General features: G+C 38.4%; 1 protein-coding gene across 1 annotated transcript; it reads right to left on the bottom strand.

The window, feature by feature from the left end:
* Positions 1 to 16,639: 16,639 nt before the first annotated feature.
* On the bottom strand, positions 16,640 to 30,449 carry LOC104245682 (aspartic proteinase 36-like). The gene is made up of 10 exons (XM_009801332.2): positions 30,118 to 30,449; positions 28,357 to 28,486; positions 27,973 to 28,220; positions 24,946 to 25,170; positions 23,172 to 23,334; positions 22,966 to 23,039; positions 22,102 to 22,189; positions 18,843 to 18,918; positions 17,764 to 17,835; positions 16,640 to 17,095 (listed from the first exon to the last, which is right to left on the bottom strand). The coding sequence occupies exons 1-10, from the start codon at positions 30,333 to 30,335 to the stop codon at positions 16,935 to 16,937; spliced, it is 1,455 nt and encodes a 484-aa protein (XP_009799634.1). The 5' UTR covers positions 30,336 to 30,449; the 3' UTR covers positions 16,640 to 16,934.
* Between the last annotated feature and the right edge of the window lie 41,640 nt (positions 30,450 to 72,089).

Raw genomic sequence — 72,089 nt, 5'->3', positions numbered from 1 at the left:
AGATGATGGCATATTTTGAAGTCATTTCATACTTGTTCTGACCGGACAGACTCTATTGGGGAAATTTTTTATGAAAGGAGAAAGATAACAGAAACAAAATAAAAGACAAAGGAAACGATGACTCTTTTACAAAAGAAACTATAAATAAAACCCTATCAAATGCAGATACTGACTCTAATGGCCATGACATGCGTATGTGGCCTATCCTCTGCCGTCAATCATCTTTTAAGATCTTCCATTGGCGATTCCCCCTCTGATTCTCAATCTTATTCGACTTGTAGTGCCCGAAGGGTTTTCACTATCAAGTCTCTCTCATTTTGGTTTTCTCTCAGCTTTTCATCGCCTTATGGTGCCTGTGAAGGTTTTCACCGATAAGACTCTCTCATTTGTATCACTTTCCAGCTGGGGATTTGGAGTGTCGCCGGTACGACTCTTTCTGCTGGAGATTAGAGTCCTTTCTGCTGTGGAACAGAATGTTATGTTCGCCGGTAAGACTCTTCATTTGTCTGACTTGGCATCTTTTAAAGACTGATCAGAAGGTCTTTCTTTGGACCGTAATGTGGTTTTTTGGATAGGGCTAGAAAGAAAGGGTATTAAAGGCTCAAAAATGCATCGATTTTGGGTTATTAGTTACAACCTTCGGAATTAGATTTATTTACATCAAACGCAACTTTTGCCCCAGTTTCCTGCTTGGGGATATTTTAATTGTTTTTTTTTTCATTTTTCAAAACTATGACCGAGCCGTGAAGCGCCTACGTATCCTCTTTGAGGAATCAGGTCAAACGTAGTTCCCAATTCCTCTTTTCATTTGACTTTCCCTTTTTTGCTTTTTGTTATCATTTTTCTTTTCTCTTTTTCTTTTCTCATTCTGTATTGTCGTTTTTTTCTCTCTTTTTCTTTCATTCTTCTTTTCCCATTTTGTTGTTTTCTTTTCTTTCTTTTCTCTTACCCACCATGCTTGCGAATTTTATTCGTTGCTACTAATTCCGAACGAGGGGTACGAAAGAAAATAAATAAGGCTCCAAAGGGGTTAACGAAGGATAAAGTGTTTGGATAGTAGAACAAAATGCCTTCGTCATTCCAGTCTTCAACACATGCCAAGTGCAAACAACACAATTAAACAATAGATTTATAGTCTTTTCCGATGGTGCCGGACTTGACAATTATATTTAACCTCTGTTTGTTCATTTGTCACTTCTAAGACACCGTTGGGCGCCACTCTCATTCTCATTATTGTGAACGACCCTCATGCCAATTTAGGCGAATCTTTCTTTAATGGATTTCTTTGCGTTTAACTTGCCCCAGTTCCACATGACTCGAGCTCTGTATGATCTCAACCGTTCTTATTTTCCTTTAACTATTCTGATCACCTCTCCAGGGTTTGGATTAACTTTTAAGATTAGGCCCAAACTGGGTGCGCATGTTATGTCCCTAGAATCGGCATCGAACAAAAGATGGTAAAAGGACTAAACAAAAAGATGACTGGAAATAATAAAAGACCGGACTTGGTATTAGACTACCGGTGAAATGGTTTAAATAACAAAACAAACAAAACAATCCAGAACAAAATCCTAAAAACCAACTGGACAAGACATCATCCGACTCATCACCCTAATAATCCGAACAACAGAAATGACAACAAAATGAGCCACCACAAGCTTCTCTCTTGCTGACCCAGGAACAAAAACGTCCTCCCACTTTATCAGAATTGGCATTTTAGCCACTGAGCTTTGCATCAATACTGCCGAGACCATTACCAGCTTCAACCTCATCAACCTCCGTCGGAGAATTCTCGAGGAGGTTCGAGTGCCCCATGTCACTGTTATTAATTGCAACCCGCCCTTCTCGGATCATTTTCTCTACTTCCTTTCTCCAGCTATGACAGCTCTCAATGTTGTGCCCTATGACATTGGAGTGGTAGGCGCATCGTGCTGCCGGATCAAAGCTCCTTGCAAGCGGATTTATAGTACATGCGGGGAGTGGCTCAATCGAACCAGCATGCCTTAGCCTTTCAAACAGACTGGCATAAGATAACCCGATGGGGGCGAGAGCATTTCCTCGTTTCAGCAACCTCTTCATTCTTGCATGTTGACAGGGCCGGAAACCTGATCCAGGTGGCTTTTGGTAGGCTTGTGTAGGTGGGTAGGCATTTTGTGGAGCCGGGTGCCTGGAAAGTGAAGTATGGCGGGGAAAGAAGTGGTGTTGGGGAGCGGAGAAGCATTGGGGAGCGATGGAGCTACTCGGGTAGCTGGGAAGGCTGCCATAAGTGGGTTGGGATGGAGAGTATGGGGGATCTTCCATTATGGTGTTGGGTGCTTGGGAATTGACCGAGTTCAAGAGACTTGGCGGTGGAGGGGGTGGTGCTTTTCCTGTTATCCATGCCTGATACATGTCTGCCACATGCTGTCTCAGCATTTTCACTTCTTCTACCAACCCGTTGTTCAGTTCGACCAATTGTTGTCGGTCATCAGTACTGACCCACTCGGTTCTGCGGTTCTGAGCCATTGTCCTTTGATTTTGCTTTGCAAGGAGGAGTTACCACAACCAACCACTCTCTTTATATGGACACATCAAAGGGAAGTCATCACGTTAGTGTTAGGGCATTGGACAGACAATCATATATCAGAGATACAATGTACCTAAGCAGTTAGACAATTGTGCCCCCTAAAAATCTTCCACACTCTCTTTTATTTATTTATTATTATATATTTTTTTATTTTTTATTTTAGTGGTGGTCGAATCTTATGGAGATTGCCTACGTATCATGTCCCTGCATGAATCAGACCTTGCGTAGTTCGGACCAATAAAAGATAAAAAATAATGAACATTTTTTCTTTTCACTTTTCATATTAAAACAAACTGGGTTTCATAGGTTTAAAGATGACCTACCAACTTGAAAATCAAACAACCCGCCTATTTTAATCAAAAGATTTAAAAACTCAAAAAACAAAATTCCAGCTCCCTTTCTCTGTTCGACAAATGCAACCAAATGGTTATTTTTTGCAAATGTGGCCCCTTCCAAATTTCAAACTTGTCCATTCTTTTACAAACTTGTCCATTCTTTTACGAAAATAACCTTTCGACAACTGAAAGATACTCTAAGGCTATTTCGGCAAGAACGGTTTAAGACGCGGCCGAAACTGGCTCGGCTTATTTTATTTTTTTCATATTTTTTTGACTAAACATCCAAACGGCATTCACCCGACCGTTGACTCTTTGTTTTTTTTCAAATTATGATAAAAACCTTGTATTGCAAACACGGCCTTTCGACGTCTCGGGGACGAAGCTTTTTAAGGCTGTGTGGGTCAACTGGACCGAAATCCTAAACATGACCCAAAGGTGGCTGTTTATGCAAAGTCAGCCTTCCGGCGTCCCTTTTGGGAACATTCGGCTATTTATGACAAAACAACATCACCTGACTTATTTATAACTCTTTTTATCGTTTTTCAAAATTAGAAAAGTCAATATTGCGAACACGGCCTTTCAACGTCTCGGGGACGAAGATTTTTAAGGCTGTGTGGGTCAACTGGACCAAATCTTAAATATGACCCAAAGGTGGCTGTTTATGCAAAGTCAGCCTTCCGGCGTCCCTCTCGGGAACATTCGGCTATGTCTTGATAAAACAACGTCACCCGACTTCTTTATGACAAAATTAAAATTTGACATGTTATTCTTTTATTATTATTTTTTTTTTTTTTGGCTATTTTAGCAAAGGTGGGGTTGGACCCGATGAGGGTTGCCTACGTATCTCACATCCGGTGAGAATCAAACCCGCGTAGTTCGGGTGAATAAACTATTTTTGAGAGGACCCTTTTCCATTTTCTATATTTTTTGTTTTTGTTATTTTTTCCACAACAATCAAATAGACTATTATTTTTCATTCATAACAAACAAACAAATTAACGAAAAACATAAAACATTCCTTCTTTTTTGAGAAGGTGGGGTTGGACCCGATGAGGGTTGCCTACGTATCTCACACCCGGTGAGAATCAAACCCGCGTAGTTCGGTCCGATAAGAATAAGTAGGCAAATAATAATAAGAAGATGAACTAACCTTTTTTTGAATTTTCGTTTAAAAGAACTACTTTAAAAGAAGCAAGGAAATATTATTTTTTGATTGATTTTCTTTTTTAAAAGAAAGACTAATATTTTTTGAATTTTCGTTTTTTTTTATTCTAAAGAAAAGAAGAAAATATTTTTCGGAATTTTACCTTTAATATAAGAAATGCTTCTAAAATATTTTTTTTGAATTTTGAATTTTCTTTTCAATTTTTAAAAGAAGAATCAAAATATTTTTTTATTTTTCTATTTTATTTTTTAAATAAACAACTAGAAAGACTTTCTAAAGAAGTAAATAATGGAAAATATTTTTGGATTATTTGTTTTGAAAATTGGGATTCTAAAAACTCTTGGTAAGACAAATGTTCTTGCAACAGATAAAGATATATATACATATTTTGGAAATAAAGAAAAACTTTTTGGATTTTATATATATATATATATATATATATATATATATATATATATATATATATATATATATATATATATATATATATTTGCAACAAATAATAAAACTACTTTCAACGCCCAACTCTTTTTATTTTATTATTTTTATTTTTATTTTGACATTTTCATAAACAGATAAATAAATAAAAAACCCATTTAAAAACAAAACCTTTTTTTTCATTTTTACGGCTAAACAAACTATTTTCTTTTCTATATTTTTAAAAACAAGACAGAACAATGATGATTTTTGTTTTTCCTTTGCTTTTAATATAACAAACTAACAAGACATTTTTCATTTTCTCAAAATTTCAGCAGAGTTTCGATACTACTCGGACATTGATTTTTCTCTAAGTAGTTACATCTCTACACTGTCATTTTTTCTCCTCTTTTCCACGATGTTTTTTTTAATCTGTGGAAAATAATGAAAACATACAAAATCTTTTTGAATTTTCATGCTTTGTTTTATTTGTAATTTTATTTTTTATATTTATTATTTCTTTCAAAAATGTGGCATGGGAGACATAATTATTTCCAAGACTTGTTGGATTCCGCAAATGCTCCCCATGCGCTTTTCCCAACATATGAAGCGTGGGGGACATATGGGAATTCCAAGACTTCTTGGATTCCACAAATGTTCCCCATGTGTTTTCCCAAAAAGCAAGCGTGGGGGACATAGGGAATTCCAAGGCTTCTTGGATTCCGCAAATGTTCCCCATGCTTTGATTAAAATAACATCATGCTGGAAATGACCAAATGACCCATTCGCCCTTGACTGAATACAACATGTAGCACATAGGATGCCATAAGATGGTCTATTATTTTCAGGTTGCTTGTCCTAGACGGACCCAACCCCTGTGTTGAGTCCCCTAAGTCAAATGCACATGATGCAAATAAACGTTCCTACTAGGGATCCGGCATGTGGCTTTGTTATACTAAGTTCAGAACCTGGGTGTTTGTTCTAGACCTGGCTTACCCGAGCGGACAGCTCGAGCCGAGGGGGGGCAGCGTACCGGGAATACAGAAGCTTCACCGGCTTAGCAACTTGTCCGAACCTCGTTCTAAATTGGGATTGGACACTATACAGAAAAGAAGTCGTACGAAGTACACCCTTCTTCATGATTCAGAAGACTCAGAGAGAAGATGGGTTTCGGCACAATTTATATACAGTTCACATAATATCAAAGCGGTAAAAGCAACATTTAGCACATTAGGCTCAAACATGTAAAAATCAGATAAAGCCAAATATAACAATTTATCTAAGCTCGAATTTCTAACCCTGAACCAGTGGTTCTGGGTCGTAGTCCCCCAGCGGAGTCGCCAGAGCTGTCACACCTCCTTTTTCCACGCCCGGGGGGCGCAGAGGGAGTTTTTTCCAATTAAAGGACAATCGAAACGGGATATGCTTATTTATTTCAGAGTCGCCACTTGGGAGATTTAGGGTGTCCCAAGTCACCAATTTTTATCCCGAATCGAGGAAAATAATGACTCTATATTACAGTCTGCGTACCAGAAATCTAGATAAGGAATTCTGTTAACCCGAGAGAAGGTGTTAGGCATTCCCGAGTTCCGTGGTTCTAGCACGGTCGCTCAACTGTTATATTTGGCTTATTTATCTGATTTTTAATACAATATGAACTTATGTGCAAATTTTAACTTTTAACCGCTTTATTATTATTGTTTTTACAAGAATGTGAACATCGCTTAAAACACGTCTTTGGACTGCGTCACATGAAATGCACCCACAATCCGGAACGCATTTTATTTGATGTTTTGAGATTTGGATTTGGGTCGCATGAAATGCGCACCCGAGTTTAAGAAAGTAAATTATTAAACGCGCGCCTAAAGAGACTATCGCGTTATTATTTTGCGGAGGCCGTGAAATTCGCTAAACGACCCTCCCGAATTCTAAGTAATTTTAAACAAGTATTTACTGAGGGCCCCGCAATTTGTATTTTTATTCGGCGAGGCTCATCTCATTCTTATTATTTTATTTATTTATTTATTTATTATTATTTTTTTATATATTTTAAAGGGATGCCATTTTTACGCTTTTAACCATACTAAACCTTATAACTTCTTTACAACTAAAATCTCATAACTTGTTAGAAGTTTAATAAAAGATTTTTAGCGAATGAGTATTTCGGGAGTAGTAATAACATGTACTAATAATAAATTTTTTTTTTGGATGAACTAAGCGAAGGAATGGACGAACAAATTAACGGCAAACTTGTGTCATAGAACAACTAGTCAAACTTAATTAAATGACATCAAATAAACAAGAATCACATAACGCAAAATGAGCAAAAATGCATACGATGAAAACATAAGCAGAAAATTATCATACCAATTTCTATATTGCATTTTTTGAACTTTTGACATAACATTTCCTTATTTAATGCTCGAGGTTTACTAACCTTTGAACCTCGGCCAACTTAGGACGACAAACACGATTCCGACGGAACTCAAGCCGGACCTCTCTAAATGAAGAACAACGACGGAACCTCGGACAGCGCCTCGACGAACCAAAGTCGACCTCGACGGAAAAACAGAAAACTCGGCCAAGCAAGATCGCAGCAACCCACCGCTGCTCGGAAACGCAGCTACGACTGCCTGGCATGCAGCGATAGCTGCTCGTCGGACTGAAAATGGCGGACTGGTTCGTTAGAGCTAGGAGGAGGAGGGGTGGTTGCCGGTGTTTGGTGGTCGAAGGGACTGGGGCTGCGACGGGGTGGGTTGTTGACGTTGGTCGTGGTGCTGGGGTGACAGTGACGGGGGGTCAGCTGGGTAGGTTTTGGAAGTGGTTTTGAGGCGTCAATGGTGGTTTTGGTCGGAGTCGTTTGGGTGTGTTCGTTGGTGGTGTCGGACGGTGGTGATGGGGTGGTGTTTGGTCGTTGGTTATGTTGGTCCGGTGCTCGGGGGGAAAGTCCGGTCAGTAAGGTCGTTTACAGTAGGTGTTTGGACGTTGCGAGGAGGAGGAGGGTCGTCGTGGGTTGAAGAGCGATGGTCTGTTTGGACAGTAGGAGGAGGTTGGTTGTTTGGACAGGAGGAGGAGGTTGTCGGTGCTGGGGGGGCTGTTTGTTGATGGAGGGGGGCTCCTTTCGTTTTTTTTTTTTTCCTTTTTTAGGTTTTTGCTTCTTCTTCTTTTATGAAGAAGAAGCGTCAACAGTAGCTGTTTTCTTTTTTTTTTTTTTTTTTTTTTTTTTTTTTTTTTTTTCAAAAGTCCCCCCTTTGTCAAATGTGTAGTCCGTGTATTTGACATGGTTTGCCCCGAAAAATGAGCCCACGCGTGGTGGGGTTCAAGGCATATGTCCCCCACGCGTGGTGGGGTTCCCCACGTGTCCTGGACACGGTTTATTATGGGCTAGGTCCGAAAATTAGGCCTAAAACCGGGTAGTTTGAACCCGAATATTATTCTTTTGCCCGGACCCGAGAAATAGGAACACGTTGCTTAACTAGTCCTATGTAAGCAAAATAACTACCAAAAATAAGACTAGTATTTAAACAAAACTATATATTTTTAAATATTTTTCAAGATTTTAAAATAGCTACAAAAATATTAATAAAACTATTTTTTTGTAATTTTCGTAAATATTAAGATAAAATATGAAGTACTATTTTTGTATTTTTTCAAAGTTAAAATGACTATAAAATATTAATAAAACCATTTTTTGTAATTTTCGTAAATATTAAGATAAAATATGAAGTAATATTTTTTGTATTTTTCAAAGTTAAAATAACTATAACATATTAATAAAACTATTTTTTGTAATTTTCGTTTTTTTTTAATAAAGACAAAAATATGAAATAATATTTTTGTATTAAAATGACTTCAAAACATTAATAGAATTATATATATATTTTTTGTTAATTTTCGAATTTATATAAAGTACCAAAATAAAGTGCAATTTTTGATTTTTTTCAAGTTTATGAGGGATACATAAACTAAAATTTATATATATACTTTTTTTTTGTAATTTTTCTTTTTGCAATGAAATAAAGTAAAAATAGTTAAAATAGCTATACTAGACCCAATTTCACATATTCACACTAAAAATGTGAAAATTCTCGGGGAGGGTCAAAAATCATGTGCTTACACTTGTTATCAAGGAAAAATGATCACTAGACCATCACCAATGAAGGTTGGTATTGAATCCCCTGCCTTTTTAGAGCGTATACATGGGGATATATGTGGACCTATTCACCCACCAAGTGGGTTGTTTAGATATTTTATGGTCCTAATAGATGCATCTTCAAGATGGTCTCATGTGTGCCTACTATCATCTCGCAACCTGGCGTTTGCAAAGCTATTAGCCCAAATAATTCGATTAAGGGCACAATTCCCAGATTATCCTATAAAGGCTATTCGCCTTGATAATGCTGGAGAATTCTCATCTCAAGCTTTTGATGATTATTGTCTATCCGTTGGGATAAAAGTTGAACATCCTGTATCTTATGTTCATACTCAAAATGGCCTTGCAGAGTCATTTATTAAACGCCTGCAATTGATAGCAAGACCACTACTTATGAAAATAAAATTGCCCACTACTGCTTGGGGCCATGCTATCTTGCATGCAGTATCACTTATCCATCTCAGACCGACACATTATAATAAATATTCTCCGTCACAATTAGTTTTTGGTCATGAACTAAATATTGCCCATCTACGAATTTTCGGATGTGCTGTATATGTGCCAGTAGCACCACCATAACGTAGTAAGATGGGACCACAAAGAAGGATAGGAATATATGTTGGGTTTGAATCACCCTCTATTATTCGCTATCTTGAACCATTGACAGAAGATTTATTTACTGCTCGATTTGCAGATTGTCGGTTTGATGAAACAAATTTTCCACAATTAGGGGGAGAGAAAAAGGAAATCAAAAGAGAAATTGTGTGGAAAATTTCATCGTTATCTCACTTTGATCCTCGTACCCCTATATGTAATCAGGAGGTCCAGAAGATCATCCATTTACAGAATATAGCAAATCAAATGCCAGACGCATTTACTGATTTGAAAAGGATAATTAAGTCACATATCCCAGCAGAGAATGTGCCTATCCAAATTGATGTCCCAGTAGGACCATCTACTAGCATGAGATCTAGTGAACCTAAAGCACGCCTGAAGCGTGGTAGGCCTTTGGGTTCTAAGGATCGAAATCCTCGAAAACGAAAATCGACAAATGATCAAAACGATACTATGAAGGGATCTCTTGAAGAGACCCAAAATCTGATTAGTTCTGAGATTCCTGAAGAAATCAATGAACCCGAAGCTCATGTGAGTGAGGAACTTTTAATAAGTTCGATCGGTGATGGGATTAATTTAAATCGATCTGAAATAGTGGTGGATAATATTTTTGCATATAATGTTGCACTTAATATTATGCAAGATAGTGAGGATCTTGAACCTCGATCTGTCGAAGAATGTCGACAAAGATCTGATTGGCCAAAATGGCAAGAGGCAATTCAATCGGAATTGAAGTCACTTGCTAAAAGAGAGGTCTTTGGACCAGTAGTCCAAACACCTGCTGGTATAAAACCAGTTGGTCATAAATGGGTTTTTGTGCGAAAAAGGAATGATAAAAATGAAGTTGAAAGATACAAAGCTCGCCTTGTTGCACAAGGATTCTCACAACGACCTGGAGTCGATTTTGATGAAACATATTCACCTGTTATGGATGCCATAACATTTCGATATCTCATCAGTTTAGCACTACATGAAAAGCTTGAAATACATCTAATGGATGTAGTTACAGCTTATCTGTACGGTTCACTTGATAATGAAATTTATATGAAAATCCCTGAAGGATTTAAAATGCCTGAAGCAAAATCTCAGGAAATGTATTCAATCAGATTACAAAGATCTTTGTACGGTTTAAAGCAATCTGGGCGCATGTGGTATAATCGCCTTAGTGAATATTTGCTGAAAGAAGGTTACATAAATGATGTTATTTGTCCATGTATTTTTATAAAGAAAATGGCATCAGAATTTGTTATACTTGCTGTTTATGTTGATGACATAAATCTTGTTGGAACTCCAGAAGAGCTCCAAAAGGCAATTGAATATCTTAAGAAAGAATTTGAGATGAAAGATCTTGGAAAGACAAAACTTTGTCTTGGTCTGCAAATTGAACATTTAGCAGATGAGATCTTTATCCATCAATCTGCCTATACATAAAGGGTCTTAAAGCGCTTTTCCATGGACAAAGCGCACCCATTGAGTACACCAATGGTTGTTCGATCACTTGAAGTGAATAAGGATTTGTTCCGACCTCCAAAAAAGGACGAGGAACTCCTTGGTCCCGAAATACCCTATCTCAGTGCAATTGGTGCACTAATGTATCTTGCTAATGCTACAAGGCCTGACATAACATTTTCTGTTAATTTACTAGCAAGATATAGTTCTTCTCCTACATGGAGACATTGGAACGGGATTAAACATATATTGCGATATTTAAAGGGAACTCTTGATATGAGTTTGTTTTATGCTAACAAAGATAGTGCAGGCCTTGTTAGTTATGCAGATGCAGGTTATTTATCTGATTCCCATAAAGCTCGATCTCAAACCGGCTACGTATTTACATATGGAGGTACTATCATATCATGGCGCTCCACAAAGCAATCTATTGTTGCTACTTCTTCAAATCACGCTGAGATAATAGCTATTCATGAAGCAAGTAGGGAATGCGTATGGTTGAGATCAATAATTCATTTTATTCGAGAAAAATGTGGTTTGGAATGTGAGAAAAGACCCACAATTTTATACGAAGACAATGCTGCATGCATAGCCCAATTGAAGGGAGGATTTATAAAAGGAGATAGAACGAAGCACATTTCACCAAAATTATTCTACACACACGATCTTCAGAAAAGTGGTGACATTGATGTGCAACAAATCCGTTCAAGTGATAATCCAGCAGATTTATTCACTAAATCTTTGCCAACTTCAACTTTTGAGAAGATGGTATACAAGATTGGAATGCGGAGACTCAAATATTTGAAACAAGGTTTTCATCAGGGGGAGTAAAATACGCGATGCACTCTTTTTCCCTTACTAAGGTTTTTTCCCATGGGGTTTTCCTTATAAGGTTTTTAATGAGGCACCTAGCAATGCGTCTTACTAAATATGTGTACTCTTTTTCCTTCACTGGGATTTTTTCTCACGTGGCTTTTCCTAGTAAGGTTTTAATGAGGCACATTATCTTTTAATGAACATCCAAGGGGGAGTTATAAATATATTATATTATGGATGTTCATTTAGTACTCCGTTGTAAATAAGCTTTCTGAAGAAGCTTATCCATATGGGACTCCACCGTAAATATGTTTATCTATTTAGTACTCTATTGGAAATAAACTTCCTGAAGAAGCTTATCACTTCGGTACCCGGTTATGGATAAATATTACCCCCGGTAGAAGATTATCCATACCAGGTATAATAAGCTTATCCTTTTCGTACCCAGTTATGGATAAATATTACCCCCGGTAGAAGATTATCCATACCGGGTATTAGCAGTACCCAGTTATGGATAAACATTACCCCCTGTAGAAGATTATTCATACCGGGTATAATAAGTTTATCTTTTCAGTACCCAGTTATGGATAAACATTACCCCCCGTAGAAGATTATCCATATCGGGTATAATAAGCTTATCCTTTCAGTACTCCGTTATGGATAAACATTGCTCTCAGTAGAAGATTATCCATATCTGATATAGTAGCAGCTTACACAACAACTTCCTTTCTTCTATAAATAGAAGAGATTTCAGTTCATTATGTACATTAGATTGAATTCGAATAATATAACAGTTTCTCTCTATACTTGTCTTTACTTTACAGTCTTTATTTTATAACATCAATGATCCCCAATTACTTATCAAGTGAGTACTTGTTTTCTCTCCTCATGTCTCTCTTTTCACATCTAGTGACAACAAGAACAACAACCAGTATAATCTCACTTAGTGGGGTTTGGGGAGAACAACAACCCAGTATAATTCAATTTATTGGGGTCTGGGGAGGGTAGCGTGTACGCAGATCTTACCCCTATTCTGGAGTAAAGAGGATGTTTTCAAATAGACCCCCAACTTTCTTTTCTCCAAGAATTTCCCACCTTACTCTTGGGGAGACTCGAACTCACAAAGCATCACATAATAATAACTATCGTTATATAAAAAAGATTTACATCAAATGGTCAATTACCTCCTTACTCTTCACAAATAGGCGAATTCGGAATTTAAAGTTAACGAGTTTCTACAACGATCTTAAATTAATGTACAATAGTTTATGATTTCACAATATAATATTTATAGATGTTTAATGAATTTCTTAGTATATATACAAAATATGAACAAAAAGTATTGGGTTCTCCGCTCTTCATGCTCTAGAGCTGTCCCTGATTACACTTGAAAGAAAATTAAAAGAAAGACAACTAAAAAGGACAAATTGTCGGTAGAGATAAAAATCGCTATAGGTAATTTCTTCCTGAGTTTCTTCTGTCTAAGTTTTATGAACAGAGTGACATATACGAGAGGAAAATAGTAATATGAATTAGTCGAAGTGTATGCAAATTAAAATTAATATGAATGTCTTAAAAGGTTGCAGTTCTACTAATGATATAGTCTTAACAAAAATATTTCCATTACATTTCCCCTATATCTTGGACCTAAAATAAAAAAGAAAAAGAAAAAAAAACTTAGAAGGGGTAAAAGGACTATTGGTAGGTGTAATAAGCTAGCTAACCAAAGAAATAATTGACTAATTCTAGAGATTGTTGTAGATATATAAGAATCGAAAATGAAAACTTGGATAGTGAAAGGATAATTAATGTTGAGTTGTATTGATTGACAAACATTCTTACAGCTGGTCATACTATGAAATGGCAATATAATATAGACGACAATTTAATTGTTTTAAATATAATATACTCGATATTAAATTCCTTTGTGTAGTTAATTAGTTAAATATATTGCATATTTTTATTATCTTGACGTTATATAGTTTAGTTAACAACAACACATGGTATGCATGCATTTTTTCCTGACATTTTATAGTGAGATTCCATCAAAATTTTATATGACTTTTTTTTATTAAAACTGTAATGAGTTTTTCCTCCTTCCATATTAAGTATTAAAAGCAAAAAACAATTCTTCTCATAGTTACAGGCTTACTGATTTACAGGGGCGGCCATTCCATAAAGTAAGTAAAACAACCGTTTTAGGCCCCATATTTTTTGGGGTTCTATTTTTTGTTACACCTAATAAACTATGTTATATAAAGTGAAAAAAATTTAATTTCTTTCTTTAACAAAAATAGATAAGAAGGATTTGCAACTGCTATGAATTCTACCAAGGAAATTACACTTGAAATGAATATCGAGCCCGAATTTCGTAAGAAACGTGTGATATATAGGAAGTAACAAATTGATGTGAATGTTGGTAATAAATTCTCAAAATCTTTGAGTACTTTAGAGTTAATTACTTTTATACATAATAGACAAGGCTATTTTTTCACTTCAAAATAGATTTGAACAATTAGCAGCATATGAAAATATTTTTGGTTTTCTATTTGGCAGTAAAAACTAAGATCACTAGGTGTTGAAATTTGAAAAAATATTGTCTTAATCTTGAATGTTCTTTAAAGTATAATAATCAATTCGTGTTTAATAGTTTAGATTTATTTGTTGACAAAAGTATTAAGAAAAATAGTACAATTAGAAGATATCAGTTTAATTGATACGCTTAATAAAATAAAAAAATTTAATTCTTTTTCAAATGTCTAAATTACTTGTGGAATAATGTTAATAACTCGTGTTATTGTTGCTTCAGCGGAATGAAGTTTTCCAAACTTACCTAAGATCAACAATGTCACAAAAAGGTTAAATGGATTAACTATATTATCAATTGAGAAATATTTATTAGGAGTTATTGATTATAAGAAAATTATTAACAAATTTGTATCTAAGAAAAGCTAAAGAAAATAGACTTCAAATAAATAATAATTATTTTTAAAAAAAATTAAGGCCCCTCATAAAATTTAACTTTAGGCCACAAAATTCGTCGGACCGCCCCGCTAATTTAAACACTAATATTTTAAACAAAAACACAATACAAGTTTTATGCTTGGAACATTTCAAACTAAAATTGGTCGAAGCTGGCAGGGAAACAACTATTGATAAAATGGACATTTTGATGCTTATCTATGGCCTGAAAACGACAAACCAAGTTAGGTATAAATAAAACAAATACATGATTATTACCTCTAACTTAATTTTAAAATGATAAAACGTCCAAATTTGTTCATGTACTATTGGTCTAGTTATATCGTTGTGTTGTTAATTAGCAAATCGTCTCGTATTTGTTATTATCATTAATGTAACTCACTGGTGAAATCGGCGAATTCCACATATATATCTACTTAAAGAGAAAATATTCAATTTATCCTTCAAGTTTTTACTATGGTTAGTTGGTTTTAGTGTCGAGAACATAAATGAGACTTTTTCTTAAGGGGAAGTTAATAGTAGATAGAAAAGTTTAACGAAAAGCAAAATTACACAATTTCATATAGTATGACCATTTTTTCTTTACACGTATATCTTGTAACCATATGCCACATGTCTCATACCTATTATACCAAAAAATGTTGGCCAGATAAGCTCTAGCTAAGGCATTATGAGTCATGAGTAGTCTTTTCTCTATCCCCTCATATATACATCTTTCAATAATGTATTCAATTATAATAGCCCGTTTGGCCAAAGCTGCAAAAATCAGCTTATTTCAAGAAATATTTTTTTTCAAAAGTATTTTTCTCAAAAGTACTTTTGGTGAGAAGAAGTTTGTGTTTGGCTAATTAATTTGAAAAGTATTTCTGAGCAGCAATTAATGTTTGGTCAAGCTTTAAAAAACTGCTTCTAAGTGTATTTTTCTCAAAAGTGCTTTTCAAAACAATGCTTTTGGAGAGAAGTTCTTTTTTCTGCTTTTTCAAGACTGCTTCTGTTTCTCCTTAAAAACACTTTTTTCCTTCCAAAAGCTTGGCCAAACACCTTAATTTTTTGCCAAAAGTACTTTTGGGAAAAAAAAGCACTTTTGGCCAAAAAAAAATTGGCCAAACCGGCTTTAATATAGCAACACATATTGTCAGCTTATTGTGTGATATGATATGATTGACCCCACATTCGGGACTGCTAGATAATGGAATATTACATCATTAAGCCATTAATATTTTATGTATTTATTTCTTGGTCAAAGGTATTTTGTGAGATAATGACTTAAAGCTGCTAGAATTTGTCACAGAAAGTTTCTTTTTGTTGAAGTACTTTTTAGTGGAAAAATCGAGTGCCAATGTCCAAGAATTACATGAGTAAGATCTATCCAATGGTCAAGGGTAGGTCACTATTCAACCTTCAGCTATGTGTGAAGTTCGAGGGATTAAAAGAAAATGTCAGCCCAGTACACTAAGCTCCCGCTATGTGTGGGGTTCAAAGAAGGGCCGAACCACAAAGGTCTATTGTACGCAACCTAACCTTGTATTTCTACAAGAGGTTGATTCCACGGCCCGAACCCATGACCTCCTACGGTCTGAGGGATTAAAATTCGAAAATTTACTAACCCAAATCCAGATCAAGTTAGCAGGCCTAACTTGTACTTATGATCATCTCTCTTGCACAATCACATTTTTGGTTTAAGGGCTGCTCGCCCTACCGAAACACCAAAGGCTTTCGAGGCTTACACCTCGCTATTATAGGACCTAAAAAAAGTTTTCAGTAGCGCCCTTAGAATCTAAGTCTTTTGAAGCGCCAATAGTTGCAGTTGTGGGTAGGGTTGTGCCGTGGATGCCTAGTTGATCGGTTGAAAAGCTACGACATGGTATGGGATTTTCTGTAAAATGCAGTAAAACTTGTGTTTGTCACGGCCTGGTTTCAAACAACAACAACAACGACCAGTGGAATCCCACAAGTGGGGCCTAGGGAGGATAGTGTGTACGCAGACCTTACCCCTACTCAGCAGTCACGACCCTATTCCATTAAGCATAATGCAGTTTATACCAGAAAAGAATGTTCAAACAACTCAAACTATAAGTAAGATATCATAAGAAGACAACTCAACAACAAAAAGTGTTTAGTTTGTCAAGAAACCCGAGGATCAAAATTAAACTATATATATACAGAGATCTATTTACATTATGCATTTTGTAACGTACAACCCAACTTCATGCAAAAATGGAGTGGTCTAGTAATTGTTCTATAAAACAAACAAAAAGGCACCGTCCCGTGTTCAGTATCTTAGTTTTCCTATCATCAGCCAATCCTGTATGTAAAATATGCACACCCTACTTGACATTCAGTGGATTGCTTTGCTGTGTCAATACTTGAAGAATCCCTTTCAATATTAAATGCTTCCTATCCCGATTCGAGTACCAGGAGCTAATATTCATGTCAGCTCTGCCCATTAAATAGAGAATGGTGCAGCAGAGCTACTAATAACAAGAAGGTTAGAGCCATTTGAGCAGTCAAACTAGAAGCACCTGACAGAGAGTGAGCACCTACTAAATGTACTGATCCAGTAATTTCATCCTTCAATCCAATGCTTGATGAGCCTGTAATGAACCACAGATAAGATTTTGATGAGTAAAAACTCAGACTGAACAGTGGGGGCAACAATAAAATAGATCTCTTTAAACTCAAAATTTCAAGCAGCATACAGCATCATTCAGTTTGTTCATATGTAAAGGAATTAATGATATTAGTAGAGATGATGATCCCCGTAGTGGCAGGGCACTCATCATAATGAAACTGACTTCGAGAGATCATGTGTATTCAGGTCAATTGAAAGAGCCAGGTTCTATGTCAAATTTCAATTACATTATCAGATCCAGGAAGCAGTATCATCATAATGTAATGAGACCATTTATACCAGGGACAACCTAGAGAAATGAGGGAAAGTATACTATTACCAACATCCCATCCCATTGTCAAAACTCAAAAGGCATGATTATTTTTCTCTTCGCGGTACTTATCATAACATGAACACTTGAGTAGCAAAATTTCCCCCCCAAAAAAAAAAGAAGATAAAAATCTGTAACACTAAGATTGTTAATCTTTTGACCAGCAGATTACTCAATGGATAAACTACCCTGATTGGAGAAAAATTCTTCAGGATGGGCGCAGTCGCTCAAATTCAACAGATGTTAACACAACAGAGAAGCATAACTTCAAATGCAATATATCAATACATAATTATAGCTATCAAACTGATACAACTTACAGTTATATTCAGTCCAACCAATAGCCTGCTTCTCAAGATCATACAAGACTAGCTTATTTGAGAGAACCAAATCTGCAAGCACAACCAGAAGTTTACCGCAAATATTATCTTCAAGTTCAGAGAGATCCAAGGACACATAAGAGCATGATTAAAAGAACTCACATGCATTTTTAATCAGATTATCACAGCAATTAACAAAAACAAAAAACCAGGTTTTGTACCACTTTGACTTACACCCAGGGTTAAATGCAGTACACTCAAATGGACAAGGACTACTCCATACAATGTCAAAATACTTATTTCCTGTATCTAATTTGTTTGGCACTCTTTTTTTTTGTCAGTCTCAAAAAGAAAAATCTCGGTGTAGGCCCCACTTGATGCAAAGAAACAATTTGGTACTAAAGGTAGTTTTTGGGTTTTTATGCACATTTAGCTTATGTATCAAAAGTCTCCGTTCTTTATTGAATACTATGTCTAGAGAAATACCCCCAAAAATTGGGACGGAGGAAGAATAAAGTTGAGATAGCTCCCTTTGCAAAATCGTGCTAGTTTAAGATATCAATAGTTGGCAGGTTTTACAACAGACAGCAGTTTAGATCTCATATGTGGGCATTCTCTTTCCACCAATCTTTTCTGTAACCATGAAGCAAAACAAGTGATATTGCTACGGGCGAATGTCTCCCATTCATTAGTTAGCTAGCGAAATTGATGATGTTGATAATGATGGATGTTTAAAGAGCATGAGTTCCCCAAAACATTGGGGTGCTTTGTGTTGCAAAATGACATCAACAGTGTGCAAATAACACAAGCCTAAGTACGTCATCAACGTGCAACTATTAGCCGTTGAACCTAATAGGAGAATGACAGAAATACGTAAGTGAAACAGAAATACAGAACAATGGAATTAAAGAAGCAGTCACCAACGGCAACCATAGAAGTACTCCGGAGTTATTACTCCTCTGCAGCCAAACTGAAGGGAAATTAAACCTAAATTTTCCCCAGTCCAAAGGCAATTGAACAATTTGATACTCTTGGCATTTGCAATCAAAACGAAATAAACATAAGTAGGAAAAACACACCTCCAAAAACCGTGAGGTTCCATTTGTCCCGAGATAGACTACCACTATTTTGCCATCCAATGCAAAATAAATCTTCCTAAAAAACGTGCAGAAATCAAATATCCTCTTGTGTTCAAACAAAAATAAATAAGCATGACCAACAATGAAATGAAATGGCAGGTGGAAAGAGGGGCAATTATATAGAAAAGGAACAATCCCACTTTGATTCGCCAAATATTACTACTTTCACCACCCAATTTGATAGGAGATAAAAGGCACAGCAGTAAAAATAGAATCCCTGAAACAGCAATCTCAGCTTCGACTCGGAAGGCGATAGCCTCCAACTTCAGATGACTTGGTGAGTGAAGATTTCTAACTATAAATGCTAAATTCAAAGAAAAACTGGGTGGCAACCAATTTCAATTCAAAAATTACCTCATGTCATAATAATACAAACTCATTATCTAAACTAAACCAACTCACCAATGTAATGAACATCTCCTGCTAAGTTAGTGTTGCAATTTCAAAATCTTACAATCTATAAAAAGCAAAAGAGAAACTATCTTAAAATGCATTAAGCCAGATATCCAAACAAGATACTCATAAGTACTAAAAGATTCAATAGCTGACATCAGAGAAGGAATACTGCAAAGGGCCAAGAACCTCCCTAAGGACCAAGAAGCTCCACTTGTAAACACTTTGCAAATTTTGAGGTTGAGATTGCAGAAAAAGAGGTTTTAATGAATCATCAAAGAAAATGAAGAGTAAAAGCATGAGATTACATGTCATTATCCCAAAAAAGAGAAGAATACATGCTTACACCTTAGAAAACATGGGCAACAAACTTTGGCTCTGAAAATATGAGGATATAATTTGGTTAAAGCGCTTCAAAGCTCGCCCATTTTCTGCTTGTTTGTTGGATATATGCTGCTTGGATGTCCTTCACATTACATTCACAGCATGTCGTCTACTGGTATATCATAACCAGAACTACTTTCTTCAACTAGTGCAGTAATAAGAAGAAACTTTTCTTAAAATCAGGAAAGATGATTGTTTAGTCAAGAAGACGAGCATATATCTATATTTTACTCATCTCTCTTTGATATTTGTTAAGTTCAAGGAGTGAGTTGTTGTCTCCTTACCTCACGAGCTAATTTTTTGGGTTGCTTTAGTCCATATTTGGCCAAAATCATACGCAGCCCTCTAAATGACTAAACTTGAGATACGGGAAGGGGAATTTAAGGCCTCATTTGTTTGCACTTAATGGAGGTCTGAATATTAGTCATTCAGATCTCAGACATTAAGTGCGTTTGTTTTTAAAGTCTGAATCTTAATTATTCAGATCTTAATCATTAAGTATGTTTGTTTTTTTTACTTCACAACCACTTAATGGGGCCTGAATAGGTTTGTATGATTAAGATCCATAACAGAGACTTAATTTCATTAAGATGCTATCATTCATATTCATTATTAATTATCGTCACCACCTACCATTATCAACTACCACCATGCCGCCACCACCACCACCACCACCACCATACTCAACCACCATAATTCCCAATCATAGCCGTCACTAAAATCGACTACCACCACCCGCCATCCGCACCACTCCCACCACCATCATTCCCAACCACAAACACTCATCCACCTCAACTACCACAACTAACCACCCCATCACCACCAACAATCATAACCGACACTACCCATCATTATAAACTACCACCACCTCCTTCCTCAATCACAACTACCACCACCACCCACCATTATTAACTATCACTCCTCACTACCACCATCCTCAATCATAATCGCCACCACTGCTAATCCCACTAGCTACTACCCTGAACCACTACCATCAACCAAACCTACGACCAACCACCGTCTCTAGTCGGCATTCACAAGCACCACCGTTAGCCTTCACCATCAGCAACTACTATATTTTAAAAAGATTATATATTTTATTGATAGAATATTAGACTAATTAGTATTTCATTTGAATTTTATGTTTATTAATTTTCAAATAAAGATAAATTTTATACATTAAGATATTAAAAATCAAACAGTCTTAAACATTTAGTATTCAGATCTTCATACACATCTTAATATTCAGATGTGTATTCAGATTTAGATGTCTTAGTCTTAATACACATCTTGATATTCAGATGTGTATTCAGATTGACGTCTTAATCTTAAAAAAAAAACAAATGAGGCCTAAGTGTCTCACATTGTTGAGAGAATATGTTGTTGTCTCCTCATATGATCATGGAGAATTCCTCACATCACGAGCTAGTTTTTCAGATTGAATTAGGTCCAAAGTCCATTTTCTTAAGATTGATTATTGACTTTCTTTTTTGATTGGTGAAGATCATTGTAGCAATGATGATTTGGAGGATGGAAATTTTTCTTAGAGGATGTTGTTGTCTCCTCATATGATCATGGAGAATTCCTCACATCACGAGCTAGTTTTTCAGATTGAATTAGGTCCAACGTCCATTTTCTTAAGATTGATTATTGACTTTCTTTTTTGATTGGCGAAGATCATTGTAGCAATGATGATTTGGAGGATGGATTTTTTCTTAGAGGATGTCAACAGACGACCCCAACAAGCTTGGGCTTGAGGCATGTTGTTGTTGTTTTTGTTGTAGTATGTCAGCAGAAGTTTCATATGAACCTATGCGTCAGAGTAATTGTTTGTTTTCATTTGCAGTAGTTACATAGGAAAAAGATTGAAACATGGAATCTACCTAGATTGCTGGGACATCATATAACTCAAATATGTCCAGATGATAAAAGGGAAGTTTCCACCTATTTTGCAGCTAAGTAACAAATGCACATCTACTGCTTTATAATTATTCAATGCTAAACAATTGGCAGTCTATCCTTCCAACAATTTGTTATGGCCCGACAACTGCTACACTTTTTTTTTGGATACATAAGATCGCAAATTTTATTGATGTAAACTGGAAAAAAGAGAATGCCAGTCAAAAGTACATCCAAAAGATTGGGGTCATTACAGGTTGCACAGAATCGTAGAAGCTAACAAAGTCAATCGTGTCTTGGGCTTCTAACAAATTAGCCAAGGTCATGTTGCACCAAAAACTAAGCAAACAAATACATTTGATTTTAAGCTTTACATTTTCTACATATATAATTACTCGCCAACTCCATTCTAAATAGACAAGACTCCAAAAGTCATAAAATTACTAAGTTAAACCAGGAAAAAGGAAAAATTGATACTTTTTTACTGGCTAAAAAGATGATTTGCAAAAGATAAGATACTTACATAGGGGAATAGATACTCATGTGGACGAACTCTTAAAGAAACAGAATTTTCAAAATGAAAATAAACTTGAGGGAATCCATCATCAACACTGCAAGTTGGAAGCAAGAGTTACATTCAAATCAGTTAATCTGAAGGGCTCAGGAGTCTGTAATAGACGGAAGAGAAACAATCAAGAACGAAGCATTACATATAAAGAAAAGGAAATAAAGCAAGAAAAAGAAAATTAAGGATCTGGTTTATTAACATAGTTCATCTCAGCATTGACCACTGGGGTGAATGAGTCCTGCATATTAGTAGATTCTTTTCTCTTATCTTTAGTTCCTTTTTCTTTCTTGACTAGTGATGAAACAGTCAAGATGAAATAACTAAATGCCGCAGCAGCTTATATCAAGTGGGTGCATGTTCAACAGATCAATATACAATGAAAATGATAGCTATTCTAATACCCCAGAAGTGCTAAAAAAATTCAGGCAAATTAATGGACTACAAATAGATCAGGTTACAAGACTGAAAGGTAGAAGTAAAATTGAACAATGCATCCATTTCCGTCCTATTTCCACTAAAATAGATAATCAATTTGGCATTAACGTAATTATGAAGTGACAGTTCTATCTCGAGATAAAAATGGTAGCCAATATCTCTTTAATCGGATAGAATGGTAAACAATTCCACATCTTTATGAATTATATCTCAAGAAGTACAATATAACATGTAAGAGCAGAACGACTCCAAATGCTACTGTTTCTGGATAAACAAGCATAAAGCATGAAGTATCTACCTGTTGAACAAAATACAAAGAATAAAATAAATTCATATCATCTATAGACACAGCAAACAACTAAGTTCCCTCAGTATGCACCATACCTTCCAGAGTAATCAAAGCACGTATACTCATCATGAACTGTACGTAATCTCAGATCAGGTTGCCAGGAGAGTATCTAACAATAATTAAAAGAATACAAATGTTTCAAACTTTTAGATTGAACATCTGAAATTCAAATTCCAACATTTATGATTCATTTAAGAAACTAATTGACCTCCAAAAAGGAGTAAGGGAGATAGCTGGCTACCTTTTTCACTAGTGGTCCATAAATCACCTCAGGAAGATAAGCCAATGTTGTTCCACTGTCAATTATAACTCCCTTGTTCTCTCCATTTGTAAATACATCAGCAGAAAAGTTTAGAATTTGATAACCAACTTCAACGGCTGTCATATTGACATTGTAGTGTTGCCTAAGTTATTTCAGGATCATGTCAGTATGAAGCATTAAACTCTTTTTGATATGCCGAAGTAAAGGGCAACGAATATAGCAACAACAACAACAACCCAATAAAATCCCACTAGTGGGTTCTGGGGAGGGTAGTGTGTACGCAGACCTTACCCCAACCCCGAAAGGGCAGAGAATATGTGATGCTGAATTACAAAACAAAACCTGAAAAGACGTGAAATTTTCCGGGAAGACCAATTGTATAAGAGTTTTTTAATAGACAAGTTATATGATGGATATACAGAGAGATTAACCCAAAAAAAGGTAAAAAGATTGACTATGTTAATAACTGAAGCTATATCAAGTGAGTTCATTTATTGTTACTTGCACGTATAGGAGATTTTGAGATCCATGAAATAGTTCCAGTAAAGAGGGCATTCCTCGGAAGGAACATAGGAACATGGTTCACAATAGAAGAATATTAATGACGCACAAGAATCATTCGACCACAGCTATAAGTTCTTTTAGTGAAATAGCTCTCTACTCACGCAAAAAGGACCACAATGAATCTACTTGCGGGAATGAAAACATACACAAAGACATATAGCATAAACAATTAGGACTACTGCCCCATATTAACTCGTCTTTGTGTTGAAGTGTGTGACCATATCAGCTAAATTCTTAAGTTGTTAGAGAGTACCATTTATTTACATCATTATGTTTTCAACGTCTCCTCATGTGCGGACCTGATTATATGTTTTATGGAAGAAAGCACGTGAAAATTCTTTTGACAATTGGTGGTAGTGAGACTTGAACGCAAGACCTCTTGCCTGCTCTAATATCATGTTGAAGCGTGTGACTGTCTCATCTAAAAGCTTAGGTTGTTAAAGGGAACGTACATTCTTATTTACTTAATTATATCTTCAACAGTAATAAATGTATGAATCAAGCTCATTGTTCACCATACAAATAATTCATGTTTTAGGGGTAAGGTCTGCGCACACACTACCCTCCCCAGACCCCACTTGTAGGATTATATTGGTTTTGTTGTTGTTGTATTCTATCACAGACAGGACCCTCTCTAGAGTAGTTGAAGAGCTAAATTTTACATTCTATAACTCTGTCATTCTGACTCTAAACGAGAACCAAGACATCAGGACTCAGAGGATGGACAACAATAAATGACTTAACTAATTATATTTTCCAGTAGAACAGGATGTCTGGGAATAAGCCAGTTCCAGGAAAAAGATTTTTACAAGTCCCTAGATATTACTCAAAATCGATATAATTATATACTCGGAATTTCTGAAGTGAAACTATGATGCAAAATTATGGTAAAATAAGGGCTCCTCTATTTTTCTTCTCTGATGAATAGGAATAAGGAAGGTGTCTCATCAAAGCCTTGAAAGAGAAAGCTAGGTTCTGAAATGAGGCAAATCAATGACAGACATAATTTCAAAATTTAAGTTGAAGACTTAAAAATAATAAACTAAAAGAATTGGTCTCCTAGGAAAATGCTACTGGTAGACATTGGACCATTTAAAATTGTTTGGTGGTTGAAATATTAAAAGCCAACAAGAAAATATGCATTAAAACTACTAAAATAAATTAGAACCTAGTAGGACAATTCACATACTGGTTTGGTACTAATGCCGTCATGTTTACTTTCGGTTTAACAACGTTCCCAATGGCAAATATACCACCACCATTCACACCATCCAAGCAATGTGCAAACATTTTCTTCACTCTTCCAGATGAAGCCAGCTGGGAAAGCATGGATGTATTTGATTTCCCAAATCCCAGAACCCCATCAAGAGCATCATCCGAGGAAGTTAGATCTTCAGACTGTGTACCCCCACACCTGCGCGTACAAGAGGAAGAATGTCAATAAACTTATCCCAAGAGAAAAAAAAGGAGGAAATGCAATAAACGAATTAATAGAAAATGTGACACCTGATCCCAACCCAATCAAAGCACAATCATGGGGTCCAAATAAGAATGTACAACAGTTTCAAAACAAAAAGAAGATAACAAGCCCGTGTACAAGAAGTATACCAAAAGGTAGAAAACCTACAAAAAATAAACATGATTTTCTAGAAAGAACGCCCAACCTTATATACATAAAGGGACCTCATGGGTGCACCAAAATGCAGATAAAAGGCTATTCCTCAACGGTGCGAAACCAATCTCTACCCCTTCAAAAGCTCTCCTATTTCCCTCTTTCCAAATGAACGACATTAGTGCTAGTGGGGCAAACCCTCCATGCCCTCCGTCTTATCCTCCTTTTACCAAAATTCCAACTGAATAACATTTCTTTCACAGTGCCTCGCTATCACCTAAAGTACACCAAACCATCTCAGAAGTTCCCACCATAAACGAGATATTACCAAACAACGTAGAAGATGGTGATCCACGTCTTCACCGAGCCCTTAGACATATAACACCAACTGATGTTGGAAATTTTCCTCTTAGTCAGATTCGCAACTGTAAAGATCGCCCATCTTGCTGCTAGCCAGGTAAAAAAGCGCAAGTTTCTGAACATCTTAGGAATCCAAACCGAAAGGTAAGGCTATGCAAACTTCTCAAACCAATAGCTTCTCGTAATAAGACTTACAGAATAAACACCACTATTCCTCGACCCCTGCCTCCAAACATCACGGAAATCCAGTAAATTGCTTTGTTTGTGTTTAACCAAGCTTTGGCATTCTGTTACCTCGCAATCTTTCAAGCAGGGGCAGATCTAATGCAAGGTTTACGGGTTCCCGTGAGCCCAATAACTTTTGCGTAAACCCCATATTTATACTAAAAATTCATTAAAAGTATAAGAATATTTAGCTTGGACTTGGAACCCACGTCGTTGATCCAATTATTATGTGTATTAACTTGAGATCGTTGTAGGAACCAATAAGCTTAAAATTCTAAATCCGCCTCTGCTTACAAGTTCCTTCTAAATCTCAAATCCCCAGAACATCTTTATCTTGTAGCCTCCTGACTCGTTGAAATGTCATTTCCTTCTGGCATGAAATTCTGTAAATGTTAGGAAAAGTGAGTCTCAAAGTGATATCCCCACTCCACCTATGTCCCCAAAAGCTTACCCTCCTGCCATCGCCTACCCTTAAAGACACATTACTGTTGAACTCTTCTCACCCCTTGGAATATATTCCTCCATACACCAACATCCAAAAGGCATAGTGACATTTTATCCTCTAGCCCCCTTCCATAACCCCGTATTTCTCCACTATCACCTCTCTCCATAGAGCATTCTTCTCTATCCCAAACCTTCTTAAACATTTCCCTAATAAGGCCTTATTGAAAATCCTCAAGTCTTTAACCCCCAAGCCCACCCATCAGTTTGGAGATGTAACAATCTCCCGCCTCACCTATTGGAATGTTCTTGCCCCATCTTAAGAATCACATAAAAAAAATTCGTTGGGATCTTTACAGCTTTTCTGTGACATTAGCTAGTGCATATAACAGACATGAAATATGTAGGGATGCTTGATAGTGTGCTCTGAATAAACACTTCCTTGCCTCCTGTGGACAAGTATCTAATTTCAAACTTTCAAGTCACTTTTAGACACTCCACAGTACCGGATATCATTCTGGTTGATCCTTGTTTGAAGCTCCTACAAGCCCATGTAACCATTATGAAGAGCGCCAACCTTACAATTCAAAAACTGAGCTAGAGATTCAATATTCTCCACCCTGATAATTTAAGATGCTTTCATTGTTTCCAATCTCCGGAAACAATGAAAGCATCTTAAATTATCAGGCAACGTAATGTCATTAGATCTAGGCTGGTGAAATATTTTCTACATTGTTCTAGTGGTGCAGCTCGTTTCACGTGCACTTAGCAATAACTTGGAGAAAGAAGATAAGAAAGCACCCAAATAGAACTTTATCAAGAATGGAGCTGAGAACTGCTACTTAAAAAGAAAGGGTTGAGACGCAGTCATGAAACAGTGAACATAGAGTCAAAAGACTCCAGCCAGAGAAGAATAAGTGAGGAACCCTCGCATCACCTAAAGCAACAGATTGACTGTTTGTCAAGACATTGTCACATAGACTGCATTTAGTTCACATAGGGAGAGAGGGACTATTTGATTCACTTCCCCAAGTATCCCCTTACCCAAACTCAAAGATGGGATTATTTGGTGAAATTAGGAGCAATTAGATAAGATTCCTGTGTTTCTGCTTTTAGAGGAATTAAAAAAGTGAATCGAGAGATGAAATCAAGAAAAGAGAATGTGGAGAAATGTGCAATCAAAGAACTCTATCTCATACTTCTTAAGCTAAACCAGGGAACTGACATTTCTCTCCTTTACTTCCCCTCTTTCTTATCCCCTGCAGCCCCATTAGAAATATCTCAAGATTCCTGAAAGGCTGAAAAAGTAAAGTTTTAATTTACTTCTGCTCTGAAAAGAAGGAAAATAAAGCCAAATCAAGATCAAATTGTGAATAATTCTAGAATATAGAAGACAATACGGGCATCAATAAGAAAAACTGAAAACGGAATAAGACGGACCCCTAAGATGATACCATGTTCTTCCTAGGACTTCCCCTTCAACTACCTAGACATCAAGTTTCATTTGAGAATTATATGATTTCAACAAGCTATTGACGAATTTTCTTGTTCTCAGAGTACATCCAACATATATCTTACCCAAAAATTACACTTCCATTTGATGATTTAGTTTGGAGATCACCAGAAACCTGGTCATATTGAACAACGTCCTCCACAAAGTAGCCCAAACTATAGCTTCCATCTCCATAAGTTTCACTAAAAAAACATGACGTGTTACCATAGCATCCTGATACTGAACCCTTATTGACATCCTTGCAGTACTGGTGTCCACAAGAAACTAATTTACCAGAGAGAGAATCCTTTCGATTGTAGAATGCTAGCTCCAGCTGCCCAAAAAAAACATTTAAATTAGAAATGGAGGAAGAGAGCATGACAGATATCTTTTCTTTTACTTTTTTTCTGGGAGCAAGCATATACAGAGAGCTGTATAAGGATATACAATCAAAAACATAAGAAACATACACCATGATATCCTCTTCTGGGGCATTGATCACATCCGATGCAGTTAACCCACATTATGTCGCTTCCCGTATCCACTTGCACATAATAAGCATTTGATGGTGTTCCAATCCCAATCTTGGCATAGTAAAGCCTATAATATATTAAAAATCAGACTACAATTATACTGGCAGGCCTAAAATGACCCAAGATGGTAAAACAGTAAGTGTTTCCCAGATCATTTTGCTATGTAAAATATTAGTTTGCGTCAAACTGAAACTTGCACAAAAAATCCATGGATCATTCTTCAATTTATTCAAGAACCATCTTCGTTAGCCTTAGGACTGAAATACTATTATTCAAGCATGGACTTCCATACCTGCACAAGATTATTCGATATCACCCATCTTCTTCAAAATTAATATCACTGCATGACTAGACTTTTTCCAAACATTTACATACTTATGAATTAAATCATCCAAAAACTTCCAGGATATTCGTCAAGTCAACAAGAAATTCAAAATGCAAAGCACTAATCAAGTTTCTATTAACATATTTAAGAAAAACTTTTCATGCACAAAAAAAAAAAATAAGCACACATATGCCTATCATATCATTACTAGGGAAACATATATTCTCCAGCAGTTGGCCCTTCGGTAAGATGACGAGCTACCCTGGACTAAAGCATGTAGCTTTTCCACTATATGCTCAAGCAGCTACACTCCAGCATTAGAGTAAGGTACAACTTAATTCACACGCAAGCAAAACCACCATCAAGTAAGTGCCGACTTAACACAATTCACTAATTGAATTACGAATTATGTTCCCCTCTTCCAAAAACGGTACAATAGTTCACTAAAGATTTGGAATGCTAAATTCAGCGATCCAGACTATTATCCTTCTTTCTTTTTTTCTTTTTTGGATGACGGTGGTATCTGGGCCAGCTTGTGAGTACCTTGACTTTTCCACCGGGTAAATATTACCACCCACCAAGACTTAGGCAGATAGGAAGGAATCACCTAGTTTGTTTTGTCTCCGCGCATTTGTTACACCACACCCTTGGGCACAACTATTATCCTTCTGTTTTACAAAGACTAGCAAGTTTTGCCACTAAACTCAACTCAACTTTAGAAAAAACCATAAGTTAATATTTCCTTTCCCTCTGTAATTCAAAGTAGCTTATCTTAGCAAATTAACTACTATGAAATTAGGTAGAAACTCGCACACCCGATCCTATTCCCACAAACCAAAACAATCAATTTATGAGTTTAAGTTTTGTGCAGTATAAGAACTATTTACCCAATCAGGCCACTTGGAAGGTAATTGCAAGTAACCTTAGTCATTAAGCATTCATTGATAGCCTATAATACATGGTAAATAACTTACTATAACAGGTTAAATTACACTGATGGTGAAAAAATTGTTCGCACTGTCAGGCAAAACCAGTACTAGCAGTAAAGTCCAAAGTACAACACATCAAACTAACAGACTAGAGTATACAGTGGCGAAGCCAGAAATGTTTCTAAGGATGTTCAAACTTGAAAGAAGAAGAAAAAAATTCGGACAAAGGGCGTTCAATATAGGTTTTATATATCTAAAATCAATATTTTACTTATATACACAGTGTAATTTTTCGTAATTTTTCAGCGCCCTTTGCTAAAGGTGGCTTCGCCCATGAGAGTATATATGTCTAACAGGCATAAATAACATGCACTAAAGTACAAGTATATAAGACTGAAGTACACACTAAATACAAAAATTACGGGTATGATAAAAAGGGCAGACCCGACGGAATCAGGACGGCCGGTGCCGCCGATAGGAAGGTCGACGCCGGCGAGAAGTCTGAGATGGCGTTTATCATCATGGGCTTTTAGGGCACTGAGAGTCCGTTCAGAACCACTAAACTTGTAATTCACTTTAATTACCCCTTCAATTCCTCCACTTGCACTTCCAATTATAATCAAAAGGAACAAAAACGTGTAACCCAGTTCAAATTTCACCATTGTTGAATTCACTATGAAAAAAATGGAGAGTGGAATTGAATTTTTAGGATTTGGGAGGAATATTATTAAAAAAAAAAAACACTGAGAAAGGTGTTTGAGTATTGGGGGAGGGGGAGGGGGAGGGGGGTTGTTGACTGTTGACCTCTGAGGGTGGAGGTCAGTCTTCTATTGGTTGTTTTCGAAATGAACTTTTGGTACTAAAGCCGAAAGAGAAGCGTAAGGGGTCGTTTGGTAGAGTGTATAAGAATAATGCTGAATATTATGTATTAGTAATGCTGGTATCAGTAATGCTGATATTAGTTATGCTGAAATATTTCTTATTTATTATTTGGTTTAATGTATTAATGCATTGCACAATTTCTATAAGAATTATTTGTTTACAAAAATACCCTCATAATCAGTCTATTATTTTATCTTTTAAAAAAAAATATATGTTGAGGAATGTTTCTATATAAAAAGGTTATAAAAAATTATTTAATTTGTCTACATATATTGTAGTGTAGAACTTAATATTTATTTATAAAAAAAATATGCAAAGTATTTATTTATTTACTAGGGACATAATTTTATTTATCACTTTCTTGGATTATTTCAAACTTGCTTTAATATAATAACATATTTTAATCAAGCATAAATTTTGAAGGATAAATTTGTCTTTAACTAAGTTAATGCATGCATTAAAATCTATTGCATTGTTAATGCCATGGTTTCTTATGCATTAGTTATGCATAGGATAATACCAAATAGAGTGTATAATTAATACTTGCATAACTATTGCATATGTTCAAAAAGTGTACCAAACAAAGTATTACTAATACACAAAGCTAATGCATGCATTATTTTATCTAATGCATCCTACCAAACGACCCCTAATTGTAATAGTTGGAATCGCATTTGTTTGCGTTGTTCAATTGCATAAACGATCTATAAATCGTAGTTCTGCATTGCGATTTATAAATCGATTTGGATTAAGTAGTGCTAATTTCTCCCCTTTTAGAATGGCTCTTTGGAAAATTCAAAAAGAAATATTTTATAACTCTAAAAGTAAATAGCATTATTGGATTACGAGTTATTAATTAATAAACCACATTGCTAGATTGTGTTTTATAAGAAGTATTCTTGGATTGCTATTTATAAGTCGCATTGCTGGTTTGCGATATAGAAGTCGCATCTTCGATTGCGATTTATAAGTTGCGAATACGACTTATAAATTGCTTTCTACCATACTGCATCTCGACTTCAAACAATTTATTTTAACCATGTTAATAATTTCACATTATTAGTAAATAGAGAATTAAAATTGATTTACCAATGAATCACATTGTTCAAATGTGGGTATATGTCGCATTCCTCAAAAGCGATGTATAAATCGCAGTATTCTCAACATATCGATGTATAAGTCGCATTCTCCTAATGCAATTTATAAATCGTTTTTGTATAAGTCACAAGTCTTCAAATGCAATTTATAAGTTGTATTGCTATGCGGTTTATAGTATTGCTTACATAAATCGGTTCTTCAAATGCGCTTATAAGTTTCTGAAATACCACTATTAATTATATTTTCCAATATGCTTATTAGGGGTGCACATAGGTCGGGTTGGTTCGGATTTTACAATTATCAAACCAAACCAATTGTGTCGGGTTATTAAATCTAAAACCAAACCGAACCAATAAAACTCGGGTTTTTTGCTCTCGGTTTTTCTCGAGTTATTCGGGTTTTTTCGGGGGGTTTTCCCGGTAAAATCTCGTAGAATAAAACATATAAATTGTGCTCAAAGTATTTCTTTAGTCCTAGTATATAACTATGTATTTTCCCAGAAAATAATGCAAAATATGCGATATGTCATGGCATTATCCTAAAATATTCAACAATAAAGACAATAAAATTATGTAATATAAATATTGTTAGTTAAAAAGCCATAATAAAAATAAACATAATCAAAAAGTACTAAGTCATGCTAAAATAAATAGATTAACAAGGGAGTATTTAATTACATGACTAAACGCTAAAGAAAAAATAAAAATAGGTTATGCATTTTTATCTAAATTATTACAAAACAAAAAATAGATATTCAATCCATTCCCGTTCGTAGTATTGAATTGATTGTTTTTTGCTAGCATTAATATTGATTTAATTTTGGTTTGGGCTTTTGCTAGCACTATTTAATTTACTAATGTTAATGCCTATAAAACTTATTAGAACATTCAAAGTTCTAAGTCCAACCTTGAAATAATACCTCAAAAGATAAAATATGAAATCTTTTAAGAACTATTTATGAATTACATCACAATAAGTATATTTATATATTAAATATATCTAAAAAATTTATAATGTAATGCCGGGTTGGTTTGGTTTCGGTTTGACTTTCTTTAGTTAAAATCAAACCAAACCAATTATGGTCGGGTTTTTTTTTTCCAACACCAAACCAAATCAAACCAAACTATAGTTAGGTTTTTTTTCTTGATTTGACTCGGATTATCGGGTTAGTGCGGTTTGTCGTTTTCGTTTGTACACCCCTAATGCTTATCTCTTACACTAGTCGTTACCTCAATTAACTTATAATGCATGTACATTTCATATTTGTGTTTACCTATGCTAGTAGAATGTTTTCAGTCAAAATTGCAAATTTTCAATTATTGTTTGGTTCAAAACACATTTTCCAGTTTCATTATTCCCTAAAAATTGAAAAACATACATGTGAGGACAATATGCAAGTCATCATTTTGATCTAAACGAACTCAATTTACGTGAACAGTAAAAATGGAAGTTATGATAAAAAAGCTAGAGGCACCTACAACTATTATCATAGAAATAGAACTTCTGCATATAAGATATACCGAAGAAATTCAAAAATAGCCAGATTTACAGGTGGTCATTCAAAAATGGGCACAATTTCAAAAGTAATTGAAATTTAGCCACTTTTCATGTAAAGATAAATTTGAAAGAAAACATTATTCAAAATCCGAAAAATACTATATTGGAGTTCCAGTATAAGTATACTGGAACTCCAGTATATTATAATGGAGTTCCAGCATAAGTATACAGGAACTCCAGTATATTATAATGGAATTCAACATAAGTATACTGGAACTCCAGCATAATATACTGGAGTTCCAGTATAATATACCGGTCCAACATAATATGCCGGAAGTTCATACACAGGTGCTCCAATCTCCAGTATATTATGCTGGAACTTTTTGCGTGTTGGAGTTCCAACATAATATACTGGAAGTTCATACACATGTACACCGATCTCCAGTATATTATGCTGGACCGGTCCATGTTACAGCAAAATAGTGGTTATTTTTCAATGACTTTACAAACGTTGACTACTAATGAATGATCAATCCGAAAACTGACTAGTTCGTATTATTTTTACAAGATATACTAGTTCGGAGTAGCCCAGGCTAGGCCCCGGCCCAGTAACCATAGCCAAATCACCAAGTCACCAACTTCATAGGGAAAAGGAAAATTTGTTCACAAAAGACATGAATAGTTTTTGCAATGCATGTTTTCTAATATTTGCAATTTTTCAAGCCGGGACCAAATGCCATAATACAATAAATTCTCATGAATAAAATCATTGTTTATTCCATTTCGAACTACCGGTAGATTTTGCCTAAAATTACTGCAAAAAACAATAATTTTACCACCAAAGAGCATATTACTGTCCAAGAAAACTTTCAAAAGTAAATTAAAAGTCTCAATTATCTTCTTTTTTGCCATTGATATTTCATCCGATGCAATTAAGTTTGCATCTCGAATGTTGCTAGAGCAATAAATCTCTTAGACTGAACAATAGCTAATAAGGCACAATATAAAAAAAAATTGCATGTTCCTATAGGATCGTCAACAAAAAAACTCATACTTTATTGGAATATTATGTCTCATGGTTCAGCTTTTGTTGCAGTAATAGTTCTTCCTTAGTAACGGTTATGTTTCTTTCAAAGAATACTTCTCTTGCTTCTTTGGCAGTCATAGAAGCCTTGAAATTTTCAAGGATAAGTTTATAGTCATTATTGTTATATCCCATTATATAAGATGTTATTAAGACAATCTAAGACTTTATATCGAATACCTTTTGTTCGTATGTTGCTGCCACTATTCAAAGTTGTAGTTGTTACGAGCACAAAAGATATTTGTGATGGAAAACGGGTATGAACAGCGGAAGCATATAGCCAGGACTTTTTATGTAATATAGACAACACATAATCACAGATTTTGATTAAACACAAAATAAATACTAATCTCTTGAAGCGTGACCGCAACCACGAAATTAGCCTTCACGTTCAACGAATCACCATCAGTTCCGTAACGTATCAGCAGAACCACCACTGGATTACGATCACCACCCGTTCCGCAGTCTTCAAGCCAATAACTATTATGTCATTTTCATATGTAATTGCATATCCAAACCTAAAAATAGTTGCCATATGAGCTAGCCTAAATATAGTCAAATGAATAAGAACTGTAATATAACAACAAGATATCTTACTTTTCAACTTGTCCGTTCTAATACTGAAAAGTGCTAAACCAAAAATATCAAAACATGAAAATGGAGTAACAAGGGAAAAAAAAAACATGCAAAGATACAGAATTGTACTTACACCTATTGTGCAAGCTAACTGTACATACGTTGCACTATTTAAAAAGTTTTTCTTTTATATATTTACCCTGGAAAAAAATCATAAAATCAATTAAAAAAATCTCTGTGAATTTTATATTGTATGTAAGTGTGATGGCCAAAAGGTCATCTTGTGTTTTAGAACCCAATTTAGGGTTCTGATGCCTTCAAAACCTCATTTTCTTCCTCCTCGATTTGCATGTGCAGTCCGAACGCGTTTCCAGAAAGCCTTTATGTGAAAAATTGATAAATACTAAGTTTTGCCTTCAAAATTGATTTAAGTTGACTTCGGTCAACATTTTGAGTAACCGGATCCGGACCCGTATTTTGACGGTCCCAGAGGGTCCGTAGTAAAATATGGGACTTGGGTGTATGCGCGGGATTGAATTCCGATGTTCCTAGCCCGAGAAATAAATTTTTGAAGAAAATTGTTAAACTAAAAATATAATGTGTTTTAGAAATTGAGTAATGTTTGATCTTGTCGGTATCGGGCCCGTATTTTAATTCTGGAGCTCGATACAGATTTAATATGGTATTTAAGTCATGCCCGTAAAATTTGGTGAGAAACGGAGTTTATATGACGTGATTCAGACCCTCGGTTGTGAAAATAGAAACTTTAAGTGTTCTTGAGAATTTCATTGATTTTGATGCAAAATCCGTAGTTTTAGATGTTATTTTGGCGATTTGATTACTCGAGCAAGTTCGTATGATATTTTTATACTTGCGTGCATATTTGGTTGGGAGACCCGAGGCTCGGGTGAGTTTCGGATAGGCTACGAGATGTTTTGAACTTAGAAAATATGTTGTATTGATGTTGCTGGTATGACTGATACTTTGTGCTTCGCGTTCGCGAAGCAACTCTCGCGAACGCGAAGTGCAAGCTGGGCTAGGGAGGGGCTTCTTCTATGCGAACGCGAGGCCTTGATCGCGAACGCAGAGCACTGAGGGGTTTCTCTTCGCGAATGCGGCCGACCATCGTGAACGCGTAATGTAATGGAGGTGGTTCGGGAAGTCATCGAGTTGCTCTTCGCGAACGCGGTCCCAGGCCCGCGAACGTGATGGTCAGAGGGGACAGACCATCGCGAACGCGAAGGCCCTTCTGGCCGCAATGCATCGCGAACGTGATAGACCTCTCGTGAACGCGAAGAAGGTCTGTCCAGTGTTTTAAAAACAGAAGTCAAAACGGGAATTTGTCATTTTTTCATATTTTCAAAACCAAGGAAGTTTAGAGGCGATTTTGAAGAGACAAGTTCTTCCCCAAAGTATTGGTATATGATTCTAGACCACTTTCTTCAATTACCCATTGCATTTCATCAATTTTCATCCAAAAATTTGGGTTTTCATGGTAGAAATTTGGGATTTGGGTAGAATTACGGCTTTTTGTATAATTGGGATTTAGATCTCGATTTGGGGTCGGATTCCGAAACTAATACATATTTGGGCTCGTGGGTGAATGGGTGAATGGGTTTTGGTCTGAACCTCGAGTTTTGACCAAGCGGGCCCGGGGTCGGTTTTTGACTTTTTGGGAAAAAGTTTGGGAAAATTAAATTTATGCATTGTAGTTGATTTCTTTAGCAATAATTGTTGATATTGAGTTAATTGTGGCTAGATGCGAGTGGATTGGAGGTGGAATCGAGAGGTAAAGCGGTAATTGAGGCTTGATTTTGGCCGTGGAATCGAGGTAAGTATTATGACTAACTTTAGCTTGATGGATTAGGTATTGCTGCCTTACTTACTAATTATTTAGTTGTTGAGTACGACGTATATGTGAGGTGACGAGTATTTATACGTTGTTGTCGGGTCATAGCATGTGAGTGAATCTTATACTTGTGACTATTGTGTTACTTTACACGTACTGTTCATGTTTAAACTGGTTATCCTTCATGTTAAACAAGCCTTATTATATTTTCCTAGTATTGGATATTTGTTAGTATTGACTCAAGATGAGATTTATATTGTGAAGTTAAATGATGAAATGGGGTGGTTGTTTATTGATGATTCACTTGCTGGGTTGTTATTGTTTCTGTCGTTTGGGTGAGGAAGAGTGTAAAACACGAAGGGTGATGCCGTGCAAATATTTTGCGAGTGAGTGATAAAGCACGAAGGGTGATGTTGTGCCATATTCTGTGAGTGTTAATGCACGAAGGGTGATGTCGTGCCGTATTTTTGTATTGATAATGCACGAAGGGTGATGTCGTGCCATGATTATGAGAGAGTTAATGCACGAAAGGTGATGTCGTGCCATTTTTGTTGTTTCTTATAGTAAGGACGAGAGTAAAAGTACGAAGGGTGATGCCGTGCACGTGATTGTTGTGTTATTACTTTCGTTGGTTCAAAGCATGATAGCTACTATGTTTCTGTACTGTACTATTTTCAGGATATTCATAGTCTCCTCAGCATGTTTTCCCCCTTCCCATTATTATCTATTAAATTTCCGTTATTGTTACTTCTCTCGTATATGATTTAACTTCACATGTTTATATTATTTGTCGTGTCCTAGCCTCATCAATACTTCGCCGAGGTTAGGCTCGGCACTTACTAGTACATGAGGTCAATTGTACTGATACTGCACTCTGCACTTTCTGTGCAGATCCCGGTACTGGACCGCACTGATCAAAGTTTGGGTTGTTACCTTCAATCTACAGGAGACCCAAGGTAGATATGTCGGTGTTCGCAGACCCTGGAGTCCCCTTCTTTATATCCTAATTTCCTTGTTTTCTTGTATTTCGAGAACAAATGTATTTATTTTAAACTAGTATTTGTAAAAAATTCTTAGAAGTTCGTGGATTGTGACACCAAATCTTTTGGATAGTCGTGTATTAGTGTTTTAAACTGTTATAAAATTTCCGCACTTCATATTTGTTTAGTTTAAATTATTGTTATTACTGTTTTGGTTAATGATTAAGGCGTTAGAACTGTACCTATTGGCTTGCCTAGCATTCTAAGAGTTAGGCGCCATCACGATCCCGATGGTGAAAAATGCGGATCGTGATAGTAAAAAATTAAGAGACTTCTATACGTTGACTTTACATTTTTCAAAGAGGAACATTTGTATACTTTTTAAACACACTGGCATCAAGATTTGTAAAAATTACTAGTCTCGCGAAGATCTCTAAAAGTCAGATAAAATGTTAATTTACTATACAAATGTTTAATTTAAAATTTAAAAGAAAAAAAGATAAAAATAAAGTAAAGAAGTACATTATGATTAATTTTGGTACTTGGATCTTCCTATTTTGTGATGTTCACGTATTTTTGTAATGATTCGGCCGATCGTTTTAAGAATTAATGCCCTGATCCCCTATTAACTGCATTTCCCGTGTTTGTTTCAGGTATTGTGAGTTGCCGGGAGGATTTATTTGGAGTTTCGGAGAGTTTTGGGACACTTAGTCACTAAATGAGAGTTTAAGTTTTAGCATTTGAACCGTAGTCGGAACATTGTGAAGACGGCCTCGGAATAGAATTTCGTTGGTTCTGTTAGCTCCGGTGGGTGATTTCTAGCTTAAGGGAATATTCGGATTGTGTTTCGGAAGTCCGTAGCTTATTTAGGCTTGAAATGCCGAAAGTTGAATTTTTGAAGTTTCCGGTCCGATAGTGAGATTTTGATATAAGGGTCGGAATGGAGTTCCGAAAGTCGGAGTAGGTCCGTTTTATCTTTTGGGATGTATGTGCAAAGTTTCAGGTCATTCGGACGAGGTTAGATAGACCTTTTTGATCGAAAGCGCAATTCAGAAGTCTTTAGAGTTTTTAGCCTTGAATCCATGGTTAATTCGATATTTCGATATTGTTTTAGGTGTTTTGAGGATTGATATAAGTTTGGATAGTGGTATATGACTTGTTCATGCTTTTGGTTGAGGTCCCGGAGGCCTCGGGTGAGTTTCGGGTGCTTAACGAAAGTTGAATTGGACTTAGGAGAAATTTGATATTGGCTGAACCTGTCATAACCGCACCTGTGTGAGTGGGACCACAAGTGCGGCGCCGCAGAAGCGGGATTTGGCTAGGCTCCAGAAACCACGGGTGCGAGAAAGCGAATGCACCTGCGAGACCGCAGGTGCGGTAAGTGAGTCGCAGGTGGGGAAGTTGGGTTTTAATGAAATGTCGCAGATGCGACTTGAGTTCCGCATAAGTGGGATCGCAGGTGCGGTCCCAGAGTCGCAGATGCGGTTTTACTGTTCAGAAAAGGGGCAGAATGAGGGTTTAGTCTCAAAACTTAGAAAATTGATTTGGGAGCTCGGGATTGGCGATTTTGAGAGACATTTTACCTGGGTGTTTGGGTAAGTAATTCTTACTCGGTTTTGATTAATTTCCACGAATCTATGCTTAAATTCATTATTTAAATTCGAATTTGGGGATGAAAATGTGGAGAAAAAAAGTGGGAAAATTCTTACGCTTAATTTTAGAGTTTTGATCAAGATTTTGATGTCAGATTGGAGTAACTTCTATATATATAAACTTCTGAGAGTGTGAGGATTCCGAATTTGTAAATTTTACCCGATTTTGAGATGTGGGCCCGGGGTATTTTGGTTATTTTTTCTAATTTCGCGTAGCACCTTAGAATTTATTAGTGGAATCAGTTACTTGAAATTATAATTATATTATGCAATTGATTTGAATAGATTTGGGCTATTTGGAGTCAAGTACTCGTGGCAAGAACATGATTTCAGGTTGATTTTTTAGTCGGTTCGAGGTAAGTGGCTTGCCTAACCTTGTGCGGGGGAACTCCCCTTAGGATTTGGTATTGTTGATATTTGAAATACCTTGTATGTGAGGTGATGAGTGTGTACTTGTGCTAATTGTTGAAAATCCTATTTTAATTAAGTAACTATAATTGTGTTTCCTTTCCTGTTTATACTACTTGTAATTTAAGCCTACTGTTAGCTTAGGAAAGCATGTCTAATTGACTTAATTGCTTTATTTGTTTAAACTGCCTTATTTGGATTATGTGCAACATGCTAGGTTAGAAATACCTATTTTACCTTGGTATGAAATTTGAATTGAATTGAGTATTCTTCGTGTTGTTGTCGTGTGTTTACTTTGGGACTACGGGACGGTATCCCGGGAGATCCCCCTGCCCATTTACTTTGGGACTACGGATTTGTATTCCGGTAGATCCCCCTGCATATTTATATTGGAATTACAGGACTGCACCAGTAGATTCTCCCAGTACTGGGTATTTACATTTGAGACTACGGATCGGAATTTTGGTAGATCCCCGCGCACGATGAGTTGGACTACGGAACGACACCTGGGAGATCCACTAGATATTTACATTTTGGGACTATAGGACGGTATCCTAGGAGATCCCCGGTTGTTATCTCTATGTTGAGTTGTATTCCTTTTGTGATTATTTTGTCTCTGTTATAGTTGTTGTCATTCTTATTATCATGTGTTACTTCATATTGTTAGCATTTAATTATATTGTCGTATTCTATGCATTTTACCTCATTTTTCAGCTATAATCAGTAGGGCCCTGACCTTTCTCATCACTACTCGACCGAGGTTAGACCTAGTACTTACTGAGTACCGATGTGGTGTACTCATGCCCTTTCTGCACATGTTTTTCATGTGCAGATCCAGGTACTTCGACTCAGCCCTACTACCTTTGAGGTGAGGCGATTCTCCAGAGACTTCGTGATATATCTATCGCATCCGCAGACTGAGGCGTCCCTTTCCATTCTCTCTTATAGTATTAGCCCTTCTGTATTTACTTTTGTTTAAACATTCTGGAGTTAGACACTTATAGTTATTCAACAACTTGTGATTTCATGAGATTCCGGGTTTTGAAAAGTTGTTCAGTTTGAGAGTTATATTGTATATGTCGAGCAGCATCTTTAAACCTTTACTATGTTAATTCTGCAATTTTTATTTATTTTATCTATTGTTTTCCCTTTTCCCGAAATTGTTAGGCTTACCTAGTCGTAGAGACTAGGTGCCGTCACGATAGTTCACGAAGGGCGAACTGGGGCCGTGACAAGTTGGTATCAGAGCTCTAAGTTCATAGGAGTCATGAATCACAAGCTGGTTTATTAGAGTCTCGCAGATCGGTATGGAGACGTCTGTACTTATCTACGAGAGGCTATGTAACTGTTAGGAAAATTTCACTTCATTTGATTTCCTTATCGTGCGAGATTTTAATATCACAATTCTAAACTTTTGTCTTCTATTCTCTCACAGATGGTGAAGACACATGCTACCAGAGATGATCAGGCACATGCGCCCCCTACTGGAGCCGTTAGAAGTCGGGGACGGGGTAGAGGCCGAGGTCACGCAGGTGGTGCAGCAAGAGCACTTGTGCGAGCTGCTACCAAGGTGCCACCAGTAGTTCCAACCATAGTCCAGGCACCTGATTCGCCTACTGCTACTACTACTACTCCAGCTCTCTAGGAGACTCTTGCACAGTTCATGAGCATGTACCCCAATTTGGCTCAGGCAGGGTTGCTTCTCCTTACTGCAGCTACATCTCAGGCTGGGGGAGGAGCACAAACTCCCGCCGCCCACACTCCTGAGTAGCAAGTGCATGTTGATCAGGTCCCAGAGATTATTCTTGTATAGCCTGTAGCCCTAGATCAGCCCGAGGCCAGGGCAACGACTTCTGAGGATGAGCAATGGAGGCTTGATAGGTTCAAGAAGTATAAGCCTCCTGTATTCAGTGGTCTAGCACCAGATGATGTTCTGGGATTTCTAGATGAGTGCTACCGTATTCTCCGTACCATGGGTATATCAGGATCGAGCGGGTTTCCTTCACTACCTTTCAGCTTCAAGGAGCCGCTATGAGTGGTGGCGTACTTATAAGTTAGACAGTCCAGATGAGGCAACTTCCCTGACTTGGACTCAGTTTTCAGATATGTTCCTGAGAGAGGCAGAGCCTCATGGACGCATGGCGCGCAGAGTTTGAGCATTTGCGCCAGGGTGCCATGAGTGTCTCGGAGTATGCTATCCATTACACTAGCTTGTCTAGACATGGACCAACTTTGGTTTCTACTGTTCGTGAGAGGGTTCGCCGGTTTATTGAGGGGCTTATTCCCAGCATCAGGTCTATCATGGCTCGTGAGTTGGAGATGGATATTTCTTATCAGTAGGTGGTAAGAATTGGTAGAAGAGTGGAGGGTATGCATGATAGGGATAGAGAGGAGAGGAAGGCCAAAAGGTCTCGAGAGTCGGGCCATTATTCTGGTGCCTGTGCTCCAGCTGCAGTTCGTCATGGTAGGGGTTATATGAGTCGCCCCATTCATTTAGCTCTTCCAGCAGCTAGTGGTATTCCAGCTCCTCCTAGGCCTTAGGAGCCTTATTATGCACCTCCAGTATCTAGTACGCCTCCTGCGCGGGGTGCTTTCAGTGGTCAGTCCAGCAGACCTGGCCCGAGCCAATCACAACCGCCACATCCTTCCAGAGCTTGTTTCGAGTGTGATGACACACGCCATATGGTGAGGGATTGCCCCAGACTTAGGAGGGGTGCACCTCCACAGACTTCTTAGCCACAACGTGCCCTGCAGAGTTCTCAGGCTATGGTTACAGCTCCAGTTGCTACCCCACCTGCTTAGCCAACCAGAGGTAGAGGTCGGGAAGGTAGAGGTCGCCCTAGCGGGGAGGCTAGGCTAGATATTATGCCCTTCCTGCCCGTACCGAGGCTGTCACCTCCGATTCTGTCATCACATGTATTGTCCTGGTTTGTCATAGAGATGCATCGGTTTTATTCGATCCAGGCTCCACTTATTCTTATGTGTCTTCTTATTTTGCCCTGCATTTGGGCGTATCTCGCGATTCTTTGAGTTCCCCTGTTTATATTTCTACTCCTGTAGGAGATTCTCTTGTCGTAGACCGCATTTATCGGTTGTGTATGGTTGCTCTTAGTGGTTTTGAGACCAGAGCCGATTTGTTATTGCTCAGTATGATAGATTTTGATATTATCTTGGGCATGGACTGGTTATTGCCCCATTATGCTATTCTTGATTGTCACGCCAAAACCATAACGCTGGCTATGCCAGATGTACCACGAGTATAATGGATGGGTACCTTAGATCATTTTTCTAATAGAGTTATTTCATTCCTTAAGACATAGCGTATGGTTGAGAAGGGTTGTGACGCGTATCTAGCTTATGTGAGAGATGTCAATATTGATACCCCCACAGTTGATTCAGTCCCGTAGTACGTGATTTTTCGAATGTATTTCCAGCTGATCTTCCGGGCATGCCGCCCGATAGAGATATTAATTTTGGCATTGATCTGTTGTCGGGCACTCAGCCCATTTCTATTCCACCATATTGTATGGCCCCTCATGAGTTGAAGGAGGTGAAGGATCAGTTACAGGAATTGCTTGATAATGGTTTTATTCGGCCAAGTGTATCACCTTGGGGTGCTCCTATCTTGTTTGTGAAGAAAAAGGATGGTTCTATGCGTATGTACATTGATTATCGCCAGTTGAACAAAGTTACAGTGAAGAACAGTTATCCTTTGCCCCGTATTGATGATTTGTTTGACCAGCTACAGGGTGCACGAGTGTTTTTTTCAGATTGACTTGCATTTAGGTTACCATCAATTGAAGATTCGGGAGTCAGATATTCCGAAGACTGCTTTCAGGATTCGGTATGGTCATTACGAGTTCCTTGTTATGTCATTTGGGCTGACCAATGCCCCAATAGCCTTCATGCATTTGATGCACAGTGTTTTCTGGCTATATCTTGACTCGTTCATCATTGTCTTTATTGATGATATTTTGGTATACTCCCGAAGTCGGGAAGATCATGAGCAGCACTTAAGGACAGTGCTTCAGACTTTGAGGGAAAAGAATTTATATGCAAAGTTCTCGAAATGTGAGTTTTAGCTGGATTCCGTGGCATTCTTAGGCCACATGGTATCGAGTGAGGGTATTCAGGTAGATCCGAAAAAAGTGGAAGTAGTGCAGAGTTGGCCCAGACCATCCTCGGCTACAGAGATCCGCAATTTTCTTGGCTTGGCGAGTTATTACTGTCGATTTGTTGAGGGATTTTCATCTATTGCAGCACCTATGACCAAGCTGACCTAGAAGGGTGCTCCGTTCCAGTGGACGGAAGAGTGTGAGGCGAGCTTTCAGAAGCTCAAGACAGCTTTGACTACATCCCCAGTTTTGATATTGCCTACAGGCTTGAGGTCTTATACTGTCTATTGTGATGCCTCTAGGATTGGCCTTGGATTGGTATTGATGCAGGACGATAGGGTGATTGCCTACATGTCCAGACAGTTAAAGGTACATGAGAAGAATTATCCTGTCCATTATCTTAAGTTAACTACTATTGTTCATGCCTTGAAGATCTGGCGTCATTATTTGTACGGTGTGCCTTGTGAGATTTATACTGATCATCGGAGTTTGCAACATCTGTTCAAGCAGAAGGACCTTAATTTGCACCATAGGAGGTAGTTAGAGCTGCTAAAGGACTATGATATCACTATTTTGTATCACCCGGGCAAGGCCAATGTGGTGGCCGATGCTTTGAGTCGCCAGGTGGAGAGTTTGGGGAGTTTAGCTTATTTACCAGCAGTGGAGAGGCCCATGGCGATAGATGTTTAGGCCTTAGCCAGCCAGTTTGTGAGATTGGATCTTTCGAAGCCCAATCGGGTTCTAGCTTGCGTGATTTCTCGGTCTTCCTTATTTGATCATATCAGAGAGTGTTAGCTTGATGACCCTCATTTTTTTATCTCAAAGACAAGGTCCTGCATGGCAATGCCATAGTTGTGACTATTGATGATGACGGGGTACTGAGGATGCAGGGTCAGATTTTTGTATCCAGTGTTAATGGGCTTCAGGAGTTGATTCTATAGGAGGTCCATAGTTCGTGGTATTCCATTCATCCGGGTGCCTTGAAGATGTACCAGGATTTGAGGCAGCACTATTGATGGAGGCAGATGAAGAAAGATATAGTTGGGTTTGTAGCTCGGTGCCTCAATTGTCAGCAGATGAAGTACGAGCACCAGAGATCGGGTGGGTTGCTTCAGCAGATAGAGATTCCAGAGTGGAAGTGGGAGCGGATCACCATGGACTTTGTAGTTGGGCTCCCATGAACTTTAAGAAAATTCGATGCCATTTAGGTAATTGTAGATTGGCTGACCAAGTCCGCACACTTCATTCATGTGTGTACTACCTATTCTTCGAAGCGACTGGCGGAGATTTATATCTGGGAGATTGTTCGTCTGCATGGTATTCCAGTTTCCATCATTTCAGATAGAGATACTCAGTTCATATCATGGTTCTGGAGGGCCGTACAGCATGAGTTGCGTACTCGGGTGGAGTTGAGTACAACATTTCACCCTCAGACGGACGGACAATCCGAGCGCACCATTCAGATTATTGAGGATATACTCCGTGCGTGTGTGATTGAGTTTGGAGGGTTTTGGGGTCAGTTCTTGCCATTGGCGGAGTTTGCCTACAACAACAACTATCAGTCCAGCATTCAGATGGCACCGTACGAGGCTTTATATGGTAGGCGATATAGATCCCCGATGGGTTGGTTTGAGCCGGGTAAGGCTAGATTATTGGGCACAGACTTGGTTCAGGATGCTTTGGAGAAAGTTAAGGTGATTCAAGATAGATTTCGTACAGCCCAATCCAGACAGAAGAGTTACGTAGACCGGAAGGTTCGTGATGTTTCCAATATGGTTGGAGAGCGGGTTCTGCTTTGGGTTTCACCTATGAAGGGTGTTATGGGATTTGGGAAGAAAGGAAACTTGAGTCCGAGAATTGGTCCTTTTGAGATATTGCAGCGTGTTGGGGAGGTTGCTTATGAGCCTTCCTTACCTCCCAGTTTGGCAGGAGTTCATCCGGTATTTCATGTTTCGATGCTCCGGAGGTATCACGGTGATCCGTCACACATGTTGGATTTCAGTTCAGTCCAGTTGGGCAAGTATCTATCTTATATTGAGGAGTCGATGGCAATATTGGCAGGCAAGTTCGGAGGCTGAGGTCAAAGAACATTGCATTAGTGAAGGTTCAGTGGCGGGGTCATCCGGTTGGGGAGGCAACCTAGGAGACCGAGCAGGGTATGCGCAACCGTTACCCTCATATTTTCACTACTTCAGTGTCACGACCTCGGTTCGCCCTCCGTGAACCATCGTGACGGCACCTAGTCTCTACGACTAGGTAAGCCTAACAATGCGAAAAATAAACCAATTTACGTCAGACATAATAAAAACGAAATAGTGAAATAAAACAGTTTTTAAAAGTGCCGCTCGGCATACACAATAACAACTCTCAAAATCTGAATACATTTCAAAAAACCCGGAATCTCATGATCACAAGCCTTTGAATGTCTACAAGTATCTAACTCCAGAATATCTAACAAAGGAATGGAAAATAAAGAAGGGCTAATACTAAAAAAGGGGAGTAGAAGGGGACTCTTTGGTCTGCGGATACGACAGATATACCTCGGAGTCTCTACAAGCGCTTTGTCTCAAGCGTGATGAGTCTGAGTGGAGGTACCTGGATCTGCACATGAAAAACATGCACATAAAGGGCATGAGTACACCACAGCAGTACTCAATAAGTACCAAGCCTAACCTCGGTCAGGTAGTGACGAGGAAGGTCAGGGCCCTACTGAGATTTAATGAAATATAAAGTGCGACAGTATAAGATAAAACAGTACAGTTGGAAGATAACAATAAGAATCAATACAGGATAATAAGGATAACTACGACTGAAAAAGAAACAGAAATAATCACCAGGAATACCACTCTTCTTAAGGATAATAACCAGGAATCTCTCAGTATCCCGAGGATCTCTTAGTACCCTCAATACATGCCAGGGATCACTTGGTATCCCGAGGATCTCTTGGTATCCTCAATATATGCTAGGGATCTCTTGGTATCCTCAATATACGTTTTAGGGATCTATCAGTATCCCGCACCTCAACTCAAATCATAAATACGTATAGGGGATCTACCGTGATGCCGTCCTGTAGTCTCAAAGTAAACCACACAGTAACAACACAAAGAATACTCAATTAAGCTAAATTTCGTATGAAGTAAAACAGGTAATTCTAACCTAACATGCTTCACATAATACAATTATCGCAGTTTACATAATAAAGCAATTAAGTAAATTAAACATGCTTTTTCTAAGCTAACAGCAGATTTAAATTTCAAGTAGAGTAAGCAGGAAAGGAAAACACAATTAAAGCTACTTAAGTGAGAACAAGATTTTAAACAATTAGCACAAGTACACACTCGTCACCTCACGTGCAAGGCATTTCAATTACCACAATACCAAATCATAAGGGGAATGTCCCCCACATAAGGTTAGGCAAGCCACTTACCTCGAACCGGCTCAAAAGTCAATTCGAAACCACGTTCTTGCCATGAGTACTCAACTCCAAGTGACCCAAATCTATTCAATTCAATTGCATAATGTAAATAACACTTCAAGTAACTGATTCTACAAATAAATTCTAAGCTAATACGCGAAGTTAAGTAAAATAACCAAAACGCCCCTCGGGCCCACATCTCAGAATCGGGTGAAATTTACATTTTCAGAATCCTCATACTTTCATGAGTCTATACATAACAAGAACACTGAAATCGAAGTTCAATTAACCCCCCAAATACCCATGTTAAGGTCTCTTAATCTCAAGCCCTAATTACTCATTTTCCCTAAAGTTTTCACCACTAATTAGGCCTTTAATCAAATATAAATGAGTTGTGAAGTCAAAAATATTACCTCCAAGTGATTCCCCTTTGGTTGCCCCAAAAATCACCTTCAAAAGCTTCAATCCCGTTCAAAAATGGTGGAAAAATGAAGAAGGGTCGCAGATGGGCTATTTAAATACTGCCCAGATATCCCTTCTTCGCGAACACGATACACAGGCCACGAACGCTATGCAAAGCCTCCTCCTCCTACGCGAACGCGAGAACACCATCGCGAACGCGTATGTATGAAACCTCCCAGCTTCACGAACGCGGGAGAACCATCATGAACGCGAAGCATTAATCCTCCCCAGCCCCAGCTCCTCTTCATGAATGCGAGAACCTACTCGCAAACGCGAAGAAGGAAACCAGAACTAGGCTGCTGCAATTTTTCTGCAATTTCAACAAGTTCCAAAATGCCCGGTTGAGCATCCGAAACACACCCGAGGCCCCCGGGGCCTCAACCAAACATGCCAATCAATCCTAAAACATCATTCAAACTTGTTCCAATCTTCGGAACGCTCAAAACAACATCAAAACACCAATTTAGCATCGGATTCAAGCCTAAGAACTTCAAAAACTCTCAAAATACGCTTTCGATTAAAAAGTCTATCAAACCACATCCAAATGACCTAAAATTTTGCACACACGTCACATTCAACACTACGTAGCTACTTCAACTTCCAGAATTCCATTCCAACCCTCGGATCAAAATCTCACTATCGAACCGGAAACTTCAAAAATTCAACTTTCGGTATTTCAAGCCTAAATTAGCTACGAACCTCCAAAACACCATTCGAACACGCTCCTAAACCCGAAATCACCCAACAGAGCTAACAGAACTATCAAAATTCCATTTCGAGGCCGTCTTCACACTGTTCCAACTACAATCAAATTTCCAAAACATAAGCTCTCATTTAGGGAGTGTCCCAAAGCCCTCCGAAATTCCCAATAATTCCCCCCGGCAACTTACAACAGCAGAAACAAACATGGGGAAAGCAGTTAATAGCGGATCAGGGCATAAATTCTTAAAATGACCGGCCGGGTTGTTACATCCTACCACACTTAAATATCCGTTCGTTCTTGAACGATCATAGAGACATACCTGAAGTAGTAAAAAGATGAGGGTAACGGCTGTGCATATCCTGCTCGGTCTCTCAGGTCGCCTCCTCGACCGGCTGACCCCGCAACTGAACCTTCATTGATGCAATGTTCTTTGACCTCAGCTTTCTAACTTGCTTGTCCAATATTGCCACTGGCTCCTCAACATAAGATAGATCCTTGTCCAACAGGACTGAACTGAAATCCAACACGTGCGACGGATCACCGTGATACCTCTGGAGCATAGAAACATGAAATACCGGATGAACTCCTGCCAAGCTGGGAGGTAAGGCAAGCTCATAAGCAACCTCCCCAACACGCCTCAATATCTCAAAAGGGCCAATAAACCTCGGACTCAACTTCCCCTTCTTCCCAAATCTCATAACACGCTTCATATGCGAAACCCAAAGCAGAACCCGCTTTCCTACCGTATAGGAAATATTACGAACCTTCCGGTCCGTGTAGCTCTTCTGTCTGGACTAGGCTGTACGGAGTCTATCTTGAATCACCTTAACCTTCTCCAAAGCATCCTGAACAAGTTTGTGCCCAATAATCTAGCCTCACCCGGCTCAAACCAACCCACCGGGGATCTACACAGCCTGCCATATAAAGCTTCATACGGTGCCATCTGAATGCTGGACTGATAGTTATTGTTATAGGCAAACTCTGCCAATGGCAAGAACTGATCCCAAGACCCTCCAAACTCAATCACACATGCACTGAGTATATCCTCAAGAATCTAAATAGTGCACTCGGACTGTCCGTCCGTCTGAGGGTGAAATATTGTACTCAACTCCACCCGAGTACCCAACTCGTGATGAACGGCCCTCCAGAATTGTGATGTGAACTGAGTACCCCTATCGGAAATGATGGAAACTGGAATACCATGCATACGAACAATCTCCCGGATATAAATCTCCACCAACCGCTCTGAAGAATAAGTAGTACACACAAGAATAAAGTGCACGGACTTGGTCAGCCGATCCACAATCACCCAAATAGCATCGAACTTTCTCAAAGTCCATGGAAGCCCAACTACAAAGTCCATGGTGATCCGCTCCCACTTCCACTCTGCGATCTCTATCTACTGAAGCAACCCACCCGGTCTTTAGTGCTCATACTTCACCTGCTAATAGTTGAGGCACCGAGCTACAAATCCAACTATATCTTTCTTCATCCGCCTCCACTAGTAGTGCTATCTCAAATCCTGATACATCTTCGCGGCACTTGGATGAATGGAATACCACAAACTATGGGCCTCCTCTAGAATCAACTCCCGAACCCCATCAACATTGGGTACACAAATCCGACCCTGCATCCTCAATACCCTGTCATCACTAATGGTCACATCTCTGGCATCACCATGCTGAACCTTGTCCTTGAGGACAAGCAAATGAGGGTCACCATACTGATGCTCCCTGGTATGATCAAATAAGGAAGACCGAGAAACCACGCAAGCTAGAACTCGACTTGGCTCCGAAATATCCAATCTCACAAACTGGATAGCTAAGGCCTGAACATCCATCGCCATAGGCCTCTCCGATGCTGGTAAATAAGCCAAACTCCCCAAACTCTCCGCCCGGCGACTGAAGGCATCAACCACCACATTGGCCTTGCCCGGGTGATATAAAATAGTGATATCATAGTCCTTCAATAACTCTAACCATCTCCTATGGCGTAAATTTAGATCCTTTTGCTTGAACCCCATACAAATAATGATGCTAGATCTTTAGGGCGTGAACAATGGCAACTAACTCAAGGTCATGGACATGATAATTCTTATTGTGAACCTTCAACTGTCTGGATGCGTAGTCAATCACCCTACTATCCTGCATCAAAATGCTCCAAGGCCAATCCTCAAGGCATCACAATAGACAGTGTAAGACCCCGAACCTGTAGGCAATATCAAAATTGGGGCTGTAGTCAAAGCTGTCTTGAGCTTCTGAAAGCTCACCTCACACTCTTCTGTCCACTGGAACGAAGCACCCTTCTGGGCCAGTCTGGCCATAGGGGCTGCAATTGATGAAAACCCCTCCACAAAACGACGATAATAACCTGCCAAGCCAAGAAAACTATGGATCTCTGTAGCTGAGGATGGTCTGGGCCAACTCTGTATTACCTCTACTTTCTTCGGATCCACCTGAATACCCTCACTCGACACCACGTGGCCTAAGAATGCCATGGATTTCAACCAAAACTCATATTTCAAGAACTTAGCATATAACTTCTTTTCTCTCAAGGTCTGAAGCACTGTCCTCAGGTGATGCTCATGATCTTCCCGACTCCGGGAATACACCAAAATATCATCAATAAAGACAATGACGAATGAGTCAAGATACAGCTGGAACACACTGTGCATCAAATGCATAAAGGCTGTTGGGGCATTGGTCAGCCCAAATGACATAACAAGGAACTCGTAATGACCATATCAAGTCCTGAAAGCAGTCTTCGGGATATCTGACTCCCGAATCTTCAACTAATGGTAACCTGAGCGCAAGTAAATCTTAGAAAACACTCGTGCGCCCTGAAACTAGTCAAACAGATCATCAAATACGAGGTAGAGGATAACGGTTCTTCACTGTAACTTTGTTCAACTGGCGATAATCAATACACATACGCATAGAACCATCATTTTTCTTCACAAACAAAATAGGAGCACCCCAAAGTGATACACTAGGCCTAATAAAACCCTTATCAAGCAATTCCTGTAACTGATCCTTCAACTCCTTCAACTCAGTAGGAGCCATACAACACAGAGGAATAAAAATGGGCTGAGTACCCGGCAACAGATCAATGCCAAAAACAATATCTCTATCAGGCAGCATGCCTGGATGATCATCTGGAAATACATTGGGAAAATCCCGTACTACTGGGACTGAATCAACTGAAGGGGTATCAATACTGACATCTCTCACATAAGCTAAATACGTGTCGTAGCCCTTATCAACCATTCACTGAGCCTTAAGGAAAGAAATAACTCTACTAGGAGTGTGATCTAAAGTACCTGTCCACTCAACACGCGGTACACCTGGCATAGCCAGTGTCACAGTTTTGGCGTGCCAATCAAGAATAGCATAATGGGGCGACAACCGGTCCATGCCCAAGATAATATCCAAATCTACCATGCTGAGTAACAATAAATTGGCTCTGGTCTCAAACCACTAAGAGCAACCAAACACGACTAATAAATACAGTCCACAACAAGAGAATCTCCTACAGGAGTAGAAACATAAATAGGGTAACTCAAGGAATCCCAAGGTATACCCAAATGTGGAGAAAAATAAGAAGACACATAGGAGTAAGTGGAGCCTGGATTGAATAGAACCGATGCATCTTTGTGCAAACCAGTATAATACTTGTGATGACAGAATCAGAGGCAACAGTCTTGGTATGGGTAGGAAGGGCATAGTATCGGGCATGGCCTCCCCCTCTAGGGAGACCTCTACCTCCCCGACCTCCACCTCTAGTTGGCTGAGCATGTGGGTAGGAACTGGAGCTGTAACCATAGCCTGAGAACTCTACGGGGCACGCTGTGGCTGAGAAGTCTGTGGAGGCCCACTCCTCCCAAGTCTAGGGCAATCCCTTACCACATGGTGCGTATCACCACACTCAAAACAAGCTTTGCGAGGACGTGGAGGTTGTGACTAGCTCGGGCCAGGTCTGCTGGACTGACCTCTGAAAGCACCCCGCTAAGGAGGCCGCTAGATACTGGAGGTGCATAATAAGGCTCCTGAGGTCTATGAGGAGCTAGAATACCACTGGCTGCTGGAACAGCTGATTGAACAGAACGACTCATATAACCCCTACCATAACGACCTGCAGCTGGGGCACGAGCACTAGAATAATGGCCCGACTCTCGAGACCTCTTGGACTCCCTCACCTCTCTCTCCCTAGCATGCATACCCTCAATCCTCCTAGCAATGCTCACCACCTGCTGATAAGAAATATCCATCTCCAACTCACGAGCTATGCTAGGCCTGATGCTGGGAATAAGCCCCTCAATAAATCGGTGAACTCTCTCATGAATAGTAGAAACCAAGGCTGGGGCATGTCTACCAAAACTGGTGTAACAGACAGCATACTCCGAGACAGTCATAGCACCCTGGCGCAAATACTCAAACTCTGTGCGTCATACGTCCCTCAGTCTCTGAGGAACAAACTCCCTCAGGAACATATCTGAAAACTGAGTCCAAGTCAGTAAAGCTACCTCATCCGGACTGTCTAACTCATAGGTGCGCCACCACTCTTAGGCGGCTCCTCAAAGCTGGAAGGCAGTGAAATACACCCCATTCGATCCTGATACACCCATAGTGCGGAGGATAAGGTGACACACCTCTAAAAATCCCAGGCATCATCTGAAGCTAACACACTAAATATAGGAGGGTCATACTTCTTGAACCTCTCAAGCCTCCATTGCTCATCCTCTGAAACCGATGCCCTGTCCTTGGGCTAACTTGGGGCTGCTGGTGGTACAGGAATAACCTCTGGAACCTGATCCACGTGCACTCACTGCTTAGGAGTTCGGGCGGCAGGAGTCTGTGCTCCTCCCCCGGCCTGAGATGTAGCTGCAATAAGGGGAAACAACCCTGCCTGAGCCAAAGTGGTGTACATGCTCATGAACTATGCTAGAGTCTCCTGAAGTGCTAGAGTAGTAGTAGCAGTAGGCGTGTCAGGTGCCTGGACTCCGGCTGGAACTGCTGGTGGTACCTCGGTGATAGCTCGTGCATATGCTATAGCCACACCACGTGCGCGTCCTCGGCCTCTACCCCGACCCTGGCCTCTGACGGCTGCAGTAGGGAGAGCGGGTGCCTGATCATCTCGGGTAGCGCGTGTCCTCACCATCTATGAGAGAATAGAAGACAGAAGTTTAGAATTGTGATATCAAAATCTCGCAAGACAAGGAAATCAAATGAAGTGGAATTTTCCTAACAGTTACAAAGCCTCTCGTAGATAAGTACAGACATCTCCATACCGATCAGTGAGACTCTAATAAACCAGCTTGTGATTCATGACTCCTATGAACCTAGAGCTCTGATAGCAACTTGTCACGACCCCGGTTCGTCCTACATGAACCATCATGACGACACCTAGTCTCTACGACTAGGTAAGCCTAACAATGCGGAAAATAAACTAATTTACGAAAAACATTATAAAAACAAAATAGTGAAATAAAACAATGTTTAAAACAATGTTTAAAATTTGGGAGGGGTTAAAAAAAAGTGTCACTCGGCATACACAATAACAACTCTACAATCTGAATACATTTTCCAAAATCCGGGATCTCATGATCACAAGTCTTTGAATGTCTACAAGTATCTAACTCCAGAATATCTAACAAATGAAGGGAAAATACAGAAGGGCTAATGCTAAAAAGGGGGAGTAAAAAAGGACTCTTTGGTCTGCGGACGCGATAGATATACCTCGGAGTCTCTACAAGCGCCTCGTCTCAAGCGTGATGAGTCTGAGTGGAGGTACCTGGATATGCACATGGAAAACATGCACAGAAAAGACATTAGTACACCACAGTGGTACTCAGTAAGTTCCAAGCCTAACATCGGTCGAGTAGTGACGAGGAAGGTCAGGACCCTACTGAGATTTAATGAAATATAAGATGTGATAGTATAAGATAAAGCAATACAGTTGGAAGATAACAATAAGAATCAATACAGGATAATAAGGATTGTCGCACCTCCTTTTTGCCGCGCCCGCGGGGCGCGTGGGGAGTTTTCTCCAATTGAAGGACAGTCGAAACGGGATTTATTTAGTTATTTCAGAGTCGCCACCTGGGAATTTTAAGGCGTCCCAAGTCACCATTTTCAATCCCTGAATCGAGGAGAATATGACTCTGTTTATTATTCTGCGAACCAGAAATCCTGAGTAAGGAATTATGTTAATCCGGAAGAAGGTGTTAGGCATTTCCGAATTCCGTGGTTCTAGCACGGTCGCTTAACTGTTTTTATTATTGGCTTAATTATCTTGATTTTTATTAAACATATTGATGTTACATGATTTTTTGCTACCGCTTATACTTACTGTGTTTGAGAACCCTTCTTTGAATCGAATTACGCGTACGTATATTCGTGTTTTTAAAAAAATTGCGGACTTGTGTCACGCGTACGTGTACACAATAACTTTTGATAATATATTTATTAAGCAATCATTTTTCAAAATTGTGTCGAATCAAGAATATTTGTTTTTCTTGAATAGTGAACCGTACATCTCGGGTTTTTATGAAATTGATTTAACGCCTTTGGATAAATCCTTTTATTAAATATTCGTTCGAAATTGCGCGTACGCATAATCCGAATTTTTACTTTTAAAAATATAATCAGGGTACGCGAACGTATCCCTAATTGCGCAAAATATTTGTAATGGTTTAGGGATTTTCCACAAATTGTTTATTATATTTATGTATTTCTTTTATGTGAAAATCATGAGAAACTCCTATTTAGAGGCCTATAAATTCTTTGAAAAGAATTCGCAATCTATTAAAGGTTGTTCGTCGATTATGATTTCCGAATATAAGTTATATTCATTCCAACTATTCAAATTCAAAGAACAGAATAAAAATATGATTAATACTATTTTTAAACAAATATGACATATATATATATATGCCAAAGAATAAATTGCATATGAAACTGAAAATAAATGATTCATAAAGGAAGGAAATATTTTCCGAGAATTTTCATGATTTACTTAATGCAAATTCTATTTCTAATTATCATTGATGTAAAGTGTGGCAATTTATGCTTGTACATCTCTTTTCATTCTCATATACTCGCTTTTAATCTAATAGGCCTAATTATTTGGCCACTTTGTTTTGTGAAGATAGATAAGCATCGAATTTATAGAAAGGGAATTATTATACAAGTTAATTCAACAGAGTTACCTTACATGCAACCTAACTGTATATCATAAACATTCATAACGTTTTAACATTGTAACAAGCTATATCATATTACCTTTCGCCAACGTTTATACCCACATCTATTATATTATAAAAATATACCATCAACACCATCTTAACCTTATTTAACAATAAATATCATTATTGTAGTTTTCTTGGTACTTCTACATCACTTCTTACTTAGCTAACAACAAAATTAAATAATGACCAACATTCATGCCATATTCCCTACTTGGACAATTTATTAAACTAATGAGATAATGAACTAATATTATTACAAACCTTTTATACGAACTTTCAAAGTAAGACAATTAGCTCATAGCTATCAAATTGAATTCACTACTAATTAACTAACATGAAACAAAAATGAAATTTAAATTGATGAACTTGGACAAATAGAAAATAGACTTTCAATTCAAGCTTCATTGATGAGTCATGTTGAATCTCTTTCCAACTTAAAATTTAAAAGACATGTACCTGAAAATGAAGGTGGAAGGAGTAAATTTCAACAGTAGCAGCAATAACAAAATCAGTAGAATATACCAATAACACAACAAGTCTGAACAAGACCCGTTGTAAGCACGTGATTTTTGACCCTCCCCGAGGATTTTCACATTTTCTTTAGCGTGAATATGTGAAATTGGGTCTAGTATAGCTATTTTAACTATTTTACTTTATTTCGTTGCAAAAAGAAAAAAAATCACAAAATATATATATAAATTTTAGTTTATGTATTTCTCATAAACTTGAAAAATACAAAAATTGTACTTTATTTTGGTACTTTATATAAATTCGAAAATTACAAAAAATATAGTTCTATTAATGTTTGCAGTCATTATAATTTTGAAAAAATGCAAAAATATTACTTCATATTTTTGTCTTTATTAAAAAACGAAAATTACAAAAAAAATAGTTTTATTAATATTCTATAATCATTATAATGCAAAAATATTACTTCATATTTTTGTCTTTATTAAAAAAAACGAAAATTACAAAAAAATAGTTTTATTAATATTCTATAGTCATTTTAATTTTGGAAAAATACAAAAATATTACTTTATATTTTATCTTTATATAAAAAACGAAAATTACAAAAAAAATAGTTTTATTAATATTTTGTAGTTATTTTAAATCTTGAAAAATATTAAGACAATAATATAGTTTTGTTTAAATACTAGTCTTATTTTTGGTAGTTATTTTTGTTTACGTAGGACTAGTTAAGCAACGTTTTCTATTTCTCGGGTCCGGGTAAAAGAATAATATTCGGGTTCAAACTACCCGGCTTTAGGCCTAATTTCGGACCTAACCCATAATAAACCGTGTCCAGGACACATGGGGAACCCCACCACGCGTGGGGGACATAAACCTCGAATCCCACCACGCGTGGGGCTCATTTTTCTTGACAAACCCATGTCAAATACACGGACAAACCTGGAAAAGAAAACGGACTTTGGGATTTTTGAAAAACAAGTACTGTACATCTTCTTCTCAAAAGAGAAGAAGAAAAACCTACTGGGAGACGACGACCAGCCCAACCCCGTTTCCTCCCAAACTGCCTCACGACCACCACCATGCTGCCCGCAACCCCACCGTCCAAACGCCATAACCAACGACCCCAAAACCCTCGCGTCCAAAACCACCGGTAACCCCCCACGTACCAGCTCCATCGAGCTGCTGCTCGCTGCATCGCCACCCCCCCACGACCAGCTTCCTCCATCGACACCATCACTGACCCTCTGCCATCGTCAACCAACCATCGACAAAAACCACCCCATCTCCTTCCTCCTCAAGAAAACCTAGGAAACAACCCTAGCAAAACCTACTCCACCAGTCCGGCACCTGCTCGTCGTCCACTTGATCCGACAACACCAACTCTCTCACGTCCAAGCTCCAGCCATACCCCGACCGGAGCTGCTCCACCATTTTCAGCTTCGCTGCATTTCCGAGCAGTTGGTTCTGCATGCTTTCGTGTCGCACCCCCCCCCCCCCCTCGTCAACAAACACCCTAAGCTAAGCCCGTCAGCATCCCCCTGGCGTCGACCTTACTACTGTCGGCATTGTCGAGTAGCTGTTGGTTGCCTCGATTCGACTTTGGTCCGAGCTTTCTGTTTTTCCGGTGAGTTTGCTTTTGCTCGTCGAGGTGTTTTGTCCGAGGTTTCATCATTGTTCTTCCTCGAGTGAGGTCCGGTTCGAGTTCCGTAGGAGGCACTGTTTGTCGTTCTAGAATTGTCGAGGTTCGAAGGTTGGTGTTCTTCGTCCTTTGTTTCATTTCATTCGTTTTGCATATTATGGTTCAAAAAAAATGAGAATATTCGATATTTATGAATGTCAACAATGCAATTTTTTGTTGTTGCGTTAAAAATGTTTATTCTAAGTTTAGTTACTGCATGCTTAAAGTAAATGTGAGCATATGAACGAGGTTATTCGATTTTTCATTTTTACCATGGATATTATTACCTGTTAGAATCGTTGTTTTTTTTTGTTTAACCTCGGATGATTTCATTGGTAGAAAATCGTAGTTGCCTTAAGTTTGCCCTCAAATAATAAAAACGAGATGAGCTTCGCCAAATAAAAATGTATAGATTGCGGAGCCTTCACAAAATATGTGTATTAAATACTTAGATTCTGGGACGGGCCGTTTAGCGAATTCCGCGGCCCTACCAAAAATAATAATGCGCTAGTTGCTTTAGGCGCGCCTTTAATAATGTTATCTCCCTAAACTCGGGTGCACATTTATGTGACCCAAATCCAAATCTCAACGGAGTCGAAATATGTCTCTAGTCACGGGCACATTGATTGTGACGTGGCCCGAGATGCATGTCCATGACGTTGCAAATTCCTTTTAAAAAATAAGAATGAGATGAGCCTCGCCGAATAAAAACACAAATTGCGGGGCCCTCAGTAAATACTCGTTTTAAATTACTTAGAATTCAGGAGGGTCGTTTAGCGAATTTCACGGCCTCCGCAAAATAATAACGCGATAGTCTCTTTAGGCGCGTGTTAAATAATTTACTTTCTTAAGCTCGGGTGTACATTTCATGCGACCCAAATCCAAATCCTAAAACATCAAATAAAATATGTTTCGGATTGTGGGTGCATTTCATGTGACACAGTCCAAAGATATGTTTTAAGCGATGTTCACATTCTTAAAAAATAATGATAAAAGCGGTTGAAAGATAAAATTTGCACATAAGTTCATATTGTATTTAAAATCAGATAAATAAGCCAAATATAATAGTTGAGCGACCGTGCTAGAACCACGGAACTCGGGAATGCCTAACACCTTCTCCCGGGTTAACAGAATTCCTTATCCGGATTTCTGGTACGCAGACTGTAATATAGAGTCATTCTTTTCCTCGATTCGGGATTAAAATTGGTGACTTGGGACACCCTAAATCTCCCAAGTGGCGACTCTGAAATAAATAAACCAATCCCGTTTCGATTGTCCTTTAATTGGAAAAAACTCCCCTGCGCTCCCGCGGGTGCGGAAAAAGGAGGTGCGACAGCTCTGGCGACTCCGCTGGGGATTTGGACCAAGAACCACTGGTTCAGGGTTAAGAATTCGAGCTTAAAATAATTGTTATTATTTGGCTTTATCTATTATCTGATTTTTACATGTTTGAGCCTAATGTGTTAAATGCTGCTTTTACCGCTTTGATATTATTTGAACTGTATATAAACTGTGCCGAAACCCCTATACTTTCTGAGTCTTCTAAATCATGAAGAAGGGCATACTTCGTATGACTTCTTTTCTGTATAGTGTCAAATCCCAATTTAGAACGAGGTTCGGATAAGTTGCTAAGCCGGTGAAGCTTCTGTATTCCCGGTACGCTGCCCCCCCTCGGCTCGAGCTGTCCGCTCGGGTAAGCCAGGTCTAGAACAAACACCCAGGTTCTGAACCTAGTATAACAAAGCCACATGCCGGATCCCTAGTAGGAACGTTTATTTGCATCATGTGCATTTGACTTAGGGGACTCAACACAGGGGTTGGGTCCGTCTAGGACAAGCAACCTGAAAATAATAGACCAGCTTTTGGCATCCTATGTGCTACATGTTGTATTTAGTCAAGGGCGAATGGGTCATTTGGTCATTTCCAGCATGGTGTTATTTTAATCAAAGCATGGGGAACATTTGTGGAATCCAAGGAGCCTTGGAATTCCCTATGTCCCCCACGCTTCATTTTTGGGAAAAGCACCTAGGGAACATTTGTGGAATCCAAGAAGTCTTGGAATTCCCTATGTCCCCCACGCTTCATATGTTGGAAAAAGCGCATGGGGAACATTTGCGAAATCCAAGATGTCTTGGAAATCCTTATGTTTCCCATGCCACATTTTGAAAATAACAATAAATATAAAAAAAATTAAAAAATACATATAAAACAAGGCATGAAAATTCAAAAGATTTTGTATGTTGTCATCATTTTCCACAAATTAGAAAATAGTGGAAAAGAGGAGAAAATAATAGTGTAGAGATATAACTACTTATTGTTAGGAAAAAAAAACAAATGTCCAAGTAGTGTCGAAACTCTGCCGAAATTTTGAGAAAAAAAAATTGTTAGTTTGCTTTATTAAAAGCAAAGGAAAAAAAAGGGTCGTCGCTCTGTTTTGTTTTTCAAAAAAAAAAAAGGGAGAAAAGATATATAGTTTGTCTTGCCATTAAAAAGAAAATGAAAAAAGAGTCTTATTTTAAAAAATAAATAATGGTTTTTTTTTATTTTATTTATTTGCTTATGAAAATGCAAAAAAATATATAAAAGAAAAATAAAATGAGTCTTTCATTATCTGTCGCAAGTATATATATATATATATATTTAAAAAATCCAAAAAGTTTTTCTTATTTTCCAAAAAATTTATATATATCTTTATTTGTTGCAAGAACAATTGTCTTGCCAAAAGTTTTTAGAATCCCAATTCTCAAAACAAATAATCCAAAAATATTTTCCATTATTGACTTCTTTAGAAAGTCTTTTCAATTGTTTTTTAAAAAAAAAAAAAAATTTAAATAAACAAAATAAAAAAAATTTAAATAAACAAAATAAAAAAAATAAAAAATAAAAAAATCCGAGAATATTTTGATTCTTCTTTCAAAATTGAAAGGGAATTCAAAATTCAAAAAAAAAACATTTTTTAAAAGCATTTCTTTTATTAAAGGTAAAATTCCGAAAAATACTTTCTTCTTCTTCTTTAGAATAAAAAAAAAGCAAATGAAATTCAAAATATATCTTAGAAGTGTTTCTTTTAAAAAGAAAATCAATAAAAAAAATGCTTCCTTTTTTCTTTTAAAGTAGTTCTTTGAACCGAACTACGCGGGTTTGATTCTCACCGGATGTGAGATACGTAGGCAACCCTCATCGGGTCCAACCCCACCTTCTCAAAAAGAAGGAATGTTTTATGTTTTTCGTTAATTCGTTTGTTTGTTATAAATGAAAGATAATAGAATAATAGTCTATTTGATTGTTGTGAAAATAATAATAAAAAAATATATATATGGAAAATGGAAAAGGGCCTTCTCAATAATAGTTTATTTGCCCGAACTACGCGGGTTTGATTCTCACCGGATGTGAGATACGTAGGCAACCCTCATCGGGTCCAACCCCACCTTTTGATAAAAAGACAAACAAATAATAATAATAAAAAAAACATGTCAAGTTTTTATTCATAAATAAGTCGGGTGATGTCCAACTTCCCCTTTTACAAAAAAAAAAAAATAATAATAATAATAGCAAAAATATATAGGTCAAATTTCATAAAGAAGTCGGGTGACGCTGCTTTATCAAGACATAGCCGAATGTTCCCGAAAGGGACGCCGGAAGGCTGACTTTGCATAAACAGCCACTTTTGGGTCATTTTTAAGACTTGGTCCAGTTGACCCCCACAGCCTTAAAAATCTTCGTCCCCGAGACGTTGAAAGGCCGTGTTTGCAATATTGACTTTTCTAATTTGAAAAACGATGAAAAAAAAGTTATAAATAAGTCAGGTGATGCTGTTTTGTCATAAATAGCCGAATGTTCCCGAAAGGGACGCCGGAAGGCTGACTTGGCATAAACAGCCACCTTTGGGTCATTTTGAGATATGGACCCACACAGCCTTAAAAAGCTTCGTCCCCGAGACGTCGAAAGGCCGTGTTTGCAATACAAGGTTTTTATTATAATTTGAAAAAAAGAGTCGACGGTTAGGTGAATACCGTCTTTTGTCATAATAAGCCGAGCCAGCTTCGGCCGCGTCTTAAACCGTTCTTGCCGAAATAGCCTTAGAATAATCTTTCAGTTGTCGAAGGGTTATTTTCGTAAAAGAATGGACAAGTTTGTAAAGTGTCGAAATAATCCTCCTCGGCCTCAAAATTCATGTGAGAGTTGGAAAGGGCCACGTTTGCAAAAAACAACCATTTGGTTAAAATTAGCAAATGGAAGAAGGAAGTTGGCCATTTGTTTTGAAGTTTGTAAATCTTTTGATTAGAACATGCGGGTTGTTTAATTTTCAAGTTTGTGGGTAATATTTAAATCCTTGAAACCCAGTTTGTTTTAAATTTTTTTAAAAAAATGTGTGTTTAGTATTGTTTATCTTTTATTGGTCCGAACTACGCAAGGTCTGATTCATGCGGGGACATGATACGTAGGCAATCTCCATAAGATTCGACCACCACTAAAATGAAAAAATAATAAAATAATAAAAAAAAGAAAATAAAATAAAAAATATAATAATAAATAAATAAAAGAGAGTGTGGAAGATTTTCAGGGGGCACAATTGTCTAACTGCTTAGGTACATTGTATCTCTGATATATGATTGTCTGTCCAATGCCCTAACACTAACGTGATGGCTTCCCTTTGATGTGTCCATATATAGAAAGTGGTTGGTTGTGGTAACTCCTCCCTGCAAAGCAAAATCAAAGGACAATGGCTCAGAACCGCAGAACCGAGTGGGTCGGTACTGATGACCGACAACAATTGATCGAACGGAACAGCGGGTTGGTAGAAGAAGTGAGAATGCTGAGACAGCATGTGGCAGACATGTATCAGGCATGGATAACGGGAAAAGCACCACCCCCTCCACCGCCAAGTCTCTTGAGCTCGGTCATTTCCCAAGCACCCAACACCATAATGGAAGATCCCCCATACTCTCCATCCCAACCCACTTATGGCAGCCTTCCCAGCTACCCGAGTAGCTCCATCACTCCTCAATGCTTCTCCGCTCCCCAACACCACTTCTTTCCCCGCCATACTTCACTTTCCAGGCACCCGGCTCCACAAAATGCCTACCCACCTACACAAGCCTACCAAAAGCCACCTGGGTCAGGTTTCCGGCCCTGTCAACATGCAAGAATGAAGAGGTTGCTGAAACGAGGAAATTCTCTCGCCCCATCGGGGTATCTTATGCCAGTCTGTTTGAAAGGCTAAGGCATGCTGGTTCGATTGAGCCACTCCCCGCATGCACTATAAATCCACTTGCAAGGAGCTTTGATCCGGCAGCGCGATGCGCCTACCACTCCAATGTCATAGGGCACAACATTGAGAGCTGTCATAGTTGGAGAAGGGAAGTAGAGAAAATGATCCGAGAAGGGCGGGTTGTGATTAATAACAGTGACATGGAGCACTCGAACCCCCTCGAGAACTTGCCGACGGAGGTTGATGAGATTGAAGCTGGTAATGGTCTCGGCAGTATTGATGCAAAGCTCAGTGGCTAAAATGCCAATTTTGATAAAGTGGGAGGACGTTTTGTTCCTTGGTCAGCAAGAGAGAAGCTTGTGGTGGCTCATTTTGTTGTCATTTCTGTTGTTCGGATTATTAGGGTTATGAGTCGGATGTTGTCTTATCCAGTTTGTTTTTAGGATTTTGTTCTGGATTGTTTTGTTTGTTTTGTTATTTAAACCATTTCACCGATAGTCTAATACAAAGTCCGGTCTTTTATTATTTCCAGTCATCTTTTGTTTAGTCCTTTTTACCATTTTTGTTCAATGCCGATTCTAGGGACATGACATGCGCACCCAGTTTGGGCCTAATCTTAAAAGTTAATCATAAAACCCTGGAAAGGCGATTCAGACCATTTAAAGGAAATAAGGACGGTTGAGATTATTCAGAGCTCGAGTCATATGGAACTGGGGCAAGTGAAACACAAAGAAAAACCGTTAAAAGCAAGATTCGCCAAATTGGCATGAGGGTCGTTCATAATAATGAGAATGAGAGTGTCCCCCAACGGTGCTTTAGAAGTGACAAATGAACAAACATACGATGAATATAATTGTCAAGTCCAGCACCATCGGAAGAGACTATAAATCTATTGTTTGATTGTGTTGTTCGCACTTGGCATGTTTTGAAGACTGGAATGACGAAGGCATTTTGTTCTGCTACCCAAACACTTTATCCTTCGTTAACCCCTTTTGAGCCTTATTTATTTTCTTTCATACCCCTCGTTCGGAATCAGTAACAACGAAAAAAGAGGAAGAAAGAAAACAACAACGAAAAAAAAAGAGAAAAAAAAAGAAAAGAAAAGAAAAGAAAAGAAAATTGATATCAAAGGAAAAAAGAGAGAAGAAAGTCAAATGGAAAAGAGGAATTGGGAACTACGTTTGACCTGATTCCTCGAAGAGGATACGTAGGCGCTTCACGGCTCGGTCATAGTTTTGAAAAAATATAAATCAATCAAGTAAAATATCCCCAAGCAAGAAACTGGGGCAAAAGTTGCGTTTGTGGTAAATAAATCTAGTTCCGAAAGTTGTAACTAATAACCCAGAATTAATGCATTTTTGAGCCTTTAATACCCTTTTTTTTCTAGCCCTATCCAAAACCCACATTACGGTCCAAAGAAAGACCTTCTGACCAGTCTTCAAAAGATGCCAAGTCAGACAAATGAGAGTCTTACCGGCGAACATAACATTCTGTTCCACAGCAGAAAGGACTCTAATCTCCAACAGAAAGAGTCATACCGGCGACACTCCAAATCCCCCCAGCTGGAGAGAGATATAAAACGAGAGAGTCTTATTGGTGAAAACCTTCACAGGCACCATAAGGCGATGAAAGCTGAGAGAAGAACCCAAAAATGAGAGAGACTTGATAGTGAAAACCCTTCGGGCACTACAAGTCGAATAAGATTGAGAATCAGAGGGGGAATCGCCAATTGAAGATCTTAAAAGATGATTGACGGCAGAGGATAGGCCACATACGCATGTCATGGCCATTAGAGTCGGTATCTGCGTTTGATAGATTTTTATTTATAGTTTCTTTTGTAAAAGAGTCATTCGTTTCCTTTGTCTTTTATTTTGTTTCTTTTATCTTTCTCCTTTCATAGAAAAATTCCCCAATAGAGTCTGTCGGGCCAGAACAAGTATGAAATGACTTCAAATATGCCATCAGCTTTTCAAGATGAGATCTGACTAGTACATCCAAATGGTATAGTCAGCAAGGAACAAGCGCGAGGCCAGTGTCAATAAAGATATCCCCAGCAAAAGGGAATTGACAAAAGGATTGACGAGCGTCAAGAGGGATATCCTTGCCAAAACCAAGGTTATAAACCTCAAAGACAAGGCCCGTGAACAAAGCAAGGAGAGCAGTGAGCATGATTTGGCGAAATCCATACTAGACTAAAAGGTCGGGGAAATGCCAGTTTCCAAGCTATGCCACAAAAGAAGAGGGATATCCCCAGCAGGAAGGGATTATCCCCAGCACATAATATCATCCCCAACAAGTCGTGGAGCACAGCGCAATGAAGGAGAAAGGGAAAGCAATCCCAATAGGAGTATCACAGCCAACCACCATGTTTTAAACTAACAAATTTTGTTTGATTTGAAACAGGTAAAGGAAATGGCATTGATGCAGAAACGCATGCCACAAGGGATATTATCAAACTGGGGCAGAAAATTTTCCTTCCATTTAGAAAATTTTCTGGAAGTCAGGTACCCCCAGCTGATAACATTTTACCCCCAACAGGTAAGTAAATAATTCCTCAACAGTGTTATCCCTAGCAGTTGCGAGGGGTCCAACACAAGGTTGGAAAGTCGGTATCCTCAGCGGTTAGACTTCAAAGGAGGAAGCTAATAATAATAATAATAATAATAATAAATAAATAAAATAATAATAATAATAATAAAAATGGGGAAGGTAGAAAATGAAAATTCATCCCAATCCCCAGCAAGTATTCGAGGTAAGACATTTTCAAGTCTTAAAGATATTTTGGGTTCATCCGCCCTCAAATAGGATATGTCGGGTTCATCCGCCCTCAAATAGGATATGTTGGGTTCATCCGCCCTCAAATAGGATATGTCGGGTTCATCCACCCTCAAATAGGATCTGTTGGGTTCATCCGCCCTCAAATAGGATCTGTCAGGGTTCGTCCTCCCTCAAATAGGATATGTCGGGTTAATCCGCCCTCAAATAGGATCTGTCGGGTTCATCCGCCCTCAAATAGGATCTGTTGGGTTCATCCGCCCTCAAATAAGATATGTTGGGTTCATCCTCCCTCAAATAGGATATGTTGGGTTCATCCGCCCTCAAATAGGATATGTCGGGTTAATCCGCCCTCAAATAGGATCTGTCGGGTTCATCCACCCTCAAATAGGATCTGTCGGGTTCATCCGCCCTCAAATAGGATCTGTTGGGTTCATCCGCCCTCAAATAGGATATGTCGGGTTCATCCACCCTCAAATAGGATCTGTCGGGTTCATCCGCCCTCAAATAGGATCTGTTGGGTTCATCCGCCCTTAAATAGGATATGTCGGGTTAATCCGCCCTCAAATAGGATATGTCGGGTTAATCCACCCTCAAATAGGATATGTCGGGTTAATCCGCCCTCAAATAGGATATGTCGGGTTAATCCTCCCTCAAATAGGATCTGTTGGGTTCATCCGCCCTCAAATAGGATATGTTGGGTTCATCCGCCCTCAAATAGGATATGTCGGGTTAATCCGCCCTCAAATAGGATATATCGGGTTAATCTGCCCTCAAATAGGATCTGTCGGGTTCATCCGCCCTCAAATAGGATCTGTTGGGTTCATCCGCCCTCAAATAGGATATGTTGGGTTCATCCGCCCTCAAATAGGATATGTTGGGTTCATCCGCCCTCAAATAGGATATGTCGGGTTAATCCGCCCTCAAATAGGATCTGTCGGGTTCATCCGCCCTCAAATAGGATCTGTTGGGTTCATCCGCCCTCAAATAGGATATGTTGGGTCCATCCGCCCTCAAATAGGATATGTTGGTTTCATCCGCCCTCAAATAGGATCTGTTGGGTTCATCCGCCCTCAAATAGGATCTGTCGGGTTCATCCGCCCTCAAATATGATATGTTGGGTTCATCCGCCCTCAAATAGGATCTGTTGGGTTCATCCGCCCTCAAATAGGATATGTCGGGTTCATCCGCCCTCAAATAGGATCTGTTGGGTTCATCCGCCCTCAAATAGGATATGTCGGGTTAATCCGCCCTCAAATAGGATCTGTCGGGTTAATCCACCCTCAAATAGGATCTGTCGGGTTCATCCGCCCTCAAATAGGATCTGTTGGGTTCATCCGCCCTCAAATAGGATATGTCGGGTTCATCCGCCCTCAAATAGGATATGTTGGGTTCATCCGCCCTCAAATAGGATATGTTGGTTTCAGTCTTTACTTTTAAGTGTTGAAGTTGGGAGCCCGCCCAGATAATAGAGGCATACATTCAGTCTTTTATTTTAAGTGTTGAAATTGGGAGCCCGCCCAGATAACAGAGGCATACATTCAGTCTTTTTATTTCAAGTGTTGAAATTGGGAGCCCGCCCAGATAACAGAGGCATACATTCCACGTCTTTACCCATAGGAGATGTATTTCCTCCTAAAGTTTATTTTTACCCATAGGAGACGCACTTCCTAAATCCATTGTACCAGTAGGAGACGCACTTCCTAAAAAGTTTCACCAGTAGGAGACGCACTTCCTAAGTTGATTTCACCAATAGGAGACGCACTTCCTAAGTTAAGTTCACCGACAGGAGACGCACTTCCTAAAAAGTTTCACCGATAGGAGACGCACTTCCTAAGTTAAGTTTCACCGATAGGAGACGCACTTCCTAAGTTAAGTTTTACCAATAGGAGACGCACTTCCTAAGATAAGTTTTACCAGTAGGAGACGCACTTCCTAAGACAAGTTTCACCAGTAGGAAACGCACTTCCTAAGTTCAGCTTCACCAATAGGAGACGCACTTCCTAAGAATAGTTTCACCCAGTAGGAGACGCACTTCCTAAGAACAGTTTTTCCAATAGGAGACGCACTTCCTAAGTTTATTGTACCCATAGGAGACGCACTTCCTAAGTTTATTGTACCCATAGGAGATGCATTTCCTCCTAAGTTTCAGTTTCAATTTCACCCGTAGGGATCCAAATCTTAGTCTGATGAATTTTTCTCCTAAGATAGAGACCTAGTCTGACGAACCTTCTCCTAGGATCAAAATCTTAGTCTGATGAATCTTTCTCCTAAGATACCAAAAAACAAAAATGACCTAGTCTGATGAACTTTCTCCTAGGATCAAAATCTTATTCCGACGAATTTTTCTCCTAAGATAGAGACCTAGTCTGACGAACCTTCTCCTAGGATCAAAATCTTAGTCTGATGAATCTTTCTCCTAAGATAACCAAAAAACAAAAAATGACCTAGTCTGATGAACTTTCTCCTAGGATCAAAATCTTAGTCTGATGAATCTTTCTCCTAAGATACCAAAAAGAAAAGACCTAGTCTGATGAACCTTCTCCTAGGATCAAAATCTTAGTCTGACGAATTTTTCTCCTAAGATAGAGACCTAGTCTGACGAACCTTCTCCTAGGATCAAAATCTTAGTCCGATGAATCTTTCTCCTAAGATGCTAAAAAAAACATTTTGAAAAAAGAGTCATTTTCCTAAATCCAGGCGCCCACCTGTATAACGAGAGGAATACATTTCAGTCCTTACATTTCAAGCATTGAAGTTTAGTTCAATCAAAACATACATTTCAGCCCACCTGCATAACAAGGGAATACATCCTAATCTAGTGTTTAGTTCACTCTCAGCACTGCACTAGTAGTATCAGTGGGTTACGATTTTGCTAACGACTCACAAACCTCCCCAGTGCAAACTGGGTTAGGAAATTTTGTTTGTTTTGATTGTTTTGATTGTCAGGGACCCGGCTGTAGAACGGAGTTTGTGGTATGTCAAAGATCGAAGAAGTCAGGAGTCCGCCTGTCAAAGATCAAGCAGTGACCCACTGGAAAGCAGAAGGATTACAACAGAAATCCCCAGCATTCAATCCAAGTTAGAAGCTCGCCTCAAGAACGCGAATCAATAGTCTGGGATGATCAACAGAAGCTGGTCACAAAAACAAAAAAACAAAAAAACAAGAAAAAAAAAGAAAAAAAAAAAAGAAAAAAAGAAGAAAGAGAAGAGCCCAAAATACGGAAGTGGAGAACAAATGTGGTCTGCTCAAGAACTAGCACCTACAACTAGCAAGTATCAAGGTTCAAATCCAAAGTCTGTATGAAGCACCATTCAAGACTCAAGACCAAGTTTCAGAAGACTTAAGAGATAGGAATCCTTGTAACTAGTAGCTGATAGGTTTAGTTAGTCTTTTTCAGTTTTCATTTTTGTTGTAATGACAGGACCGCGGACCGGAACCTCAACGGAACGGCACCTCGATCGGCTCTTCACCTCGGTACACTTCACTATCTCTCTCATCCCGAACTACACGTGGCCTGATTCCTGTATAACCAAGGATATGTAGGCAGCTCAGATACCAGGGCTCGGTCACATTCCCTCCCTTTCCTTAAGTGTAGTCCGTCCAAGTAATGGTCGGGTCAAAAACACGTCTAGTCGTTCTTTGTCGGAAAACTCTTCGTGTTTCCAGTCAAAGAGGGGCAGCTGTAAGCACGTGATTTTTGACCCTCCCCGAGAATTTTCACATTTTTAGCGTGAATATGTGAAATTGGGTCTAGTATAGCTATTTTAACTATTTTACTTTATTTCGTTGCAAAAAGAAAAAAAATCACAAAATATATATATAAATTTTAGTTTATGTATTTCTCATAAACTTGAAAAATACAAAAATTGTACTTTATTTTGGTACTTTATATAAATTCGAAAATTACAAAAAATATAGTTATATTAATGTTTGCCGTCATTATAATTTTGAAAAAATGCAAAAATATTACTTCATATTTTTGTCTTTATTAAAAAATGAAAATTACAAAAAAAATAGTTTTATTAATATTCTATAGTCATTATAATGCAAAAATATTACTTCATATTTTTGTCTTTATTAAAAAAAATGAAAATTACAAAAAAATAGTTTTATTAATATTCTATAGTCATTTTAATTTTGGAAAAATACAAAAATATTACTTTATATTTTATCTTTATATAAAAAATGAAAATTACAAAAAAAATAGTTTTATTAATATTTTGTAGTTATTTTAAATCTTGAAAAATATTAAGACAATAATATAGTTTTGTTTAAATACTAGTCTTATTTTTGGTAGTTATTTTTGTTTACGTAGGACTAGTTAAGCAACGTTTTCTATTTCTCGGGTCCGGGCAAAAGAATAATATTCGAGTTCAAACTACCCGGCTTTAGGCCTAATTTCGGACCTAACCCATAATAAACCGTGTCCAGGACACATGGGGAACCCCACCACGCGTGGGGGACATAAACCTCGAACCCCACCACGCGTGGGGCTCATTTTTATTGACAAACCCATGTCAAATACACGAACAAACCTGGAAAAGAAAACGGACTTTGGGATTTTTGAAAAACAAGTACTGTACATCTTCTTCTCAAAAGAGAAGAAGAAAAACCTACTGGGAGACGACGACCAGCCCAACCCCGTTTCCTCCCAAACTGCCTCACGACCACCACCATGCTGCCCGCAACCCCACCGTCCAAACGCCATAACCAACGACCCCAAAACCCTCGCGTCCAAAACCACCGGTAACCCCCCACGTACCAGCTCCATCGAGCTGCTGCTCGCTGCATCGCCACCCCCCCACGACCAGCTTCCTCCATCGACACCATCACTGACCCTCCGCCATCGTCAACCAACCATCGACGAAAACCACCCCATCTCCTTCCTCCTCAAGAAAACCTAGGAAACAACCCTAGCAAAACCTACTCCACCAGTCCGGCACCTGCTCGTCGTCCACTTGCTCCGACAACACCAACTCTCTCACGTCCAAGCTCCAGCCATACCCCGACCGGAGCTGCTCCACCATTTTCAGCTTCGCTGCATTTCCGAGCAGTTGGTTCTGCATGCTTTCGCGTCGCACCCCCCCCCCCCCCCCCCCGTCAACAAACACCATAAGCTAAGCCCGTCAGCATCCCCCTGGCGTCGACCTTACTACTGTCGGCATTGTCGAGCAGCTGTTGGTTGCCTCGATTCGACTTTGGTCCGAGCTTTCTGTTTTTCCGGTGAGTTTGCTTTTGCTCGTCGAGGTGTTTTGTCCGAGGTTTCATCATTGTTCTTCGTCGAGTGAGGTCCGGTTCGAGTTCCGTAGGAGGCACTGTTTGTCGTTCTAGAATTGTCGAGGTTCGAAGGTTGGTGTTCTTCGTCCTTTGTTTCATTTCATTCGTTTTGCATATTATGGTTCAAAAAAAAATGAGAATATTCGATATTTGTGAATGTCAACAATGCAATTTTTTGTTGTTGCGTTAAAAATGTTTATTCTAAGTTTAATTACTGCATGCTTAAAGTAAATGTGAGCATATGAACGAGGTTATTCGATTTTTCATTTTTACCATGGATATTATTACCTGTTAGAATCATTGCTTTTTTTTTGTTTAACCTCGGATGATTTCATTGGTAGAAAATCGTAGTTGCCTTAAGTTTGCCCTCAAATAATAAAAACGAGATGAGCTTCGCCAAATAAAAATGTATAGATTGCGGAGCCTTCACAAAATATGTGTATTAAATACTTAGATTCTGGGACGGGCCGTTTAGCAAATTCCGCGGCCCTACCAAAAATAATAATGCGCTAGTTGCTTTAGGCGCGCCTTTAATAATGTTATCTCCCTAAACTCGGGTGCACATTTATGTGACCCAAATCCAAATCTCAACGGAGTCGAAATATGTCTCTAGTCACGGGCACATTGATTGTGACGTGGCCCGAGATGCATGTCCATGACGTTGCAAATTCCTTTTAAAAAATAAGAATGAGATGAGCCTCGCCGAATAAAAACACAAATTGCGGGGCCCTCAGTAAATACTCGTTTTAAATTACTTAGAATTCAGGAGGGTCGTTTAGCGAATTTCACGGCCTCCGCAAAATAATAACGCGATAGTCTCTTTAGGCGCGTGTTAAATAATTTACTTTCTTAAGCTCGGGTGTACATTTCATGCGACCCAAATCCAAATCCTAAAACATCAAATAAAATATGTTTCGGATTGTGGGTGCATTTCATGTGACACAGTCCAAAGATATGTTTTAAGCGATGTTCACATTCTTAAAAAATAATGATAAAAGCGGTTGAAAGATAAAATTTGCACATAAGTTCATA

This window comes from Nicotiana sylvestris, chromosome 1, assembly GCF_000393655.2.
Source record: "Nicotiana sylvestris chromosome 1, ASM39365v2, whole genome shotgun sequence".
Lineage (NCBI taxonomy): Eukaryota > Viridiplantae > Streptophyta > Magnoliopsida > Solanales > Solanaceae > Nicotiana > Nicotiana sylvestris.
This window is presented reverse-complemented; position numbering and strand designations above follow the sequence as displayed.

What these genes read in the sequence shown, in the direction of transcription:
- LOC104245682 (XM_009801332.2), bottom strand. Translation starts at nt 30,335, where the DNA reads ATGGTGAAATTTGAACTGGGTTACACGTTTTTGTTCCTTTTGATTATA. An exon ending in GGCCGTCCTGATTCCGTCGG is followed by an intron (nt 28,487 to 30,117) that starts GTCTGCCCTTTT and finishes AATATATTATAG; the next exon opens with GCTTTACTATGCCAAGATTG. An exon ending in TGCTTTGATTACTCTGGAAG is followed by an intron (nt 22,190 to 22,965) that starts GTATGGTGCATA and finishes TCCAACTTGCAG; the next exon opens with TGTTGATGATGGATTCCCTC.